The 72,089-nt window shown below is 35.9% G+C and overlaps 4 long non-coding RNA genes across 11 annotated transcripts; all 4 read right to left on the bottom strand.

Annotated features, from left to right (window-relative positions):
• Positions 1–18,983: 18,983 nt before the first annotated feature.
• Positions 18,984–24,653, bottom strand: LOC149791978 (uncharacterized). The gene is made up of 4 exons (XR_016423461.1): positions 24,223–24,653; positions 22,608–22,646; positions 21,905–21,980; positions 18,984–21,354 (listed from the first exon to the last, which is right to left on the bottom strand). It is a non-coding gene; the product is annotated as an uncharacterized LOC149791978 (long non-coding RNA).
• A 404-nt stretch (positions 24,654–25,057) lies between these two features.
• On the bottom strand, positions 25,058–35,266 carry LOC149791977 (uncharacterized). 2 transcript variants are annotated; one of them, XR_016423246.1, is made up of 5 exons: positions 35,170–35,266; positions 33,549–33,587; positions 32,855–32,930; positions 32,377–32,509; positions 25,058–27,089 (listed from the first exon to the last, which is right to left on the bottom strand). It is a non-coding gene; the product is annotated as an uncharacterized LOC149791977 (long non-coding RNA). The 2 variants fall into 2 exon arrangements; XR_016423245.1 differs by lacking the exon at positions 25,058–27,089 and having other exon boundaries at positions 31,863–32,509.
• A 2,067-nt stretch (positions 35,267–37,333) lies between these two features.
• On the bottom strand, positions 37,334–50,078 carry LOC149791976 (uncharacterized). 5 transcript variants are annotated; one of them, XR_016423243.1, is made up of 4 exons: positions 49,987–50,078; positions 44,065–44,103; positions 43,376–43,451; positions 37,334–37,601 (listed from the first exon to the last, which is right to left on the bottom strand). It is a non-coding gene; the product is annotated as an uncharacterized LOC149791976 (long non-coding RNA). The 5 variants fall into 5 exon arrangements; XR_016423244.1 differs by lacking the exon at positions 49,987–50,078 and adding an exon at positions 46,924–47,134; XR_016423241.1 differs by lacking the exon at positions 49,987–50,078 and adding an exon at positions 45,703–45,834.
• Positions 50,079–53,191: 3,113 nt separating this feature from the next.
• On the bottom strand, positions 53,192–56,582 carry LOC149791975 (uncharacterized). 3 transcript variants are annotated; one of them, XR_016423238.1, is made up of 4 exons: positions 56,401–56,582; positions 54,759–54,797; positions 53,973–54,089; positions 53,192–53,658 (listed from the first exon to the last, which is right to left on the bottom strand). It is a non-coding gene; the product is annotated as an uncharacterized LOC149791975 (long non-coding RNA). The 3 variants fall into 3 exon arrangements; XR_016423239.1 differs by having other exon boundaries at positions 54,049–54,089; XR_016423237.1 differs by having other exon boundaries at positions 54,014–54,089; positions 56,401–56,577.
• Between the last annotated feature and the right edge of the window lie 15,507 nt (positions 56,583–72,089).

Raw genomic sequence — 72,089 nt, 5'->3', positions numbered from 1 at the left:
GAATACCGGGACAAACAAGGAGAAGTGCACACAACGTGCAAAGTGAAAGGACTGACTCTGAATTATCGTACCAGTCGAGTGGTCAACTTTGGGGTATTGAAAGAAGCCTTGCAATCGGGAAACTTTAAAGTGACCACTTACCAACCGAACAAAATTGTACGTTTACCCACTCACCACATCGTCAGTTGGAAAAAGTCTATCAAATCGTGTACCAGAAGCGAGTGAGACTTCCCAATCACTTTACGTTGCCGTACGGTCACGTCGGTATTGGTCTGTATATAAAAAGGAACCCTAGGCAAGATCGATAGTTCATTGGGACTACCAAGACCGAGCGAACAAGATGAATACTTTGAAAGAGACATCGTTCCAGTTTGGGGATTGTAAAAAAGTTGTATCTTCCTCTAGTGTGACTAATACTGGATGGATAAGACCCAGGCATTGCGACGGAAAATGTCCGGAAGGAAACTGCGATTGTCCATGTGGTTACCATTGTAATTGCGTAACGGAGTTTGCAGACGAGTGCGATTGTGAGCCTTGCGATGGGTACGATGCTGTACGTTGTGACCTTAGCGATGCCGTAAAGCATCATGGGAACTTTAGTGTCACTACCCCTATCATGGAAAGGGATGCTGTGCGTGTCAAACCTGAGGGATGCGAAAGCGATGCCGCTCGTCCTCTTGGACATTTTACTGAGTTTCGTTTTAAAGGGGAATGTCGACCTTCACGTTTACCTCCCTACGGATGTCATCCAGCCCTGAGCAAACTCCTGTTCATGTCACCCAACCCTCATCGAAACGAACCTGTGAAAGACGAATATTCGTTTCCTGTGCGTTTGTCGGAATACTGCGACTTTGAAAATCGTCTTCAATCGTTCAAAGGAAAATGGCCTAAGTATCTGGGAGGACCGACCCCCGAAGAATTAGCCAGAGCCGGATTTTTCTACTTGGGCGAAGGAGATAAAGTCAAGTGCTTCAGTTGCGGTGTGTCACTTCACCACTGGGAACCGCAAGATTCGGCCTACGTAGAACATGCTCGATGGTCACCGAATTGTCATTACTTACCCTTAGTGGGACCGAGACATTGAAGTAACTTCTTACCATCATCTGTTCATGGATACTTTACAAGAGAACATTTGTGCTTTGCCTGTGGAGTTGAGAGAACGCATTTACCGAGAGCTGGTCAAAATACAAGTGAAACGTAAAGAACAATTGCATCCGTTACGTCACCGGTGTTTGAACCACTGGTACCTGAAGGCTATACAAGGATTGATTCAATTGAAAGTGTTCCATCGGACAGACATTGATCAACGATCCTCTAGTTTTAAAAAGGATTGGTTTGGTATGGGCGATTCTACCTACATCATTGTAAACGTACTGCATCCAATTCCAGAGGAAGAGTTAACGAATTACCAACATCTTGAACACAATGTCAACTTGGTGAAAGAGGAAACTTCTGAACGAATTGTAATATGCAAATTAGTGACTGAACGATTTAAATTCGACACTGAAGTAAAACCATGTTTGTGCAAACAGTACATTTCTTGTGTCAGACCAAAGAGGATTTAGTATGACCTATTCATGGATACTTTGCTAGAGAACATTCGTACTTTGCCTGTGGAGTTGAGAGAACGCATTTACCGAGAACTGATCAAAATACAAGTGAAACGCAAACTCAAAGTGATTCATCCGTTTTTAAATTATGCTATGTTTCAAAGTACAAGAAGACTGATTATGAGTGGATATTACATTAGGCACAAAGTTAAACGAGGCTATTGGCCACCACCCAACGATTCCAAAAACAGTGTATATACTTATGGATACTTTACAAGAGAACATTTTGGGCTTGCCTGAGGAGTTGAGAGAAAGGATCTACCGAGAGCTGGTGAAAATACAAGTGAAACGTAAAGAACAATTGCATCCGTTACGTCACCAGATCTTTAACCACTGGTACCTGAATGGTATAAGAGGACTGATTAGTCAGAAATTTTTTCAGTGGTCAGACCTTGTTGAACACTTTCAGTTTGTGAATGATGATGATGGACCAGACGTTCGTAATTTTGGTTACTTCCAGATTCACTTACTGCAACGTATTGAGGAAGACGAGTTAAAGGATTACCAACATTTGTTACATGGAATCTGCTTAGAAAAAGACGAAACATCTAGACAAACTCTGACGTTTCAGTTACAGTATGTAACATTTAAATTCCCTACTGGAGAACGAACATGTTTAGTTAGAAATTACCTTTATTGCTTCCGAAACAAAGACACTATAAAATCAAGTTGCCATGCCACGGATTATGTCACATATCATTCAACAGATTCTGTGGAAGGTACTCAATGACCATATTCAAACCGTGGATCATTGCCATCAATTATTACAAGAACTGTATCCATTCAATTAAGGACGACAAGTGGTGTGTGTCTTAGTGACTTGTTTTCTGGGATTTCGTTTACCAGCCGATTCTTTGTGGACTCTTTACGATCAGTACTTACCACCTCAATGGCCTTAAATGGTCACGAAAAACTCCTTTTGCTCAAAGCCTTGAGTTTTCATCTGGATACTTCTCGACCTCAACAAAAAAAAAAGATTCGTCAACTTTTAGCTACCCAAGACGTGTATGACGATGTGTGTGTAGCTTGTGACTTACATCCCCATTGGACAGATGTCCGTGCCTGGAAAGAATGGGGTTTTGAGGCTTGGACCCAAGAAGTGGCCCAGTATGCACGAGAGTTGTTCAAGGAAAAAAGTTACTTTTCAACCCCTGTTAGTGACGGTGCCAGAAGAACCCGTCACCCAGGACAGGACTGTCGTGGACAGGCCTGAAAGACCCTTTCGGGAGGACACTTGTGTGACCTTACCCACTACTATAGAACTGGTTAGAACATTACCCAAAACATGTTGTACAGACACTTGTGTTTATTCCACGTTCATAGTTATCATGTGCCTTTTATTCTTGTACTTACGCCTTTGGCTTTTATGTATTTTTGTCTTTCGTATTCATGTTTGAAAAAAAAAACATTCAATAAACGTGTTCTGAAAAAAGTATATAAACTCTTGTCTTGTTTGTTTCTTCGTGTCACAAGTGACATTTCTCACACAATGGCTACCTCTGCTGTCTCTGCTCCCTCTTCCTCTACTGTCAAAGTCATCGACGAACACTTAGATCGTGCCAGTTGGGAGGCTTTGTATCTTCGCCATTCCTTTAACATGCTCATTGCTGGACCTAGCGGTTCAGGCAAAACCGAATTCGTCAAACGTTTGATCGAACATAAACATCATTTGATCGATCGGCCACCTCAACGGATCGTGTGGTGTTACAAAGAGTGGCAATCGGCGTACAGCCTCTTGCGAGAAAGTCAAGGCGATTCCATCGTGTTTGTGGAAGGCATTCCTAAAGAAGACGATGGCATCGTCTCTGACTCCCGTCAAACCCATTTGGTCATTTTCGACGACATGTTAGGAGAAGACGAAGAAGAAATTAAATTGTGGTTCACGCGCAAAGGGCATCACCGTAATGCCAGTGTCGTTTACATCACCCAAAATTTGTTTCAACAAAGTAAAGCCCATCGCACCATCAGTCTCAATGCGCATTACGTGGTCTTGTTTAAAAGCCCTCGAGATAAATCGCAAGTGCAAGTCTTAGCCAAACAGTTAGGAACGCCTTGGCTGACTCAGGCGTACGACGATGCCACTCAAACACCACACGCCTATTTACTCGTCGATTTGAAACCTACGACTCCCGAGGATTTGCGATTTCGTACCCACTTGTTTCACCACTGGTGCCAAGACGGAGGGCCTGTCCTGTACACGTCTCCGTCCTCGACTTCATTTCACTCCACATAAAAAATCTATAAAAACCTCAGACCCTTTTTCGTCTGTCTCACACAGTGTGAACATGACGTCCCTTCAGTCGCATCTTCCCGTCAAATTGATTCGTGCCTTGTATGGCATCAGTCGAGAAAAAAATCCACAAACACGAGCTCGTGTCTTAGAAGCTAGTCTCAAAGAAGTCTTACGATGGTTCACGGTGACGGCACGTCAATTACTCCAAGGAATCATTCAGATTCCTCATCAAACCAAACGCTTTTTCGATCGAAACAAAGTCGCTTTGGTCCAACTGGCCGATCCCCGCATCGACACTCAAACCAAAAAACAAATCATTTTGAAACCTGGAGGGAGCGGTACTCTAGGAGGGGTCATCATTCGCTCTCTCTTAAGATGGGATCCTAATGCCCCCAAAGTTATCCCCAAGACAAAAGTCCAACGAAGCCCCAAGAAGAAAAAGAAAAAGACCAGGTCCCCAAGGAGAACTTCTCCAGTGGCAGGACCCTCCTCTGACCAGACACCACCCCGGAAAAAGAAAAGAAGCCTCCAGAAAAAGAAACAGAAAAAAAGTCCCCAGAAAAAGAAAAGTCCACAGAAGAAAACTAGTCGCAAGAGAGGCACTTCGGCCAGGACGCAACCTTACACTCGCAAACCACGACCTGCCACAGCGGTGACTGCGTCTCCGGCAGCCTCACGTTTATCCACTTCTCCGTTAATGACACCCAGAACTGAAGAGTACTTGGAGACGTTGATCACACCAAGAACTTCTCCGTTGATGACGCCCAAAAGAACTTCCCCAGTGGCAGGACCCTCCAATTTAGCGGCAGTGGCTGCTGCTCACAAAGTACCTTCTCCCAAAATCAAAGTCCAAGAAAGATCGGGCATGTTACAAAGTTTACTGGATTTGTCAAAGCAAGAACTGGCTCGATTTAGTCCGTTGCGTACCCCTGCACGACGTGTCATGCCTGTCCTCAAACTAATACGACGTAAAGACAATCAGTGGCGACGCGTTCCAGTATAAAAAGGCCTGTGACCAAGTAGGGGTATCAGTGAACTTGTAAAAGATGTCACCTCCAAGAAGCCAAAAAAGAAAGAGACAAAGGCAGACGCGTCATCCGACAAAGCGCTTAGCCAAGCATCGACATTACCCTAAGAAAAGACACAGTCGTTCCAAGAAAAAGAGGCGTCAACAAAGGGGAGGATTCCTTGGCGATTTTGGGAAAAACATTGTCACCTTTATGACAAAGCGATAGTCCCAAAAAAGATAAAAGGGTGTGTGTTAAGTCATCGACGTTAGTGTCTGTTTGGTGAATGTCCCGGAACCCACAAGCAAAGATATCACCCTCCAGAAAACCCCAAGGAAAGAAAAGGAAAGGATTGCCTCCACGTTTAGTCAAACATGGGGACATGTTATCTGTCCTGTCCAAAGCTTCTCCACCCCTACGAAAAAAACTCATTCAAGCGGCTTCCAAAGAGGTCATCGATACCGTGTGCGAATGTTGTTTGAACGTTTTGAAAGGCACGATCCCTTTGTCCAAACACCAGAAACAATGCTTAGGCAAACATCGTCACGTTCTTCGCCAAATGGTTCAAAAGAAAATTCCCATTCGTCAAAAAAAGAAGATGTTAGTGCAACGTGGAGGTATTTTACCTCTCTTGTTAGGCCCCATACTGAAAGGAGTTCTGGGAACCATGTTGGGAGGACTGGTGGGAGCAAGATAAAAAGACCCTCGGAAGTCCCAAGATCTCAGAATCGACCCCTGACAACCCCATGGAAGGACGAAAACTAGCTTTAGTGCCTTACAAACGATGGATGGAATACCATCGGTGGCAAGAACAACGCACCCCGTATTTACCTCCCAATCCCAATTTGAGCGAGATGTCCCAGTTACAACACGAATTGCAGTCCTTGATGGATCGCCAAGATTTGTCCGAAACAGAAAAATCGCAAAAGTACGGTCAACTCTTGCAACGACTGCAACTCTTTCACCAGAAAGCTTTAGACGAAACAGCTTTACCCACTCTGAAAGATTTTAAGACCTTGATGAAAAGTCCAGCACCATCACCAGTACCAGTACCACCAGTACCCGTGACCAAGACAGAAAAAGGAAAAGAAGAAGAAGAAGAAGGGTTTCAAACTCCACCAGAAAAAGTACGCAAGTTAACAACAGCACCTACCTCCAGAATTGGATGGATTAAAAAGATGATGGCCACCCCTTCTTCATCACAAGAGAAAAAGAAAGTGAAGACAGAAGTGAAACAAGAACCGATATCCCCCGCTCAGACATCCTCCTCCTCCTCTTCAACACCTATTGCCGGTCGCACACGCAAAGCATTGCAATCCAAGAAAGTACCGCAAAAGAAAAAGAGTAGCATCCTCCAAGAGTGGGTGTCTTATTAACACACCAACCAACACAAAAAATAAAAAATGGAAAAAGTCTTAGCCAGCATTTACTACGATCCCTCGCATCCTGCAGGTTACGCAGGAGTTCAAAAATTGTATCGTGCTGCCAAAAGTCGACTGAAAAGTCTCCGTTTACCTCAAGTGCAACGATGGTTACAAGAACAAGCTACCTACACTTTGCACAAACCCATTCGACGCAAGTTTGCCAGAAGTCGCACCCGAGTGGAAGGCATCGATCATTAATGGCAAGCCGATTTAGCCGATGTCTCTCATTTGGCCAGCTACAATCGTGGCTACAAATATTTGTTTTGTGTCATCGACGTCTTTTCCAAATTTGCCTGGGTCGTGCCCTTGACTTCCAAATCGAGCAGCGAGTTAGTGCGAGCCCTGCAACGAGTGTTGAAACAAAGCGGTCGTCACCCTCTTCGATGGCAAACGGACAAAGGCACCGAATTTCTGAACCAAGCTTTCCAAAAAGAATTAAAGAAACGTGACATTCATTTTTTTACCACCGAGAATCCTGAAACCAAAGCCAGCATCGTGGAACGTTTTCAACGCACTTTGAAAGGACGCATGTGGAAATATTTTACGCATCACCACACTCTGAAGTACATCGACATCTTACCGCACCTGGTGCAAGCGTACAACCAATCTTACCATCGAAGCATCGGACGTGCCCCGCAAGACGTGACTCCCGAGAACGAAGTGTTGGTGTTTGAGCGCCTGTTTGGTACTACCCCGACGAGGGCTGACCCCAAGAAAAGTGGAGAGTTAACCGTAGGAGATTGGGTGCGCATTGGCAAAACCAAACGCACTTTTGACAAAGGTTACTTACCTAACTGGACGACCGAATTGTTTCGCGTCACTGGACGAGTGCATGGCCGTCATCCTGCTGTCTATAAATTGGAAGACATGAACGGAGAAGTGCTCAAAGGAACGTTTTATTTGCCCGAGTTACAACGTATCACCAAAAAAGAAGACGACGTGTACGACATCGAAAGCATTCTCGAACGCAGAACCCGTAAAGTGGGCAAACGACGTGTCAAAGAAGTCAAAGTACGTTGGAAAGGATATCCGCCCAATTTCGATTCTTGGATCGACGCTTCGCAAGTCATCGACTATAAAAAGAAGTGACCATCATGCCCTTTCACACATCAGACGTAGCTACGTCGACCACTCCTCCTTCACCCAGTTCTTCTGTGCAAGATTTACAAAAACAACCCTTGTGGGTGTGGTGTGGAGAACGTGTGCCTAAAACGCAAATCGTCTTTTTCTGCCAAATCTTCGTGGTGTATTGTGTCATCGGGGCAGCCATCGCCAATTTGAGTTTGCAACAAGGAGACAAACAATTGTGGACCATTTTATTGAGCAGTTGCATCGGTTACCTGCTTCCCAATCCCTCCCTGAAATTCTCCTCGAACGGGAACCTTGTGTCCAGTGCCAGTGTCAGTCACCACTCCAACCACAATCAGAACCCCATTTTGGGCGGAGACACGCCTCTGACGTCCAGTAATATCCCCTCGGACAGCCACAGAACTCTGGAATTATGAGTCACGAAAACCAATTTTACTTAACCTTACCCAGTGACAGTTCCATGGAGGTGTTTCCCAACAACACGTTGTGCTGTTACACGTCCAAATTACCTCAGGCCATCCCCTTAGATCACGAAGCCCATTGGGAAGTGGCTTTGGTAGAAATGATTCACCCAACACAAATCAAAAACATCACTGAAACTCAAAACACTTTTGGCATCGAAATTTTGGACCCAGCACTGCAGCAAACCATGACGGGCAGTCCTCAACATAACTCACATCTTGCAAAGGAGCTATTACCCCGCAGCAGTGACTCTTCTCCTCCTCTTTTCGTTTATCGCTTTAAAATTAATTCAGGCCATTATTTTAGTGGTCAACATCTGGTGGAGGCCATTGCTGACAAATTCTATGCAACCTTTGACAAAGTTCTGACCACAGCAAAAAAACGTGTCACCATCGAGTACCACAAACTGTCTCACCTTCTACTCATTAAATTTTAAAGTGATGAAAAAAGTATACGTATTAAATTTTGCCCTGGATTGTATGACATTTTGGGTGGAGACCTCAATATGATCACGGATAAGCAGACCAAAAAAATTATTAAAATGGCAGAGACAACGACATGCATTTTGCAAGGTATTTTCGTTTCCCGGTAGAACTGAACCAAGGACTGAATTTGATCTTCGTGTACTCCGATGTGGTGGAGTACAACGTGGTGGGACACACCTCCGTACCATTACTGCGTGTCATTCCTTTCAAAGTAAATTCTGCCACGGTCACTGACGAGGAAGGTGGAAACACTTACCACGTCCACCGCGAATTTGTCCATCCTCACTATTTGCCTGTCAGCAAGTCTTATTTGGACACGGTCAACATTGCTATAAAAGGAGATCTGGGACAAAATATTCCATTCACCAAAAGAAAAGTCACGGTGAAACTCCATTTTCGAAAACGGTTTTCTCACGACTCGTAAGTCATGTATCCAGTGTACCGAGGGGTTGCTCGACAGCGAGGACACGGTTTTGGAGATATGTTAAAATCGGCCTTTCGTTCGGTGGCCCCGGTGTTGAAACCGATGGTGACACGCGGATTGCACGCTTTGAAAGATGCGGCACTGACGCAAGGCAAAGAATTTCTCCAAAATGTCATCATCGACAAACAAAACCCTAAAGAAGCCTTCATGAGGGCAGGCAAAAATGTCTTGCTGCAAACGGGCAAAGACATTTTGGGTCGCCGAGACACACCTATAAATGCCCTGCACGCTACCGAATCAGGCATTCAGCAAGGACAAGGCAGAAAGAGACGACGAAGAAAACACCCTTTCACCAGACTTCAAGCTAGAAAGGCCAAGAAAAGAAGAACCGTTCGAGACTTAGACGTTTTCGATTATTGAGAAAGAACAGAACAAAAAATGATGCACCGCGAGTCTTGCGCCTGTTCCAAGACGGAACTGGATCTGTTTGCCATGCCCCCCACCATGATGACGATGCAAGAATCCCAGTGGGTGGAGTTTCACCCCGTCTCCTCATTGACCGATTCCGCTCCCATCGAGTTTGAAATCAAAGGACAACCCGAAGATTACATCGATCTGAATAGCAATTACTTGTACTTGAAAGTCCAAGTTCTAGATAAAGATGATGGTCCAGTACAAGACACTGAGAATATAGCTCCCGTCAACAATTTCATGCATTCCTTGTTCAGCTCAGTGGATTTGTACTTGAATAACAAACTAGTCAGCAGCAGCATGGATACATACCCTTACCGTGCCTACCTGGAAAATCTCTTGACGTACGGAATAGATGCCAAGGATACTCATCTCAATGCCTGTGTGCTGTGGGAACCTGACGAAGCGAACAAGTTCGAAAAATTGGATGGAAGTAATTCCGGCTTTGAGCAAAGAGAACTCAAAATCATAGATAAGAAGAGTTTAGAACTGATGGATCGTTTGCATTTGGACATGTGGTTGCAAGAGAAATATTTGCTGAACGCGGTGAATGTTCGCTTGAGACTGAATCGCAGCAGTACCTCTTTCCATTTGCAGGCTGATCCTGCTAAGGCTCCTAAAAGCAAAATCGAAGAGGCCAAACTCTACGTACGACGCGTGGAAGTGTTACCCAAAGTGGGTAACGACATCAGTCAGACATTGAGCAGAACGACCGCCAAGTATCTCATACGAAGGGTGGAAGTGAAAACGTTCACCATTCCCGCTAACCATCATTCCATGATCGAAGATCATCTGTTTCAAGGACAGTTACCCAAACGTTTAATCCTTGGTATGGTTGAGAATTCAGCCTTCAACGGAGCCTTCGGTGAAAATCCTTTCAACTTTCAACACTTCAACGTGAAGAAAATCGAAGTCAGTCGCGATGGCAAGACCTTGTGTACCAGACCTTTCGAACCTGACTTTGCCAAGAACAATTACTTGAGATCGTACTTGTCCTTGTACGAAGCCACCGGCCAGTTAGGAACCAACACCAGTCACGGCATTACGTACGAAGATTATGCAGGAGGCTATGCTTTGTGGGTTTTCGATTTCACTCCAGACCAAGGCAGCGACGAGGGACATTTCCACCCTATAAAATCCGGCCAGATTCGTGTGGAACTTCAGTTTGCAGATAAACTGGACAAGACAGTGAACGTCATCCTGTATGCAGAATTCGATAATACGATAGAAATCAACAGTTTGAGAGAAGTCATTCTAGATTACTAGAAACCATGGAAGATTGTTATCCCTCTTTACCTAGTGGAGAAACTTTAAAGATGGAATGTGAGGAGACCGTGGAAAAAGAAGAAGTGATCATGATGAAGTCAAGATGGCCAGAACAAGAAGCCCATTTAGTCTCCTGTTTTGCCAAACACTTGGTCGAAAAAATGACGGAATTGATCAAAAAAAATTGCTATGGATGTCAAAACGATCATCCCAGTCAAATTCAACACGATAAATGCCTAATGTTAAGTCAAGAAGAAAAATTGGACGAGTATCTGGACGAAGCTTGGAGTCTCATCTCGGACAAAGACGTGTTGCACCAGTGGTATAAAGACTTGCGTGAACATTCTTGTCCACCATTAACCACTCAAGAGATCCATCGTATCGAAGCTCTCCTGAATCAGAGTGAGGAAACAGAACGAATAACCGTTCATTCGTCAGACATTTTCAAGCAAAAAGTCAGGATCGAATTGACGACTTATTATTACCTGTGAAGAAGAAGAAAAAAAAACACACACAAATCAATGGATACCTGGGAACTTTATTACCTTTTGAACCACAGTTCGTATACGGCTTCTTGGAATCCTGTCGTCTGTGCTAAAGATGAACTCCCTCATCGCAAACCTAAAGACCATCAAGCTTACGTGATCAACACGGACGACAGTCATCTCCCAGGAACCCACTGGGTAGCCGTCTACTTTCCTCAAGAAGGATGTGTGGAATATTTCGATTCGTACGGATTGCCCCCTTTGGAAGACGATATCATTGACTTTATGAGAAGAAATGCTCAAACCACCCGATTCAATAATGTGAAATTACAAGGCACAGATTCCTTGGTGTGTGGACAGTACTGTGTGTATTTTCTGCATCATCGCAGCCTGGGCTATTCCTTAGAACATTTAGTGACTCATTTTGATCCTCGTTCTTCTTCTAGAAACGATGTGAAAGTAGATCGATGGTTTTGTGACCATTATGCTTATCTTTTGTCTCAAGCTAGGAAACGTAGTGTCCATCAATGGCCTAATGATTTCCAACAGTGGAAATCACAATTTCATTCACAACGTTGTCAGCCCTGTTTAAAGTAGATGGTCAATTGAGAAAAAAAATGTTTGCGATTAGATAAAATTGTTTGATGCTATATTGTTGGATTATTGTTAAAAATGTTAGAGTTGTTGTTTAGTGTTAAGTGATTTTTGAATAAAAAATGTTGTGTTTTGAAAAAAAATGACTTTGTCTTTTGTTTAGCTATAAGAATGTTGGATTGATGCTCTTTGATTTCTTACTATCCCTCTCATGACACTCATTGAACGTTGCGGCTCGAAATCCGTGTGGGGGATGTTTTCCTCCACGTCCGCGCTTTGACTTTAAGAACCGGGGGTTGTTTCCAGTCTAACCATCCATTGTCGACTCATCCTCCTACGAAGATGTGCTCCAAACTAGCTAAACTCAACGAAGCCTACGTGAATTTGCATAGGGTCAGACACAGTCTGATACCGAAGCCAGAAGAAATAGAGAATGTGAGAATGTTAAAAGTCACTGAAGACCTGATAGAAGAGCTCTTCAGAGAAGAAATGAACAGGGAAAAAGAAGAATGGACAGAGAAGTACAGACTTCAGAGACAGCAGCAACAGCAGCAGCAACAGCAGCAGCAGCAGCAGCAGCAGCAACCTGAAGCTGACAGAGGCTTTGTCGATTGTCGTATCGACACCAAAGAGTTCTTCTCTTTCCGAAGAAGCAGACCTATCGCCAGAAAGTCTATCCTTAGAGGACATCGCATTCTTAGAAACTAAAAAAGATTGCCATAGCAAACAAAAAAAACCAGCCCTTTTCAGGGCTACCCCAATACTCTAGAAAAGAAATAACGATCCAGTTGCCAATGTGTGTAGGTAGAGTAGTATGAATATAAACACTAACTCTTTCTTAAAAAATGTGAGGGTATGTGTTTGTGAGTTTGTGTGTTTGTGTTTGTGTTTGTAAGCGCTCAAGTAAGTTGGTATGGATAGTAGATTAAAATGATGTCTTTTTTGGTGTTTGAGGTGTAAATTTGGGGTTAGACTGGATTGCTTTGCGTATGTGGATAGTCTATTGAAGTGATTTATAAAAAAATTTAAAATAGTGATGGGTAGCATAAAAAAGTGAGTGAGTGTTTCTTTTAGGTCCGCGCGTTGTTGGGTTATGATGTAGGTAAGATCAATTTTATGTTTATATGGGGATATTTTCCATCACGTCCGCGCTTTCAGTATAAATTGAAACTCGCTCGGCAGTCTAGCTACCCTTGTTGATTGATCAACACCACCAGAAGAATGAACACCAGAATAGTGAAACTGTTAGAACTCCAGATGCACCTGGAATATGCCAGGCGCATACTAAATGAACTGGCCGCGGAGGCCATTGTCGAAGAAGCAAGAATGAAAGAGGAGGAGGAGGAAAGAAGAAGAAAAGAAGAGGAGGAGAGAAGAAACAAAGAAGAGGAGGAGGAGGAAAAGGAGAGAAGACGAAATTTCAGAATCCCAGAAACCGAAAATTGGGATTCTGAAGCCACATATCCTGCCTCTGCACTCCCAAGAAGAAAGGTGAAAGAAGACTGGGGAAGAAGATGCGTGTGTGGCGCCAGGCCAGGAAGGTGCAACCATTAGATAGGTGCATCTGGAGTTCAAAAAATCAGCCCTTTTCAGGGCTACCCAATACTCTAGAAAAGAAATAACGATCCATTTGCCAATGTGTGTAGGTAGAGTAGAGTGAATATAAATACTAACTCATTTTTTATTGTGTGAGGGTATGTGTTTGTGTTTGTAAGAGCTCAGGTATGTTTGTGTGAATAGTAGATTATGGGTTTATTTATTGTTTCTTAGCGTATGTGGAGAGTATAGTTTTGGTTTTTATTATATGAAATGAGAAAGTAGGGGATGTTTTCCTTCACGTCAGTGCGTTGTTTTTGGTCATGATCTAGGTAAGATCAATTTTATGTTTTCAGGGGATGTTTTCCTTCACGTCCGCGCTTTCACTATAAGAACGCACAGTATTCGTCGTTCAAACCATTCTACAAAGAAGATGGCTTCTAACCAAATTGACAAAATGCAAACATTGCAAGACGTTTTAGACAACTTAGGAATGATGGAGCAGATGTTAATAAGACTCGTTGAAGACCACTATTCATATAGTCCCCATCGTGTAAAGATGGAAATTAATAACTTAAGAAAGGTAAAGGACAAGATAAGTGGTGTCATGAAAGAGATAAAGGAGGAGAAGGAGGATGAAGAGGAAAGAATAAGAATACGCAAATGGAACGAAAAAAATTGAAAAAGAAGAAGAAAATGAGAAGAGGAAGAAAGAAGAAGAGGAAGAGAAGAAGAAGAAAGAAGAGCAGGAGAAATAAAAGAAGAGAAAGAGTGTAGGAGATAAAATAAGAACTTGGTGGAGAAAAAGAAGAAATTAGAAGCAGAAGAAGAAGAAAACCCAAAGGCCCTTTTCAGGGCCAGCCATATTTCTCGAAAAGAGATAGCCTTTCAATTGCCTACCCCTTTTTTAAAAATTTTTTTTAAAAAAAAAATCCCATGTTCAATTTCCCTTGACGCTATAATGTCCCACCCTGTTTAATTTCCCTTGACGCTAAACCGTCCCACGATTTTTCTCCGTGTTAATTTCCCTTGACGCTAATCTGACCCACGATTTTTCTCCATGTTAAATTTCCCTTGACGCTAATCTGACCCACGATTTTTCTCCATGTTAAATTTCCCTTGACGCTAATCTGACCCAGGGGTGTTTTTAATGCTAATTCCCATTGACGCTAATCTAACCCCCTTCACTACTTATATATCACTACATTTCATTGGTCAAATGTGTTGGCTTACGCAATACGTGTCAAACATATTATTAAAGGACAAATACAACGGTTTTGCTACCAAGTATAGTTTTAAAACTATTTTATCATACATAATGAATACACCGTGTTAATATCGTTTAAGTTGTGACACGATTTCTCGCGAATTCCCATACATTCCTTCTTAACGAAAGACACAAACACACCAATGCAATCAAAAAGTACCGTGGTACGTAGCAACGGAAAAATACCGAGAGTGTACTAGAACACCAGTGAGACCTTTCACCTCTTGTCTATTTAAACCACTAAAAGAAAAATTCCAACAGTTCAAAACTTTAAACCATTTGCTGGTATAATCAGTTAGTATATTTAAAAAAGGGCGTTATTTTTCAAGATATTTTATTATGTTATGGTACGATGATATTCTCAAAGTCATAATAAACAACATATCAACGATTTAAAGTATTTCTTAGTAGTGCTTGTAATCGGCTTAACATAGTTCACATCCATTAAAATTTGTGTCACTTTTCTTATTTGCCGGCTGTACTGTTACGTTTGTGCATTTAAATATTTATTTATCGTTTAGTTTGGTTGCTTGCTTTAAGTCCTATTGGAGGTGTTTACATATATTTGTAAAACTATGTAGGCTGAACCTAGATTCAAACTACTTATTTATAGATTTTAAATTTAACACTCAAAAGAACTCTCTAATTTAATAACACTTATGCTGCATTAACAGCCACAGCAACGATGTGTCGTTTCGCTGCACTGAGGGCATTTGTTTCAAATGTAAACTTGACAGAATACTTACCCATGTTCGTTGTTAAGCTGTTATTAACATAAGGTCGATGATACATACAAAATACGTAAAAATATTTTCTCGTCATTGTAAGATGAAAGAAAAAACAGTTTTCCTATCATTGCAGCTGAATAGGCATGATGTGATATTTTTATGTTACGAACACATTATACATTATAATTTGCAACGTTCTATAAAGTGCGCATTTGAATTGTTACACATTTTTCTTAGCTACTGGTGGAATAATGGCTCCCACCGCTCTCAGAAGAACATCATAGATATTTTTCCTTGTCAGACTTGACTGCAATATATTTATCTCAATAATAGTAGTGTTTCAAAAAACATTGTAAACTAATATAATCGATGCATTTTCCTTTTTAAGTTTATATATATATATATATATATATATATATATATATATATATATATATATAGTCTTTGTCTAGACAAAAAACAAATATGCCAAGCTGCTAATATAGTAATATAGTCCATCTGTACTTGTATCTCCCAATATTACAGACTTTGCATCTATGTTCTCTTTGCTCATACTCCGATAAATACCGGAAAGTATATTAATTTTTGTGTACTTTTGTAATGGAATAAAATTCTACTTTTGTAGGCCATAACTTACTGGGATACACTCAAAACAGCAACAAGGGACGTATGATCATCCCCTGGAAGATTCTAGAAGGAAATATTTGTCAAACAGCTGTCAAAAATCACGTCCACCCAGTGTGACCCTGAGAAAACCAATCCTTTTCTCTAAGAAATAAAAAAATAAAAAAAGTTGTTTACATCTTAAACCCACGTAGTTCCATCATGACCTTGGCAACAACCAATCATTTTAAAATAAAATAGAACTTTGTTTACTAATTCTGAACCCAGGTCAGAATTGAGATCAACACCAGTTGTTTATAAACTAACAGTCAAGGTCAAACAATTTCCAGGAAAAAAGTATTATCTATATAGTGAATAAATTTACATTATAATAGCATGTAAGAAAATAAAAATTTAAAACTGACAAACAAACAATTATATATATATATATATATATATATATATATATATATATATATATATATATATATATATATATATATATATATATATATATATATATATATATATATATATAGTAACACTAGTAACAGTAATATTTTATGACCAATTAGGCAAAACAGTAATATCGATTGCATCAGATAAAGAATAGAGTTCTTCTGCAACGAATCACACACAATTATCGATTGTTACCACAGTTGTATACACTTGTGATGTCCGCGAAAGGTGTCTTCTTTATAAATTGTAAGATTATATCACATATAACTCCCTTGTTGTTTACAATCACTGACAGAAGTTTTGGATGAAAAAATTTGGCTGCAAAATATGATTTCAATCACGAATATTAGCTAGTGTGTAGCTAGTGTGTAGCTCTGACAAAACTAAATCTACACTACGATAAAAAAAGATTGTCCAACTGTTGAGTCATCTTTCAAGGAAATCGATTATATATTTATGTTGCGATGTAGTTTTGCTTCTTTTCTTTATTTGCTAGTATAGTTTCCGGATATTGCCAACAAACCTGCTTAAATGCAAATATGGGATTTTGAAGTTCTACATTGTATGATCCAATATGCTGTACAGATTTACTGTGCTAGTTCTTCATAATAATACTTGTTCACTCTGGGGCCAATATGTGATAGGCCCATCAATATAAAGTAAACTTGCTAATTTGAATAGGCAACCACAAAATTACACTAAATAACGTCATTTGGGCATGATTATAATTGTTCTTGTGATTCTAATATCAGCAACTATGGTGTACGTGTGTGTGTGTGTATGTGCGTGGTTGTGATAAGGTGGAATATTCACCACAATAAAACTAATGGAAGAGGTGAAGGATTAATAATATAAAGAAACCACAATAACCTGATGGAAAAACTGACGTTTGCGATCCTGCTAAGCATTTAGATTGATTAATCAAATAAATCCAATAATATACTTGAATCTCTGATTTAAACTTTACAAAGATGTTTTAAATGTACTAAGTCGGTGTGCTAAAACTTTTATTTTCTCCCACAATATGTGGCCCGCAAAATGCTATATCCATTTCTATTGAGGATTGCTGTTACTCATAACATCAAGTTTATTTCTTTTAATCATTTGATATATACGGTAATAAATTATGTTAAAGAATGGGAGACTACATGCTGTAAATTTGTTTGTCTTTTGTGTGAATAGTATTTATTAAAATACGAGTACAGTGAAAGATACATACAGGAAAATAAACGAAAGGGCTACAGTGGAATCATTTTAGTTACATCTAGTACGTTAAGCCGAAACTATGCAAATTTGTCCTGAGGCAAACATTCTAAACTTAGTGGTGCAAAAATCCGCTTTACTCAACTGCTCCGAGTCTTCCATACAGCACACAGTGGTATGGGGAGAAATTAATTCGGCATAGAATATACAGGGAACAGGGTATTGGCCCAACCGATTAAGGAGCGCATGATGGTGGGTTTCCAATGCTACGTGGCTCACGCGAGGTAGTACGGGTCACATCTGGTCAATTATAACGAAGATCAGGAAAACAGAAACACGGGGGAAACAACTACAAATGCTAACACCTACGAGATAGTAAACCAATCACACAAGGTACACTCATACAATATATTTTGTTCTATTTGCATTTTTTAATAATTTTATTTTAAATTGTTCGTTTCTCACTTATATAATGCATTAAAATAGATAGAAGAACAGGGCAAGGGTCAAGGGACATAAATACAAGTGACCAGATTGAGTTGAATTTTTAATTTTTCTTCAGATTATTTTGGATTCTAAGAGATTATTTCTCCATGGAAATAACTGTGCTCTAAATTAGTTCTTGGACAAAAACAGTTATGGAAATTTACACAGCATTCAAAAACTGGAATATTATTTAATGTGATTCAACAAAGAACTGTTGGCACATCAGTACGACGCTGACTACAGCATAAATCATCGCCTTCCATTTTGGATTTCATCGGGATTCGAACTCAGTTTCATTAGGACTTTTATTACCAGAACTTCAAATTTTCAATTCTTGGATTATTCTTGGATTTTTTTGTGATTTGATTTGTAAAACAGTAAGTTCTTTTACTCATTTTACCCTGTTTGTCTTGGGAAATGAATTATTTGTTAAATTTTACAAAGCTTGTTGTCTTCACGTTTTTCTTGTTGCGTTCTGTAAGAGCCCAAAATGTAACAAACAATAACAGCATAAATCATAAGCAACAAACACTTTCCTGAACGTGACTTATTTTCCTCTATTCAAAGACCTCAAAGCAACAGTTATTGTCATCTGCAATAGTGCAAATAATGTTTTGATAATCATCTAATTACCACATATCACGAAACTTTAATTTCGCACATGCATGGATTTATTGTTTCACATTTGCATGATTTATTAGTAAGCCTTAGGAAACCGAATATTAGTACTTCACGCCATGTAATTCAAAACACGAACAAAACACCTAATACAAAAAAAAATGTATTCCTCTCTCAAACTACAAAACACGTATGCATACAATATCGAGATAACACCCTGTGGGAAGAAATTAGTGAGGGTCTATTTTTCCGGAGAGAAAAAAACGATGCTGTCGTAACGTGTCCCGAGTACAATACGTAAAGTCTATTCCTGGAAATTGGCTAATTACTCAGATTGAGAAATATCTTCCCAACACAGACTCCCCATAACCAACAAATAGTCACTAATATCTAACAAAACTATAAACGGATGCGTAAATACAAACAGCACATACTCTAAGTTAAATACAATGCTATACAATGGGTAAAGACTTTAACAAAAACATCCCTTCCATAAAGGACGTTTGTTTTGTAATATAAAACATATGAACATATCATCATATAAGAATTTATTTAAAGAAAAATAAATGTACGATTCAAACGAACAAATAAGGTATGTGGCTACAGCTGCATACAAGATTGTATATATATATATATATATATATATATATATATATATATATATATATATATATATATATATGGACAATAGAAAAACCAGTCACATTGAAATGTCCTGACCTACCAGGAAATCATTACGCACGCTTCCTTCCGTGAACGCCTAACAAGTACTGAACCTGACATGTATTTAGCCGTTGGCAAACTGAAGTGATTTCCTTATGGCATCGTATGGGTTTATAACTGTTGTTTCGGATGTAAGGAAGGAAAATAAAATAAGTCGGAAAATATGTTATTTTTAGTAAAAATTAGTTTTCAGCACTTCATGATGATCTGATCCAATTATCTTGACTGGTTCTTAAATGCACTTCAAGCCGTTCGGAAAGTATCACTGACGTGTCTGGTTCTTAAATGCACTTCAAGCCGTTCGGAAAGTATCACTGACGTGTCTGGTTCTTAAATGTACTTCAAGCCGTTCGGAGAGTATCACTGACGGGTCTGGTTCTTAAATGTAGTTCAAGCCGTTCAGAAAGTATCACAGACGTGTCTGGTTCCTAAATGAACTTCAAGCCGTTCGGAAAGTATCACAGACTAGCATACTGCAGGCCTTGACTGGTGTGATTGGTTGTAACTTCATCACGGATTTCCTATAAGACTTAATACTTTTTGTGATTTTATTATTTTTAATGTTTCCTAATTGCTGATAAGAGTAAGGATATCTTTAATACAAAAATGTTATACTAATCCTGATCTCTGAAATCTGTCGCAAGTCAATTAGTATTCATCCTTTCAAAAGTATTAAAGTAACTATGAAAATATATAACGAAATAAGATCTTAAGTTTACGGACAACTTATTGCAGTATTTCGTGATGAATGTATACTATTTTCTTGGTATCCACATCGTATCTGACCCGGAAGCCACACCCCTATATATTTGACCCGGAAGCCACATCCCTATATATTAATATGAGATGATTTATATATTAATTTCACGCACTAATTTGATTGTACAGCTATTTCAAATATATTGCGTTTATCATAAATCTTTGAACAAATATTTCTAATCAAATATCGGTATGAATTTAAACACTTGAAAATGATAAAGGTTTCAACTAGTTAAAAATGTATTTGATCAAAATTCTATTTTTTTAGCTCCATCTGTTTGCTTTAAAATAAACACTTGATCTATTTTGAAATTTTTTTTAGCAAAAATCATGCTGCCATAAGGGCTTCAAAACTTGTGTAATTGAGACTTAGTTATCAAATAGGGCCGCCGATGTTTAAAATAGTGTAACATTTAAACGCCTAAAACCACAAAAAAGTTATCAAATTTGACAGAAAGCATTCTCGAATGAAGGCTCTTTAGTTTTTTGCTAATAAAACAGATTCAGTAAATATGACTACCGTTATTAATTAAGTACAATGAAGCCTATTTTGTAAATATGGAATTGTGTACAAATAATGCCGATTCAGCAAATGTGACTGCCGTTATTAATTATGTACTAATTATGCCGATTCAGCAGTTATGACTACCGTTGCTAATTACGTAAACCTTGAAAGGACTTCTTATCAATCACTGTACCCTATGCAAGATCTACGCCTTCAGAAGTGTTCATGAAGTTCATTCTGTTGACAGTAGTATTGCCTAATGACAGATTTTGAATACGATATTTCCGTCTTAACGATTGTTCAGCATTATCAATTTTTAAGGCTTTAAGTGAAATTAAGTGAAACAGTGCTTTAAACAGTTCACATACTATCTCGTTGTATTTTGCAAAGCGTTCTACCGTCTACCATTGCCTGCAGTGGTCTTAGTGCGATCGTATGTATTAGCCCCAAATGCCGCGTGATCTCGCTGATACGTGACGTCGTATGCCTCGTTGAGCCCTTTGGTATGATTATACATGCTGTCCTGAAACTTGGAGCGCGTTTGATATGTGACGTCATACATTCCAGTTTGATTGATCATACGGTCATAAGTTGAATCAGAGGTTTGTGTCTGCATAGGGTCCGTATTTTTATGATAGTTTTCCGGAAAACGTTTACTTCTATCATATGTACGTCCAGCTCGATCTGTGTTACTGGCGATGATGTTTTCGGATTTCTTACCAGTACTGAAAACCGGAACCACGAATTGCGTCTGGTTGGTTTGAATGTTAGCAATGTCATCCACATAATCTCCGCCATCTTCAAAACCGTCCCCATGCACATGCGATTGGTAAGGGTTAGACGAATAAGAAAGGTTGTTCAGTGCAGAAGTAGGTCTTTTAAAACATCTCTCAAGGCAGCTGCAGGCCATTGTCCCTCTGAAAATAAGAAACGAACTTCGTGTGAGCACAAGTAAAATCAATTTGAACGGCACATTTTAACAGGATCTCAAAAGATGATGACAGCGATGTTCAGCTAATTCAATATATGCAATTTGCAGTAACTGCGACAACTTCAGATGTTTATAACCATGTGATTTTCTTCGGTCTGTTAGATTATGTAATAAATTACCATTGGATCCTTTTGCTTAGGGTCACAGTTTGGATTCACCACTATCCACTCCACCCTCGATGATTTTTATCCACCACCATCCAATTCTACCTCCGATATCTTTAATTCACAAACATTCACTCCACCCACAATAGTTTTTCACCAACATTATCCACACCGCCCCCCTTAGTTTCCATCCACCACTTTCCAATCCACCCCCATAGTTTCCATCCACCACTTTCCAATCCACCCCAGATAGCTTTTATTCGCAGACTTTGTGATTAGTGTAGCTTAGTGACCAATTGGGGATAGACAATATAACAATAAATATGCAATTACTCTAGATGGATTTCAAAAAGATTAATAAAGCTCTAATACCTGCAATAGTACATCAAGATTATGCCGACTATTACCATCAGCACCAATACAGCAACGCCCAAGGCAACCACTCCAGCTGAAAATAGTAACAATAGTAGTAGTATTTGTTGTAGTAACAGTAGCAGCATAAGTTGTACTGATCATACTAGTGGTTGTAGTAGCGACAACAGTCATCACACAAGTACATTATCAGTAGTAGCAGTAGTAGTTTTAATAGTAGCAGTAGTAGTAGTAGTATAAGAGATAGCAATAGAAGCACATAACCTATTGGCATTAGTAGTTGTTAGACTAGTAGAAGCAGTAGACGAGTTTTTTGGGATAATAGTTATGTGCACTTTTTCTTTTTCAGGTGTAACAAACTTTAAGAGTTATTGTGATGGTGGTTGCGGTGATAGAAGCAGGGTATGTCCATCATTGTGTTTCAGATTTGAATTGTACAAAATGTGTAGCATGAACGTATCTAACTGACTGACCTGACACAACCGTTAGAGTGTTTTAGTAGTGTTTGACACACACACACACACACACACACACACACACACACACACATATATATATATATATATATATATATATATATATATATATATATATATATATATATATATATATATATATATATAGGCTGAACTTTAGCTTGAATTTATAAAATACTTATGGATACAGATTTTTTAGATAAGTTAATTTCAACCAAACAACTTACCAATTAACGCGGCAGACATTGCTTGTCTTCTCTGTGCAACTGAAGATGAAAATAGATAACATTATACCAACTATTTCAATTAGGATAAACTAATTAACTTCAGGCGCTTAAGGAGTTTTACTCAACAAAAGCTTTTGTTTTTAAAAAAAGTAACAGCTACAAAGAAATATCAATACCTTTCCCATGCGGGTGAAAATATGATTTAGGCACGTGACATTATTCAGGTTATTTAGATCTTATTGCAATCCTGTATTAAAAATTAAATCTTCGAAATTGTTGATACACTTGGAAAATCATTCAATTTGTCTATATGTTATCTCCATGTTGCAAACATGGAATGTGGTTTATATAAAAATGTAACCATATCTTTTTTAAGAATGTGCATGTGTTACCATTGATTTTTCTTTTTAACATTGTTTTTATTTAATTTTATTTTGTTGTGCCTCAAGTTTACATTTACTTGGAAGAGTTTATTTTCCAAGAGGTTTCTGTGCAAATCATTTCTACATTTTCGAACATTTACATTCTAGTTGTAAACGTAGATCCAGTATCCGGGTTATGGTGTCGCAGGGCGCTATCGCATAAATTTATGTGGTTCAACTGGACTATAAACTGAAGCAAAGCAATCTACAACTGAAATGACGGTTGTTTTTCGAGCAAAACTCTCCAAAGTAACCCAGAAGTATAGGAAGAGTACAGAAGCCTATCGACATGTGGGAGATTTAATTACATTTTGAATAAGAACAGAAAGAGAACATACAAGAACTGGGTTTGATTGTTCATCCTATAGGAAAAATGCAGATCTGGTAATGCATATTTTGGCACGAGAAGCTTGTGGTGTTGAATGTGAAATGTTGGAACGACCCTTGATTTTATCAATGTAGTTTCACTGAAATATTGAGCTAAAATATACACACAGTTGCCTTCTAAGAAATCATTGGCTGTCATAGAATTCAGTTCAATGTGAAAATAACTGTTTGCAAATATTGTATAATCTAACATTGTAGTATGGCGCCATGAATAGAATTAAACAAATCACTCGAAGACAGATCCTGTCATTTCCGTCAAAACAGTGTATGAAACAACGACACTGAAACATTCTAGATTTGTTTGCTCATTGAAAAAGATTATTTACATGATGTTTATCTCTCTAGGCCTTTGACTTTGATCATGGATTAAAATCTGTCGAAAGGTTCGACATTTTTGGACTCAGTATATTGAGATCCAATGGCATCCTGGGATTCCTTTAAAAGACTTTCCAAGATTTTCCGTGATTATTATGACAAATTTGTATGCGCGATAAGACTAAATTAAATCAATTGATGTTTACCTGAAGCAAAAGCTGCTCTAACGCTTGCTTTAAATAATGAATATTCAAACTTTATTTTAAAAATGATCACCAAATAAAACCCCAACGGAAAAACCACATCGCATTAAACTAATAACTCTTCTGATCTATGATTTAGCGGACGCTAACAAATTAGAAAGGAAAAAACAAAAAACGAAGAGGTAAATACATGAAAAAGACATTTGTGTAACATTTATTGTCAATGACTTTTGCGTAAGACTGTGAATGTATAATACAGAAAGAGTGTGAAAAACAAGCAAGACTTACTGCGAAAATGTTTGGAAAACTTGACGCATACAGTCAGTCCGTAGATATCCCCACGTCCCAATGAATTCCGATCACTGTACCATTGAAAAAGAAATAAAGATCAAAAGAACATTAGCAAGCATCCATCTTCAATAACAACAGTGTCGGTGGCTGAGGATATCAGCTTTCATTGTTAAAAATATATCAAGGCTTTTAATATCTGTGATAAGTGATTCACAATCAGCTGTGAAATGCATCCCATTGTTTAAGCAAGAGTGAAATGTTTATCTGATCGAGACAACTTCGTGTAACCTTCCGGTGGATGAAATTCAACAAGACTCTAACGAAACAAGGAAGAAATTGTGCCAGTAATAGTTTGGAGGAGACGATTGTTTTGATTCGTATGACTTACACCTTGTACAGATCATTCTAGTTCCTGACTTCAGTACATGCCTATCCCTGATGAAGCAAAAGAGATAAAGATGATGATAACTCTGAGGATCATTATTGTTGTTGTTGTTGATAATAATAATAATAATAATAATAATAATAATAATAATTATTATTATTATTATTATTATTATTATTATTATCATAATTATTATTATTATTATTATTATTATTATTATTATTATCATATTTATTATTATTATTATTATTATTATTATTATCATATTTATTATTATTATTATTATTATTATTATTATCATATTTATTATTATTATTATTATTATTATTATTATCATTATCATATTTATTATTATTATTATTATTATTATTATTATTATCATATTTATTATTATTATTATTATTATTATTATTAAGACGATAGTAATCAATTTCTGATCATGATTAAAATGTCCAATGATGTTTGTAATAAAAATGAGTGGGACAGGAACGACGACAACATTGATGATAATAATAGTGGCACTCATAACAATTACGACGATAATTATAACAATATTACATTTTAATAACGCATTATTAGCTGATATTTTCTATCCTATTCTTAAATAAACTCTCGACATATTGTTGATGAATAAACATATCGATGTAAATCCTATTTGTAACCCAACCTCTAATAAACGCCTGTATTAATACCTCAACCTGTAATTATAGACATCCTAGTTTTAAATAACGGTAATAGAAAGACACAGATGTGAAGAATATGTGTTTCTATTAAACGTAACATTTTTATGCATGAAGTTAGGATGTATGAGGTGTGTATGTGGGTTTTAAAATTAATGCAGTGCATAAATCTGTTTATCAGTTATTTAAGGGACATAATTTATATGATGTGTTGAGTTATCTTTCGTGAATTTAAATCGCTTTATTCTAATTCTAAATCATGTGGACTGTACAACACAGAGGAATACTTCAAGCAAGACACACTCTGTGGATCGATTAATCACAAAAGGAGTACATGTTTGTAAGGGTTTTACGATAGGGTTCATTCCGTAGCCAGACTGATCACTCAATTACGTTAGGTCATGACAGGGCTTATTTTACAGAAATAGGGCCGTTACATAATTTTATCTTTCCGAATGATACTCTACTTCAATCTGTACTTGTGAAAATTGTCTTTAGCGCACTTGCTGTGTGCAAATGAATAAATGTTACTAACTGAAATAATAAGAGCCGAACCCACATTTTCAGTGTAAATGTATAAACAATGCTGACTGAATTGATCAGGGCATGACTCAAAGGCAAGTACATACTAACACCTCATTGACTACGCTGTTTACCAACCCACCATCATTTAGTCATATACAAGTTCCAACTTAATCCTAGATAATAGCATACCTAATAATATTCCTATACCCGACTTAGTCCCAGATAATAATATTCCCATACCCGACTTAGTCCTCATTAATAATACTCATGTACCCGACTCAGTCCCAGTTAATATTTCTATACCCGTCTTCGTCCCAGATAGTAATATTCCTATAACCGACTCAGTCCCAAATAATACTAATCATATAGGTGACTTAGTACCAGATAATAACATTGCTATAACCCGAATAAGTCCCCGATAATAATATTCCTTACCCGACTCAGTCCATATAATAATATTCCTTACCCGATTCAGTCCAAATAATTATATTCCTTACCCGACTCAGTCCAAATAACAACATTCCCACTTCATTTGAAAGACACGCTGAAATCAAACTGAATACAACTTTCCACTGTGTCTGGAAAAAAGCTTCATGAACTTCAGTGGCAGGTAAATAATTAAACATTTGTATGAAATTAATTTATACTGGACCCGGAACAAAAATGATAATTTAGGATTCTATGAAATGTACCTGAACAGTATAATTGTAAATGAGTCGATGGATATTGCGGTTTCAAAATGACACGGACAGATAAACACAACCAAATCGTTGAGGATAATTTTATTTGTAGATTGAGTAAATATCCAGCACTCCAAGCATTTTATTTTGTATATTTTTTATTGGACTCGCAACTCTAGGATTGATTAATTTCATGCAGAACTTACTGTTGCTACAAGAATGGGTAACAATCTTTAACACAGAAGACTTCAACATAAATTACCTCCCTTGTACCATTACACGATGGTCTAAATTATGTAGCCATTTGAATTACATCAGCTTGTCACCTATGTTAAGTCTAATTTTCTTCGCTGTGATAGATAATACTTATATTTCAGATTCAAATCAATTTTACTGATTGTTTTGTAGCTACTTTTTCAAAAGGTGACCACGACCTTGTATGTATTACAAGGAAATTTGGTCAAAAGTTTAAAACATTAACAAATATTAATTGTTTACCTCTGATTCGCCAACATTTGATGCAAACTTCTTTCTTACTGAACTTACGACTGTCTTGTCTACTTTTTCTTCTTCAATGGGATACAGAACAATTACCTGCAAAATGTAACTCTGCTTATAAAATCTTCGAAAGACATAAGCTCTTGTTAAAAGTAAAGCATGAAAAAATAAAAATAATAATTCTAAAGACATTTTCCCCGAGGAAAAAACAACCTTCAGAAATAATTAAACACAAAACCTTTTTATACAAGCTATTTTCTAAATAAAATTCTTTCTGAATCTTTTGATTTTTAATCGCACTGGAATACTTTTCTTACCGGCATCACCGAGAAGAAGGCCGACATTTTAAAGTAACTACACCACAATGGCGAAGTATTTACTGATTTTCATGAGGTTGTTGAATCTCTTCATAATTTCTTTGTTCCTGTTTCGATTCATATTCTACCAGAATATTCGTCAGGAAATTGGTTGTCAAAAACGCAGACAAATACTGTTTTTGAACTCACCAACAATGTCATTAAAATGCAATATTCATATAACGTAAAAAATAAAAATGGAAAAAAAAGAAATTTGAAGCAGTCTGATTCAAGAGATACAAAAAGTATTCGGAATGTTAAACATGGTATATGAACCGAAATATAAAATTTATCGACAGTTCATTGATGCAAAGAAATGTTGTTTTCGATAAGTTTTGAAAACAAATATTCATCAATGTTCCGTTTTTTAGTGCCGTTTTCATGATATTTGTGCTTGTTGCCTGTTTTCATCTATGTTATTGTGTTCATTATGTACTGGCTGTTAAATTCGTATGTGTTTCTTCATCTCCTTGTTTTGGAAACGAGAATAATTAGACTTTTTCTCAGCTGTCTTGCTCCAATGTTTTCGAACAAACCGCCATCACGTGATACTCGCCAGTCAACCCGTTTATGCTACTATGGACCCTCATTAATTGCTTTAAATGTTCACTCCTTGGCTCTCCACGCTACATTGTGCTCTAGACTAAACGAACTGGGACTACATTCATCATTACCTAAATGTAAACAGAAGCGAGAAACGAAACGTTGTTTCAAAGCCGGCCGGCGTAGAACAGGAAGAAAAATTCCAGTTATCTCCCTTATTTTGGCACAACCATTTAAAAAATTGTCGCCCGTTAATTTAGTTAACCTAATTCAAATACCAATTAATTTGTCAACCTTGTGTCAACTATCCAAGAAATACCTCTGAGCATTGCATTATTCAATGCCCAGTCAGTAGGACCACCGGAAAAGCGCACAGAAATAGTTAATTTTATCAACGACCAAAATGTTGACATTTTGTGTGACAGAAACATGGCTAAAAACATCAGGCGATGAACCCAAGTGTGCGGATCTAACACCCTCTGGTTACTCCATCAAGTCGTTGAGCCGTAATTATCGCGGAGGTGGAATTGCTGTCATCACAACATTCAATTTCGACCACGCATCGTTTGAACTAGTCCAAACCACACTCACACTGGAGCAAAGGTCAGTCCATTTTTTCTGCCTATACCGCCCTCATCCTAGTAGAAAAACAAGCTGACTGACTCTCTCTTTTTGTAGCAGTTTCCGAATCTCCTGGACTATGGAAATTCGATAGATGGCAACCTGATTATTCTTGGAGATTTCAACTTTCACTTTGACTGTCCCGGAAATTCACATACATCAAAACTCATAGATTCAATTAATGTTTTCAACCTCAAACAGTCAGTTAACCAACCCACCCATAAACATGGTCACATTTTAGACTGGATTCTTCATAGACCTGATGATGACATTCTACGGTCATCCCTGGTGTCCCATGACCTTGCATCATATCACCTCTGCATTATATGCCATCTTGACGTATCAGTCCCTCACCCTCCACTTATATCTGCTACTAAGAGAAAAAACCGTATGATAAATAGAACCAAACTAATGCACGACATCCAAGCTAACCTAACAACTTGCTTATCTCCTACCGCAAAACAACTCGATAACTGTCTGATTTCATTACTTGAAAAACATGCCCCAGCTACCAAGTGCAGAGTTTCAATTCAAAAGTGTTCTTCATGGTAGAGCAGCGTTAGGGACCAGCTTCGCACGGCTAAAAGAGACCGCCATAAAGCTGAGAGGCTTTGGCTTTCCACCAGACTCACTATTCATAAGCAAATCTATGACGGCGCTAAGAAGAATGTCACAAATATAGCCCATGCAGCGAAATCAGCCCACTACACTACTAAGATCATGGAAAGTTCCAGATGCAAAGAGGTCTTCAAGATTACTAACAAGCTAATATCAAGGAACAAATCAACACCACTTCCATCTACCTTCTTTCCAGTCGACCTTCCGGGCATGTTTGCAAATTTATTCCGTGAAAAAGTACAAACCATTAGAGATAAGCTTGACACCACAATTTCAATTGACTCGTCGTCACCATACAGTTGGGATACAGAATTTGAGCGGCAACCATTAGCAGCATTTGAACCTGTCTCTATGGATTTTTTACAATCCTGATGAAGAGTGCACTAAAGTCATGTGAACTTGATCCAATTAGAGCATCACTGCTGCTTGAGTGCATAGATCCAGTATTGTCTTCACTAACTGATGTTATTAATACCTCTTTCTCATTCTGGGAATTCCCATCATTTTTCAAAACTGCCATTATAAAGCCTCTGCTGAAGAAACCAACACCAGACCATAACGATCTAAAGAACTACCGCCCAGTTTCTAATCTCCCATTCATTTAAAAAATCTCAGAAAAGGTTGTTCTATCCCAGCTTGTATCTCATCTAAATTTAAATAGTCTTTTTAGCAATGTACAATCTTCATATCGCCCTTGCCACAGTACTGAAACAACTCTTCTAAAAGTAGTTAATGACATTCTCTCTGCGTTGGATAGCGGAAAGATTACAGTCCTCACCCTCTTTGATTTGTCTACAGCATTTGACACAATAGACCATGATATATTACTTCACCGTCTCCAGCATGTATTTGGCATTCATGATACAGCCTTACTGTGGTTCAAGTCCTACTTGGTCAAGAGGACACAAATTGTATCTGCAAATGGAATACACTCCAGCCCAGTTGATCTATGTGTGGTGTTCCACAGGGGTCTGTTCTTGGACCTGTTCTCTTCATTCTGTACACTCAGTCGCTATCAAGTGTCATAGATCATCATCCAGTGTCTCATCAATTGTACGCTAATGACACCCAAATATACAAATCTAGCCACTCAATTGAAGTTGATGCTACCATCCAAGGTGTAGAGAAGTGCATTTCTGATGTGAAATCATGGATGACTTGTAACAAGCTGCAGATGAATGTTGATAAAACTGAGGCCATTCTGATCACAACACAAAGACTTTCTCATTCACATCCTTTACCTCAAACAATAAATATCAGCAACGCCAACATTAAATTCACACAATCAGTACGAAACCTAGGTGTTACTCTGGATAGTACTCTCACATTGCACCAACATGTCATGAACATATGCATGGCTGCATATTATGAGCTGAGACGCATCAGCTCAATTCGCAAATATCTTTCAGTTGATGCCACTGAAACACTTGTGTGTTCATTAGTACTTTCAAGACTGGACTATTGTAACTCAGTTCTGTCTGGTTCATCTCAATATCTACTCCAGAAACTTTAAAAAGTTCAAAACACAGCTGCTCGGATCATACTTAGAGTACCACGATCAGAGCACACCTCCCCGCTGCTCTGTACCCTACACTGGCTATCCATTCGATCCAGAATCAAACATAAAATTTGTTCTCTCTGCTACATTTCACTGTCGGACTCCAGTCCAACATACCTATCTGACCTCACCCAAGCGTACAAACCAGCAAGATACTTACGCTCCTCTTCTGACAATAGTATACTTATTATTCCCACTATGAAAACATAAAAAGTCATATGGACAGCGTTCTTTTGCATACCATGGCCTAGCAACGTGGAATGAATTGCCCACTGAACTTAGACACAAAGACACAGTGATCACATTCAAGAGGGCTCTCTAAACTCACTAATTTCGACTGCAAGAACAAACTTAAAGACCTAATAATTTTTCCTACCTGAAATATTCTTAGCATATTTTTTATTTTTTAATGTTTTTCTAATTTCGTGTTGTTTGTTTTTGTAATAATATGATTATGTTTTTTATCTTATAGGTGTTGTCTAATGTTGTAAAACGCTTAGAGCTTCTAAAGATTAGGCGCTATACAATGTCCTCATTATTATTATTATTATTATTATTATTATTATTATTATTATACATTTAACATTAATGTATGGGGTTTGCTACATTTAACATCGGTGTGTAGGGGTTTATACATTGAACATCAGTATGCAGGGGTTGAAATATTGAACTTGAATATGTGGGGTTTGATACATTGAACAGCAGTGTGTAAGGGTTGATACATCTAACATCAGTGTATAGGGGTTGATACGTTCAGCACCAGCGTGTAAGGGTTGAAACATTTAACATCAGTGTGTGGGGTTTTATACATTGAACACCAGTCTGTTGGGTTTGATACATTGAACACCAGTGTGTAGGGTTTGGTACGTTCAACACAGTGTGTAGGGTTTGATACATTTAACACAAGTGTCTAGGGTTTTATACATTGTGTAGGTTTTGATACGTTCAACACAGTGTGTAGGGTTTCATACGTTCAACACCAGTATGTATGGTTTGATACATTCAACAGCAGTGCGTAGTGTTTGAAACATTGAACACCAATGTGAAGGGATTGGTCTTAGTGCGGCACATGATTATCAACGTTATCGTGGTGAATAAAAACATGCAAATGTTAAACAAACACTATATATTTAGATTTAAAGCACAGTAAACATTGAATCAATTAAAATTAAGTTATTTTGTATATGTTATTTATTCAGAACAATCACTCAAAATGTATTGTTTTTTAACAATCTAGCAAGTAATATGGATGGAGTTTGTTACAGACACAATCCAATCGAAATATATTGTTTGTTAACAATCTTGAAAGTAATATTGATATAGGTTGTTACAGACACAATCAAGTCTAAATATACAGTTTGTTAATAAGCTAGCAAATAAAATGGATCGAGTTTGTCACAGACACAGATCAACCAATTATAATGTCCATTATTAAGCTAGCAAGTAAATAGATAGTGTTTGTTAATGACACAAATTATGTGATCGATATAATCTCAGATGTTCACAAGAAGAGCAGGGGATAACAACAGTGACCGTTTGGGATAGATATTTGTTGAACATCAGTTACATATAGAACAATTGATGTGACTGAAAAATTGTTGAAGCTACGTACAAAATCCAAATCACACACACACACACACACACACACACACACAGACACACGCAGAACAGTTGATGCTATTTGGACCTGAAATGAATAATGTCTAAGGTGACTAGTTTGTCTATCCATCTATGTCTGCACTGGCGGCTCTTCGTTGCTTCTCAAGGTGAGAAGGTTTGCCGAAACGTAAACTGGGTTGCGTGAACAGAGCCGACTCCATCTAAAACCAAGAAAACAAATTTTTCGTGTAAAGAGACGTAAGTTAAATTTGAACAGTCACATTTTAAGAAGCTCTCTATAGAATATATGATGGTGACACTAGCTCAGAACTGATCACATGATATTAGTGATGCAAGGTACTGTCATGGGTTTTGAATATGCGATTTGGAATAACTGAGACAACTACGTGAAAAACCATTAAATTTTCTTAGGAATATTAATTCTTTTATATAAAGTACAATGGACATCTGTTTGCTCAAGTGTTAGATTGAATATAAAAGATATAACAATAAATATGCAATTACTACAGATTTAGTTCAAACGGTGATTAATAAAGCTCTGATACCTGCAATAGTACATCATTATTATGCCGACTATTACCATCAGGACCAATACAGCAACACCCAAGGCAACCACTCCAGCTGAAAATAGTAACAATAGTAGTAGTATTTGTTGAACTAATAGTAATAGCATATGTTTATACTGATCATACTAGTGGTTGTAGTAGCGGAAACAGTGATCAAACAACAAGCACATTATCAGTGGTAGCAGTAGTAATATTAGTTTTGGTAGCAATATTATTATTAGTAGTAGTATTAGAGATAGCAATAGAAGCACAGAACCTATTGGCAGTAGTAGTTGTAGTAGTAGTAAAAGCAGTAGAAGAGTTTTGGGGGTAATAGTTATGTGCACTTTTTCTTCTTCAGGTGTAACAAACTTTAAGAGTTATTGTGGTGATGATTGCGGTGATAGTACTAGGGGATGTCAATCATTGTGTTTCCGATTTGAATTGTAGACAATATGTTGCACGAACTATCTAACTGACTGACCTGTTACGACCGTTAGAGTGTTTTAGTGGTGCTTGTAGTGGTGAAAGTAGTAGCAGTGGTCTAATTGATGAACTTGTTGTTGCTACACGCACACACAGACAAACAGACACATACACACATATATATATATAGGCTGAACTTTAGTTTGAATTTATAAAATACTTATGGATACAAATTTTTAGATAAGTTAATTTCAACCAAACAACTTACCAATTAACGCGGCAGTCATTGCTTGTCTTCTCTGTGCAACTGAAGATGAAAATAGATAACATTATACCAACTATTTCAATTAGGATAAACTAATTAACTTCAGGCGCTTAAGGAGTTTTACTCAACAAAAGCTTTTGTTTTTAAAAAAAGTAACAGCTACAAAGAAATATCAATACCTTTCCCATGCGGGTGAAAATATGATTTAGGCACGTGACATTATTCAGGTTATTTAGATCTTATTGCAATCCTGTATTAAAAATTAAATCTTCGAAATTGTTGATACACTTGGAAAATCATTCAATTTGTCTATATGTTATCTCCATGTTGCAAACATGGAATGTGGTTTATATAAAAATGTAACCATATCTTTTTTAAGAATGTGCATGTGTTACCATTGATTTTTCTTTTTAACATTGTTTTTATTTAATTTTGTTTTGTTGTGCCTCAAGTTTACATTTACTTGGAAGAGTTTATTTTCCAAGCGGTTTCTGTGCAAATCATTTCCACATTTTGCGAACATTTACATTCTAGTTGTAAACGTAGATCCAGTATCCGGGTTATGGTGTCGCAGGGCGCTATCGCATAAATTTATGTGGTTCAACTGGACTATAAACTGAAGCAAAGCAATCTACAACTGAAATGACGGTTGTTTTTCGAGCAAAACTCTCCAAAGTAACCCAGAAGTATAGGAAGAGTACAGAAGCCTACCGACATGTGGGAGATTTAATTACATTTTGAATAAGAACAGAAAGAGAACATACAAGAACTGGGTTTGATTGTTCATCCTATAGGAAAAATGCAGATCTAGTAATGCATATTTTGGCACGAGATGCTTGTGGTGTTGAATGTGAAATGTTGGAACGACCCTTGATTTTATCAATGTAGTTTCACTGAAATATTGAGCTAAAATATACACACAGTTGCCTTCTAAGAAATCATTGGCTGTCATAGAATTCAGTTCAATGTGAAAATAACTGTTTGCAAATATTGTATAATCTAACATTGTAGTATGGCGCCATGAATAGAATTAAACAAATCACTCGAAGACAGATCCTGTCATTTCCGTCAAAACAGTGTATGAAACAACGACACTGAAACATTCTAGATTTGTTTGCTCATTGAAAAAGATTATTTACATGATGTTTATCTCTCTAGGCCTTTGACTTTGATCATGGATTAAAATCTGTCGAAAGGTTCGACATTTTTGGACTCAGTATATTGAGATCCAATGGCATCCTGGGATTCCTTTAAAAGACTTTCCAAGATTTTCCGTGATTATTATGACAAATTTGTATGCGCGATAAGACTAAATTAAATCAGTTGATGTTTACCTGAAGCAAAAGCTGCTCTAACGCTTGCTTTAAATAATGAATATTCAAACTTTATTTTAAAAATGATCACCAAATAAAACCCCAACGGAAACACCACATCGCATTAAACTAATAACTCTTCTGATCAGCAGTATGATTTAGCGGACGCTAATAAATTAGAAAGGAAAAAACAAAAAACGAAGAGGTAAATGCATGAAAAAGACATTTGTGTAACATTTATTGTCAATGACTTTTGCGTAAGATTGTGAATGTATAATACAGAAAGAGTGTGAAAAACAAGCAAGACTTACTGCGAAAATGTTTGGAAAACTTATCTGATCGAGACAACTTCGTGTAACCTTCCGGTGGATGAAATTCAACAAGACTCTAACGAAACAAGGAAGAAATTGTGCCAGTAATAGTTTGGAGGAGACGATTGTATTGATTCGTATGACTTACACCTTGTACAGATCATTCTAGTTCCTGACTTCAGTACATGCCTATCCCTGATGAAGCAAAAGAGATAAAGATGATGATAACTCTGAGGATCATTATTGTTGTTGTTGTTGATAATAATAATAATAATAATAATAATAATAATAATTATTATTATTATTATTATTATTATTATCATATTTATTATTATTATTATTATTATTATTATTATTATTATTATTAAGACTACAGTAATCAATTTCTGATGATGATTAAAATGTCCAATGATGTTTGTAATAAAAATGAGTGGGACAGGAACGACGACAACATTGATGATAATAATAGTGGCACTAATAACAATTACTATGATAATTATAACAATATTACATTTTAATAACGCATTATTAGCTGATATTTTCTATCCTATTCTTAAATAAACTCTCGACATATTGTTGATGAATAAACGTATCGATGTAAATCCTATTTGTAACCCAACCTCTAATAAACGCCTGTATTAATACTTCAACCTGTAATTATAGACATCCTAGTTTTAAATAACGGTAATAGAAAGACACAGATGTGAAGAATATGTGTTTCTATTAAACGTAACATTTTTATGCATGAAGTTAGGGTGTATGAGGTGGGTATGTGGGTTTTAAAATTAATGCAGTGCATAAATCTGTTTATCAGTTATTTAAGGGACATAATTTATATGATGTGTTGAGTTATCTTTCGTGAATTTAAATCGCTTTATTCTAATTCTAAATCATGTGGACTGTACAACACAGAGGAATACTTCAAGCAAGACACACTCTGTGGATCGATTAATCACAAAAGGAGTACATGTTTGTAAGGGCTTTACGATAGGGTTCATTCCGTAGCCAGACTGATCACTCAATTACGTTAGGTCATGACAGAGCATATTTTACAGAAATAGGGCCGTTACACAATTTTATCTTTCCGAATGATACTCTACTTAAATCTGTACTTGTGAAAATTGTCTTTAGCGCACTTGCTGTGTGCAAATGAATAAATATTACTAACTGAAATAATAAGAGCCGAACCCACATTTTGAGTGTAAATGTATAAACAATGCTGACTGAATTGATCAGGGCATGACTCAAAGGCAATTGCGTACTAACACCTCATTGACTACGCTGTTTACCAACCCACCATCATTTAGTCATATACAAGTTCCAACTTAATCCTAGATAATAGCATACCTAATAATATTCCTATACCCGACTTAGTCCCAGATAATAATATTCCCATACCCGACTTAGTCCTCATTAATAATACTCATGTACCCGACTCAGTCCCAGTTAATATTTCTATACCCGTCTTCGTCCCAGATAGTAATATTCCTATAACCGACTCAGTCCCAAATAATACTAATCATATAGGTGACTTAGTACCAGATAATAACATTGCTATAACCCGAATAAGTCCCCGATAATAATATTCCTTACCCGACTCAGTCCATATAATAATATTCCTTACCCGATTCAGTCCAAATAATTATATTCCTTACCCGACTCAGTCCAAATAATAACATTCCCCCTTCATTTGAAAGACACGCTGAAATCAAACTGAATACAACTTTCCACTGTGTCTGGAGAAAGGCTTCATGAACTTCAGTGGCAGGTAAATAATTAAACATTTGTATGAAATTAATTTATACTGGACCCGGAACAAAAATGATAATTTAGGATTCTATGAAATGTACCTGAACAGTATAATTGTGAATGAGTCGATGGATATTGCGGTTTCAAAACGACACGGACAGATAAACACTACCAAATCGTTGAGGATAATTTTATCTGTAGATTGAGTAAATATCCAGCACTCCAAGCATTTTATTTTGCATATATTTTATTGGACTCGCAACTCTTGGAATGATTAATTTAATGCAGAACTTATTGTTGCTACAAGAATGGGTAACAATCTTTAACACAGAAGACTTCAACATAAATTACCTCCCTTGTACCATTACACGATGGTCTAAATTATGTAGCTATTTGAATTACATCAGCTTGTCACCTATGTTAAGTCTAATTTTCTTCGCTGTGATAGATAATACTTATATTTCAGATTCAAATCAATTTTACTGATTGTTTTGTAGCTACTTTTTCAAAAGGTGACCACGACCTTGTATGTATTACAAGGAAATTTGGTCAAAAGTTTAAAACATTAATAAATATTAATTGTTTACCTCTGATTCGCCAACATTTGATGCAAACTTCTTTCTTACTGAACTTACGACAGTCTTGTCTACTTTTTCTTCTTCAATGGGATACAGAACAATTACCTGCAAAATGTAACTCTGCTTATAAAATCTTCGAAAGACATAAGCTCTTGTTAAAAGTAAAGCATGAAAAAATAAAAATAATAATTCTAAAGACATTTTCCCCGAGGAAAAAACAACCTTCAGAAATAATTAAACACAAAACCTTTTTATACAAGCTATTTTCTAAATAAAATTCTTTCTGAATCTTTTGATTTTTAATCGCACTGGAATACTTTTCTTACCGGCATCACCGAGAAGAAGGCCGACATTTTAAAGTAACTACACCACAATGGCGAAGTATTTACTGATTTTCATGAGGTTGTTGAATCTCTTCATAATTTCTTTGTTCCTGTTTCGAATCATATTCTACCAGAATATTCGTCAGGAAAAATGGCTGTCAAAAACGCAGACAAATACTGTTTTTGAACTCACCAACAATGTCATTAAAATGCAATATTCATATAACGTAAAAAATAAAAATGGAAAAAAATAAAGAAATTTGAAGCAGTCTGATTCAAGAGATACAAAAAGTATTCGGAATGTTAAACATGGTATATGAACCGAAATATAAAATTTATCGACAGTTCATTGATGCAAAGAAATGTTGTTTTCGATAAGTTTTGAAAACAAATATTCATCAATGTTCCGTTTTTTAGTGCCGTTTTCATGATATTTGTGCTTGTTGCCTGTTTTCATCTATGTTATTGTGTTCATTATGTATTGGCTGTTAAATTCGTATGTGTTTCTTCATCTCCTTGTTTTGGAAACGAGAATAATTAGACTTTTTCTCAGCTGTCTTGCTCCAATGTTTTCGAACAAACCGCCATCACGTGATACTCGCCAGTCAACCCGTTTATGCTACTATGGACCCTCATTAATTGCTTTAAATGTTCACTCCTTGGCTCTCCACGCTACATTGTGCTCTAGACTAAACGAACTGGGACTACATTCATCATTACCTAAATGTAAACAGAAGCGAGAAACGAAACGTTGTTTCAAAGCTGGCCGGCGTAGAACAGGAAGAAAAATTCCAGTTATCTCCCTTATTTTGGCACAACCATTTAAAAAATTGTCGCCTGTTAATTTAGTTAACCTAATTCAAATACCAATTCATTTGTCAACCTTTGTGTCAACTATCCAAGAAATACCTCTGAGCATTGCATTATTCAATGCCCAGTCAGTAGGACCACCGGAAAAGCGCACAGAAATAGTTAATTTTATCAACGACCAAAATGTTGATATTTTGTGTGACAGAAACATGGCTAAAAACATCAGGCGATGAACCCAAGTGTGCGGATCTAACACCCTCTGGTTACTCCATCAAGTCGTTGAGCCGTAATTATCGCGGAGGTGGAATTGCTGTCATCACAACATTCAATTTCGACCACGCATCGTTTGAACTAGTCCAAACCACACTCACACTGGAGCAAAGGTCAGTCCATTTTTTCTGCCTATACCGCCCTCATCCTAGTAGAAAAACAAGCTGACTGACTCTCTCTTTTTGTAGCAGTTTCCGAATCTCCTGGACTATGGAAATTCGATAGATGGCAACCTGATTATTCTTGGAGATTTCAACTTTCACTTTGACTGTCCCGGAAATTCACATACATCAAAACTCATAGATTCAATTAATGTTTTCAACCTCAAACAGTCAGTTAACCAACCCACCCATAAACATGGTCACATTTTAGACTGGATTCTTCATAGACCTGATGATGACATTCTACGGTCATCCCTGGTGTCCCATGACCTTGCATCATATCACCTCTGCATTATATGCCATCTTGACGTATCAGTCCCTCACCCTCCACTTATATCTGCTACTAAGAGAAAAAACCGTATGATAAATAGAACCAAACTAATGCACGACATCCAAGCTAACCTAACAACTTGCTTATCTCCTACCGCAAAACAACTCGATAACTGTCTGATTTCATTACTTGAAAAACATGCCCCAGCTACCAAGTGCAGAGTTTCAATTCAAAAGTGTTCTCCATGGTAGAGCAGCGTTAGGGACCAGCTTCGCACGGCTAAAAGAGACCGCCATAAAGCTGAGAGGCTTTGGCTTTCCACCAGACTCACTATTCACAAGCAAATCTATGACGGCGCTAAGAAGAATGTCACAAATATAGCCCATGCAGCGAAATCAGCCCACTACACTACTAAGATCATGGAAAGTTCCAGATGCAAAGAGGTCTTCGAGATTACTAACAAGCTAATATCAAGGAACAAATCAACACCACTTCCATCTACCTTCTTTCCAGTCGACCTTCCGGGCATGTTTGCAAATTTATTCCGTGAAAAAGTACAAACCATTAGAGATAAGCTTGACACCACAATTTCAATTGACTCGTCGTCACCATACAGTTGGGATACAGAATTTGAGCGGCAACCATTAGCAGCATTTGAACCTGTCTCTATGGATTTTTTACAATCCTGATGAAGAGTGCACTGAAGTCATGTGAACTTGATCCAATTAGAGCATCACTGCTGCTTGAGTGCATAGATCCAGTATTGTCTTCACTAACTGATGTTATTAATACCTCTTTCTCATTCTGGGAATTTCCATCATTTTTAAAAACTGCCATTATAAAGCCTCTGCTGAAGAAACCAACACCAGACCATGACGATTTAAAGAACTACCGCCCAGTTTCTAATCTCCCATTCATTTAAAAAATCTCAGAAAAGGTTGTTCTATCCCAGCTTGTATCTCATCTAAATTTAAATAGTCTTTTTAGCAATGTACAATCTTCATATCGCCCTTGCCACAGTACTGAAACAACTCTTCTAAACGTAGTTAATGACATTCTCTCTGCGTTGGATAGCGGAAAGATTACAGTCCTCACCCTCTTTGATTTGTCTACAGCATTTGACACAATAGACCATGATATATTACTTCACCGTCTCCAGCATGTATTTGGCATTCATGATACAGCCTTACTGTAGTTCAAGTCCTACTTGGTCAAGAGGACACAAATTGTATCTGCAAATGGAATACACTCCAGCCCAGTTGATCTATGTTGTGGTGTTCCACAGGGGTCTGTTCTTGGACCTGTTCTCTTCATTCTGTACACTCAGTCGCTCTCAAGTGTCATAGATCATCATCCAGTGTCTCATCAATTGTACGCTGATGACACCCAAATATACAAATCTAGCCACCCAATTGAAGTTGATGCTACCATCCAAGGTGTAGAGAAGTGAATTTCTGATGTGAAATCATGGATGACTTGTAACAAGCTGCAGATGAATGTTGATAAAACTGAGGCCATTCTGATCACAACACAAAGACTTTCTCATTCACATCCTTTACCTCAAACAATAAATATCAGCAACGCCAACATTAAATTCACACAATCAGTACGAAACCTAGGTGTTACTCTGGATAGTACTCTCACATTGCACCAACATGTCATGAACATATGCAAGGCTGCATATTATGAGCTGAGACGCATCAGCTCAATTCGCAAATATCTTTCAGTTGATGCCACTAAAACACTTGTGTGTTCATTAGTACTTTCAAGACTGGACTATTGTAACTCAGTTCTGTCTGGTTCATCTCAATATCTACTCGAGAAACTTTAAAAAGTTCAAAACACAGCTGCTCGGATCATACTTAGAGTACCACGATCAGAGCACACCTCCCCGCTGCTCTGTACCCTACACTGGCTATCCATTCGATCCAGAATCAAACATAAAATTTGTTCTCTCTGCTACATTTCACTGTCAGACTCCAGTCCAACATACCTATCTGACCTCACCCAAGCGTACAAACCAGCAAGATACTTACGCTCCTCTTCTGACAATAGTATACTTATTATTCCCACTATGAAAACATAAAAAGTCATATGGACAGCGTTCTTTTGCATACCATGGCCTAGCAACGTGGAATGAATTGCCCACTGAACTTAGACACAAAGACACAGTGATCACATTCAAGAGGGCTCTCTAAACTCACTAATTTCGACTGCAAGAACAAACTTAAAGACCTAATAATTTTTCCTACCTAAAATATTCTCAGCATATTTTTTATTTTTTAATGTTTTTCTAATTTCGTGTTGTTTGTTTTTGTAATAATATGATTATGTTTTTTATCTTATAGGTGTTGTCTAATGTTGTAAAACGCTTAGAGCTTCTAAAGATTAGGCGCTATACAATGTCCTCATTATTATTATTATTATTATTATTATTATTATACATTTAACATTAATGTATGGGGTTTGATACATTTAACATCGGTGTGTAGGGGTTTATACATTGAACATCAGTATGCAGGGGCTGAAATATTGAACTTGAATATGTGGGGTTTGATACATTGAACACCAGTGTGTAAGGGTTGATACATCTAACATCAGTGTATAGGGGTTGATACGTTCAGCACCAGCGTGTAAGGGTTGAAACATTTAACATCAGTGTGTGGGGTTTTATACATTGAACACCAGTCTGTTGGGTTTGATACATTGAACACCAGTGTGTAGGGTTTGGTACGTTCAACACAGTGTGTAGGGTTTGATACGTTCAACACAGTGTGTAGGGTTTGATACATTTAACACAAGTGTCTAGGGTTTTATACATTGTGTAGGTTTTGATACGTTCAACACAGTGTGTAGGGTTTCATACGTTCAACACCAGTATGTATGGTTTGATACATTCAACAGCAGTGCGTAGTGTTTGAAACATTGAACACCAATGTGAAGGGATTGGTCTTAGTGCGGCACATGATTATCAACGTTATCGTGGTGAATAAAAACATGCAAATGTTAAACAAACACTATATATTTAGATTTAAAGCACAGTAAACATTGAATCAATTAAAATTAAGTTATTTTGTATATGTTATTTATTCAGAACAATCACTCAAAATATATTGTTTTTTAACAATCTAGCAAGTAATATGGATGGAGTTTGTTACAGACACAATCCAATCGAAATATATTGTTTGTTAACAATCTTGAAAGTAATATTGATATAGGTTGTTACAGACACAATCAAGTCTAAATATACAGTTTGTTAATAAACTAGCAAATAAAATGGATCGAGTTTGTTACAGACACAGATCAACCAATTATAATGTCCATTATTAAGCTAGCAAGTAAATGGATAGTGTTTGTTAAAGACACAAATTATGTGATCGATATAATCTCAAATGTTCACAAGAAGAGCAGGGGATAACAACAGTGACCGTTTGGGATAGATATTTGTTGAACATCAGTTACATATAGAACAATTGATGTGACTGAAAAATTGTTGAAGCTACGTACAAAATCCAAATCACACACACACACACAGACACACGCAGAACAGTTAATGCTATTTGGACCTGAAATGAATAATGTCTCAGGTGACTAGTTTGTCTATCCATCTATGTCTGCACTGGCGGCTCTTCGTTGCTTCTCAAGGTGAGAAGGTTTGCCGAAACGTAAACTGGGTTGCGTGAACAGAGCCGACTCCATCTAAAACCAAGAAAACAAATTTTTCGTGTAAAGAGACGTAAGTTAAATTTGAACAGTCACATTTTAAGAAGCACTCTATAGAATATATGATGGTGACACTAGCTCAGAACTGATCACATGATATTAGTGATGCAAGGTACTGTCATGGGTTTTGAATATGCGATTTGGAATAACTGAGACAACTACGTGAAAAACCATTAAATTGTCTTAGGAATATTAGTTCTTCTATATAAAGTACAATGGACATCTGTTTGCTCAAGTGTTAGATTGAATATAAAAGATATAACAATAAATATGCAATTACTACAGATGGAGTTCAAACGGTGATTAATAAAGCTCTGATACCTGCAATAGTACATCATGATTATGCCGACTATTACCATCAGGACCAATACAGCAACACCCAAGCCAACTACTCCAGCTGAAAATAGTAACAATATTAGTAGCATTTGTTGCACTAATAGTAATAGCATATGTTTATACTGATCATACTAGTGGTTGTAGTAGCGGAAACAGTGATCAAACAACAAGCACATTATCAGTGGTAGCAGTAGTAATATTAGTTTTGGTAGCAATATTAGTAATAGTAGTATTAGAGATAGCAATAGAAGCACAGAACCTATTGGCAGTAGTAGTTGTATTAGTAGTAGAAGCAGTAGAAGAGTTTTGGGGGTAATAGTTATGTGCACTTTTTCTTCTTCAGGTGTAACAAACTTTAAGAGTTATTGTGGTGATGGTTGCGGTGATAGTACTAGGGGATGTCAATCATTGTGTTTCCGATTTGAATTGTAGACAATATGTTGCACGAACTATCTAACTGACTGACCTGTTACGACCGTTAGAGTGTTTTGGTGGTGCTTGTAGTGGTGAAAGTAGTAGCAGTGGTCTAATTGATGAACTTGTTGTTGCTACACGCACACACAGACAAACAGACACATGCACACATATATATATAGGCTGAACTTTAGTTTGAATTTATAAAATACTTATGGATACAAATTTTTAGATAAGTTAATTTCAACCAAACAACTTACCAATTAACGCGGCAGTCATTGCTTGTCTTCTCTGTGCAACTGAAGATTAAAATAGATAACATTATACGTAACTATTTCAATTAGAATAAACTAATTAACTTCAGGCGCTTAAGGAGTTTTACTCAACAAAAGCTTTTTTTCAAAAAGTAACAGGTACAAAGAAATATCAATACCTTTCCCATGCGGGTGAAAATATGATTTAGGCACGTGACATTCTTCAGGTTATTTAGATGTTATTGCAATCCTGTATTAAAAAGTAAATCTTCGAAATTATTGATATAATTGGAAAATCATTCAACTTGTCTATATGTTGTCTCCATGGTGCAAGCATGGAATGTGGTTTATATAAAAATTCAACCATATCTTTTTAAGAATGTTGCATATGTTATCTTTGATTATTCCTTTTAACATTGTTTAGTTTTTAATTTAATTTTTGTTGTAGCTCAAGTTTACATTTACTTGGAAGAGCATATTTTCCAAGAGGTTTCTATGGAAATCATTTCTACATTTTCGAACATTTACATTCTAGTTGTAAACGTATATCCAGTATCCGGGTTATGGTGTCGCAGGGCGCTATCGCATAAATTCATGTGGTTCAACTGGACTATAAACTGAAGCAAAGCAATCTACAACTGAAATGACGTTTATGTCTCGAGCAAAAGTCTCCAAAGTAACCCAGAGGTGTAGGAAGAGTACAGAAGCCTACCGACATGTGGGAGATTGAATTACATTTTGAATAAGAATAGAAAGAGAACATACTAGAACTGGGTTTGATTGTTCAACCTATAGGAATAATGTAGATCTGGTAATGTATATTTTGGTACGAGATGCTTGTGGTGTTGAATGTGGAATGCTGGAACAACACTTGATTTTATCCACATAACCTCACTGAAATATTAAGCTAAAATATACACACAGTTGCCTTATAATAAATACTTGACTGTCATAGAATGCAGTTAAGTGTGAAAATAAATGTTGGCAAATATTGTATAAATCACTTGAGAATCTAACATTGTAGTATGACGTCATGAATAGACTTCAATAAATTACTTGAAGACAGATCCTGTCATTTCCGTCAAAACGGTGTATGAAACAACGACACTGAAACATTCTAAATTTGTTTGTTCATTGGAAAATATTATTTACATGATGTTTATCTCTCTAGGCCTTTGACTTTGATCATGGATTAAAATCTGTGGAAAGGTTCGACATTTTTGGACTTAGTATATTGAGATCAAATGGCATCCTGGCGTTCCTTTAAAAGACCTTCCAAGATTGTCCATGACTAATATGAAAAATGTGTATGCACGATAAGACTAGATTTAATCGGTTTTTGCTTACCTGAAGCAAACGTTGGTCTAACGTTTGCTTTAAATAATGAATATTCAAACTTTGTTGTGAAAATGATTACCAAATAAAACCCCAACGGAAAAACCACATCGTATTCAAACTAATAACTCTTCTGATCAAGTTCAGCATTATGATTTAGCGGACGCTAACAGTTTAGGAAAGGAAAAATCAAAAAAGAAGAGGTCAATACATAAAAAAGACATTTGTGCAACATTAATTGTCAAAGACTTTTGCATAAGATTGTGAACGTATAATACCGAAAGAGTGTGAGAAACAAACAAGACTTACTGCAAAAATATTTGGAATGCTTGACGCATACAGTCCGTAGATATCCCCCCCCCCTTTCCTAAAGTATTCAGATCACTGTACAATTGAAAAAGAAATAAAGATCAAAAGAACATTAGCAAGCATCCATCTTTAATAATAACAGTTTCTGTGAATGTGGACATCAGCTTTCATTATTAAAAAAATAAAAGGCTTTTAACATCTGTGATAAGTGACTCACAATCAGCTGTGAAAGAAATTGTGCCAGTAATAATTTGGAGGAGACGATTGTATTGATTCTTATGCCTTACATCTTGTACAGATCTGACTTCAGTACATGACTATCCCTGATGAAGTAAAAGGGATAAAGATGATGATAACACTGAGGATGGTTATTGTTGTTTTTATTGATAATAATAATAATAATAATAATAATAATAATAATAATAATAAGTATTGTTATTAGTAGTAGTAGCAGTAATATTATTATTATCATCATATTTATTATTATTATTAGTATTACTATTATTATTATTATTATTATTATTATTAAAACGAATGCAATCCCTTTCTGATGACTATTAAAAATGACCATGATGTTTATAATAACAATTAGTGGGACAGGAACGACGACAACATTGATGATAATAATAGTGGCACTCATAACAATTACTACGATAATTATAACAATATTACATTTTAATAACGCATTATTAGCTGATATTTTCTGTCCTATTCTTAAATAAACTCTCGACATATTGTTGATGAATAAACGTATCGATGTAAATCCTTTTTGTAACCCAACCTCTAATAAACGCCTGTATTAAGACCTCAACCTGTAATTATAGACATCCTAGTTTTAAATAACGGTAATAGAAAGACACAGATGTGGGAGAATATGTGTTTCTATTAAACGTAACATTTTTATGCATGAAGTTAGGGTGTATGAGGTGTGTATGTGGGTTTTAAAATTAATGCAGTGCATAAATCTGCTTATCAGTTATTTAAGGGACATAATTTATATGATGTGTTGAGTTATCTTTCGTGAATTTTAATCACTTTATTCTAATTTTAAAATCATATGGACTGTACAACACAGAGGAATACTTCAAGCAAGACACACTCCTTGGTGCTTCAACTTACTGACTACTTGGCGTAGTATAAAAACCCTCGTCAAAGTACATTTAAATCTATCCGTAACGTATACTTTTAATAGTGTGGATCGATTAATCACAAAAGGAGTACCTGTTTGTAAGGACTTCACGATAGTGGTCGTTCCGGAGCCAGAGTGATCACTCATTTCCGTTAGGTCATGACAAGTCATATTTTACAGAAATAGGGCTGTTACACAATTTCATCTTTCCGAATGATACCCTACTTCAAGCTGTATTTGTGAAAATTGTCTTTAGCGCACTTGCTGTGTACAAATGTATGAATGTTACTGACTGAAATTATAAGAGCCGAACCCACATCTTGAGTGCAAATGTATAAACAATGCTGACTGAACTGATCAGGGCATGACTCAAAGGCAAGTACATACTAACACCTCACTGACTACGTTGTTTACCAACCCACCATCATTTAGTCATATACAAGTTCCAACTTAATCCTAGATAATAGCATACATAATAATACTCCTATACACGACTCATTCCCAGATAATAATATTCCCATACCCGACTTGGTCCTCATTAATAATATTCCTATACCCGACTCATTCCCAGATAATAATATTCCCATACCCGACTTAGTCCTCATTAATAATATTCCTATACCCGACTCAGTCCCAGTTAATCATACTCCCATACCCGACTTAGTCCTCATTAATAATACTCCTATACCCGACTCATTCCCAGATAATAATACTCCCATACCCGACTTAGTCCTCATTAATAATATTCCTATACCCGACTCAGTCCCAGTTAATAATACTCCCATACAGGACTTAGTCCTCATTAATAATATTCCTATACCCGACTCATTCCCATATAATAATATTCCCATACCCCAACCGCTCCGGTGGCCTAGTGGTTAGAGCGTCCGCCTCGGATGCGGGAGGTCGTGGGTTCGATCCCCGGCCGAGTCATACCAGACACTTACAAAGTGGTACTAAGAGCTGCCTCGCTTGGCGTTCAGCATTAAGAGGTTAGTGTTAGGACTGGTCGGCCTGGTGTCAGGATAATGTGACTGGGTGGGACATCATGCTACATGTCTGCGGCATGATGCCCCAGTGCTAGACATCACTATAAACTGCCACATTGCAGACATCGTAGCGATATGACTGAAAAATTGTTAAAGCTACGTTAAAAATCAAAATCACAAATCACAAGTCACACCCATACCCACTTAGTGCTCATTAATAATACTCCTATACCCGACTCAGTCCCAGTTAATATTTCTATACCCGCCTTCGTCCCAGATAGTAATATTCCTATAACCGACTCAGTCCCAAATAATAATACTCATATAGCTGACTTAGTACCAGATAATAACATTCCTATAACCCGAACAAGTCCCAGATAATATTATTCCTTACCCGACTAAGTCCATATAATAATATTCCTTACCCGGCTCAGTCCAAAAAATTATATTCCTTACCCGACTCAGTCCAAATAATAACATCCCCACTTCATTTGAAAGTCACGCTGAAATTAAACTGAATACAACTTTCTACTGTGTCTGGAAAAAAGTTTGAACTTCATGAACTTCAGTGGTAGGTAAATAATTAAACATTTGTATGAAATTAAGTTATACCTGACCCGGAACAAAAATGATAATGTAGGACTCTATGAAATTAAGTTATACCTGACCCGGAACAAAAATGATAATGTAGGACTCTATGAGATTAAGTTATACCTGACCCGGAACAAAAATACTAATTATAGAACTCTATGAAATTAAGTTATACCTGACCCGGAACAAAAATGATAATGTAGGACTCTATGAAATTAAGTTATACCTGACCCGGAACAAAAATGATAATTATAGGACTCTATGAAATTAAGTTATACCTGACCCGGAACAAAAATGATAATGTAGGACTCTATGAAATTAAGTTATACCTGACCCGGAACAAAAATGATAATGTAGGACTCTATGAAATTAAGTTATACCTGACGCGGAACAAAAATGATAATGTAGGACTCTATGAAATTAAGTTATACCTGACCCGGAACAAAAATGATAATGTAGGACTCTATGAAATTAAGTTATACCTGACCCGGAACAAAAATGATAATGTAGGACTCTATGAAATTAAGTTATACCTGACCCGGCACAAAAATGATAATGTAGGACTCTATGAAATTAAGTTATACCTGACGCGGAACAAAAATGATAATTATAGGACTCTATGAAATTAAGTTATACCTGACCCGGAACAAAAATGATAATGTAGGACTCTATGAAATTAAGTTATACCTGACCCGGAACAAAAATGATAATGTAGGACTCTATGAAATTAAGTTATACCTGACCCGGAACAAAAATGATAATGTAGGACTCTATGAAATTAAGTTATACCTGACCCGGAACAAAAATGATAATGTAGGACTCTATGAAATTAAGTTATACCTGACCCGGAACAAAAATGATAATGTAGGACTCTATGAAATTAAGTTATACCTGACCCGGAACAAAAATGATAATGTAGGACTCTATGAAATTAAGTTATACCTGACCCGGAACAAAAATGATAATGTAGGACTCTATGAAATTAAGTTATACCTGACCCGGAACAAAAATGATAATGTAGGACTCTATGAATTAAGTTATACCTGACCCGGAACAAAAATAATAATTATAGGACTCTATGAAATTTACCTGTACAGTACAATTGTGAATGAGTCGATGGGTATTGCTGTTTCAAAATGACACGGACAGATAAACACAACCAAATCGTTGAGGATAATTTTATCTGTAGATTGAGTAAATATCCAGCACTCCAAGCATTTTATTTTGCATATATTTTATTGGACTCGCAACTCTTGGAATGATTGATTTAATGCAGAACTTATTGTTGCTACAAGAATGGGTAACAATCTTTAACACAGAAGACTTCAACATAAATTACCTCCCTTGTACCATTACACGATGGTCTAAATTATGTAGCTATTTGAATTACATCAGCTTGTCACCTATGTTAAGTCTAATTTTCTTCGCTGTGATAGATGATACTTATATTTCAGATTCAAATCAATTTTACTGATTGTTTTGTAGCTACTTTTTCAAAAGGTGACCACGACCTTGTATGTATTACAAGGAAATTTGGTCAAAAGTTTAAAACATTAACAAATATCAATTGTTTACCTCTGATTCGCCAACATTTGATGCAACGTTCTTTCTTACTCAACTTACGACTGTCTTGTCTACTCTTTCTTCTTCAATGGGATACAGAACAATTACCTGCAAAATGTAACTCTGCTTATAAAATCTTCGAAAGATATAAGCTCTAGATAAAAGTAAAGCATGAAAAAATGAAAAATTAATTCTAAAGACATTTTCCCCGAGAAAGAAAAAAACCTTCAGAAATAATTAAACACAAAACCTCTTTATACAAGCTATTTTCTAAATAAAATCATTTCTGAATCTAAAGATTTTTAATAGCACTGGAATACTTTTCTTCCCGGCATCACCGAGTACAAAGCCAACATTTTAAAGTAACTACACCACAATGACGAAATATAAATTGATGTTCATGATATTGTTGAAACTCATCATAATTTATTTGTTCCTGTTTCGAATCATATTCTACCAGAATATTCGTCAGGGAAAATGGCTGCCAAAACGCAGACAAATGTTGTTTTTGAACTCACCAACAATATCATTAAAATCAATATTCACATAACGTAAGAAAATATATGGAGAAAAAAAAAAGAAATTTCCAGCGGTCTGATTCAAGAAATAAAAAAGTATTAGGAATGTAGGAATGTTAAACATGGTATATGAACCGAAGTATAAACTTTATCGACGGTTCATTGATGCAAAGAAATTTTGTTTTCGATAAGTTTTGAAAACAAATATTCATCAAGAATACATATGTTGATATTGTTTACATTAAACCCCGGTTTTGGGGGTTTGAGACATTGAACACAAGTGTGTAGGGGTTGATACATTGAACATGAATGTATGGGGTTTGATACATTGAACACCAGTGTGTAGGGCTTGATACAATGAACATCAGTGTGTTGGGCTTGATACATTGAACATCAGTATGCAGGGGCTGAAACATTGAACTTGAATATGTGGGGTTTCATACGTTGAGCACCAGCGTGTAAGGGTTGATACATTTAACTCAGTGTAAAGGGGTTGATACGCTGAACATGAATGTATGTGGTTTGATACATTGAACATCAGTGTGTAGAGCTTGATACATTGAACATCAGTGTGTAGGGCTTGATACACTGAACATCAGAATGCAGGGGATGAAACATTGAACTTGAATATCTGGGGTTTCATACGTTGAGCACCAGCGTGTAAGGGTTGATACATTTAACTCAGTGTATAGGGGTTGATACGTTGAACATGAATGCATGTGGTCTGATACATTGAACATTAGTTTGTAGGGGTTGATACATTGAACATCAGTGTGTAGGGCTTGATACATTGAACATCAGTGTGTATGGTTTGTTACATTGAACATCAATGTGTAGGGCTTGATACATTGAACATCAGTATGAAGGGGATGAAACATTGAACTTGAATATGTGGGGTTTGATACATTGAACACCAGTGTGTAGGGGTTGATACATTGAACATCAGTATGCAGGGGCTGAAACATTGAACTTGAATATGTGGGGTTTCATTCGTTGAGCACCAGCGTGTAAGGGTTGATACATTTAACTCAGTGTATAGGGGTTGATACGTTGAACACGAATGTATGTGGTTTGATACATTGAACATCAGTGTGTAGGGCTTGATACATTGAACATCAGTGTGTACGGCTTGATACATTGAACATCAGTATGCAGGGGATGAAACATTGAACTTGAATATGTGGGGTTTGATACATTGAACACCAGTGTGTAGGGGTTGATACATTTAACATCATTGTATAGGGGTTGATACGTTGAGCACCAACGTGTAAGGGTTGATACATTTAACATCAGTATGTGGGGTTTTATACCTTGAACACCAATCTGTAGGGTTTGATACATTGAACACCAGTGCGTAGGTTTTGATACGTTCAACACAGTGTGTAGGGTTTGATACGTTCAACACAGTGTGTAGGGTTTGATACATTTAACACAAGTGTGTAGGGTTTGATACATTGTGTAGGTTTTGATACGTTCAACACAATCTGTAGGGTTTGATACGTTCAACACAATCTGTAGGGTTTGATACGTTCAACACCAGTATATATGGTTTGATACATTCAACACGAGTGCGTAATGTTTGAAACATTGAACACTAATATGAAGAAATTGGTCTTAGTGCGGCACATGATAATCAACTTTATCGTGGTGAATAAAAACATGCAAATGTTAAACAAACACTATATATTTTGATTTAAAGCACAGTAAACATTGAAGCAAATAAACTTTATGTTCATTTTGTATCAGTTATTTATTCAGAACAATCACTCGAAATATATTGTTTGTTAACAATCTAGCAAGCACTATGGATGGAGTTTGTTACATACACAATCCAATCGAAATATATTTTTTCTTAACAATATAGCAAATAATATGGAGGTTGTTTGTTACAGACACAATCCAATCGAAATATATTGTTTATTAGCAATCTAGCAAGTAATATGGATGGTGTTTGTTACAGACACAATCCAATCGAAATATATTGTTTATTAGCAATCTAGCAAGTAATATGGATGGTGTTTGTTACAGACACAATCCAATCGAAATATATTGTTTGTTCAACACAGTGTGTAGGGTGTGATACGTTCAACACATTGTGTAGGGTTTGATACATTTAACACAAGTGTGTAGGGTTTGATACATTGTGTAGGTTTTGATACGTTCAACACAGTGTGTAGGGGTTGATGCGTTCGACACCAGTATGTATGGTTTGATACATTCAACACCAGTGCGTAGTGTTTGAAACATTGAACACCAATGTGAAGGGATTGGTCTTAGTGCGGCACGTGATAATCAACTTTATCGTGGTGAATAAAAACATGCAAATGTTAAACAAACACTACATATTTAGATTTAAAGCACAGCAAACACTGAAGCAAATCAACTTTATGTTTATTTTGTATCAGTTATTTATTCAGAACAATCACCCGATATATATTATTTGTTAACAATCTAGCAAGCACTATGGATGGAGTTTGTTACATACACAATCCAATCGAAATATATTGTTTGTTAACAATTTAACAAGTAATATGGATGGAGTTTGTTACATACACAATCCAATCGAAATATATTGTTTATTAGCAATCTAGCAAGTAATATGGATGGAGTTTGTTACAGACACAATCCAATCGAAATATATTGTTTGTTAGCAATCTAGCAAGTAATATGGATGGGGTTTGTTACATACACAATCCAAACGAAATATATTGTTTATTAGCAATCTAGCAAGTAATATGGATGCTGTTTGTTACAGACACAGCTCCATTAACTATAATGACCATTATTAAGCTAGAAAGTAAATGCAAAGTGTTGGATAAAGACACAAATTATCTGATTGATATAATTTCAAATGTTCACAAGAAGTGCAGCAGATAACAACCGTGTCCGTTTGGGTAGATATTTTATGAACATCAGTTACATATAGAATAATTGATGTGACTGAAAAATTGTTGAAGCTATGTTAAAAATCCAAATCGCACACACACACACACACAGAGACACACACAGAACAACTGATACTATTTGGACTTGAAATGACGAATAATGTCTCGAGTGTCGAGTTTGTCTATCCATCTATGTCTGCACTGGCGGCTCTTCGTTGCTTCTCAAGGTGAGAAGGTTTGCCGAAACGTACACTGGGTTGCGTGAACAGAGCCGTCTCCGTCTAAAACCAAGAAAACAAATTCTTCGTGTAAAGAGAAGTAAATTAAATTTGAACAGTCACATTTTATGAGGCTCTCGATAGAAGATATGATGGTGACACTAGCTCAGAATTGATCACATGATATTAGTGATGCGAGGGACTGTCATGGGTTTTGTATATTCGATTTGGAATAAATGAGACAACTACAGACGTGAAAAAAACACCCTTAGATTTTTTTTAGGAATATTTGTTCTTTTTATATAAAGTATAATGGACATATGTTTGCTCAAGTGTCAGATTGAAGATAAAAGATATAACAATAAATATGCAATTACTATAGATGGATTTCAAACGGTGGTTAATAAAGCTCTGATACCTGCAACAGTACATCATGATTATGCCGACTATTACCATCAGGACCAATACAGCAACACCCAAGGCAACCACTCCAGCTGAAAATAGTAACAATAGTAGTAGTATTTGTTGAACTAATAGTAGCAGCATAAGTTGTACTGGTCATACTGGTGGTGGTAGTAGCGGAAACAGTGATCAACCAACAAGCACGTTAGCAGTAGTAGCAGTAGTAATATTAGTTTTAATAGTAGTAGTAGTAGTAGTAGTAGTAGTAGAGATAGCAATAGAAGCACATAACCTATTGGCAGTAGTTGTAGTAGTAATAGTAGTAGAATCAGTAGTAGAGTTTTGGGGGTAATAGTTATGTGCACTTTTTCTTCTTCAGTTGTAACAAACTTAAAGAGTTCTTGTGGTGGAGGTTGCGGTGATAATGGTAGGGGATGTCCATCATTGTGTTTCAGATTTGAATTGTAGACAATGTGTTGCATGAACTATCTAACTGACTGACCTGTTACGATCGTTAGAGTGTTTTAGTGGTGCTTGTTGTGGTGAAAGTAGTAGCAGTGGTCTAATTGATGACGTTGTTGTTGCTACACGCACACACAGACAAAACAGGCACTCGCACACACACGTCTATATATATATATATATATATATATATATATATATATATATATATATATATATATGCTGAACTTTAGTTTGAATTTATAAAATACTTATGGATACAGACTTTTAGATAAGTTAATTTCAACCAAACAACTTACCAATTAACGCGCCAGACATTGCTTGTCTTCTCTGTGCAACTGAAAGATTAAAATAGATAACATTATACGCAACTATTTCAATTAGGATAAACTAATTAACTTCAGGCGCTTAAGGAGTTTTATTCAAAAAAAGCTTTCTTTCAAAAAGTAACAGCTACAAAGAAATATGAATACCTTTCCTATGTGGGTGAAAATATGATTTAGGCACGTGATATTTTTCAGGTTATTTAGATGTTATTGCAATCCTGTATTAAAAAGTCAATCTTCGAAATTGTTGATATAATAGGAAAATCATTCAGCTTGTCTATCTGTTATCTCCATGGTGCAAGCATGGAATGTGGTTTATATAAAAATTCAACCATATCTCTTTTAAGAATGTAATATGTCTTACCTTTGATTATTCTTTTTAACATTGTTTAGTTTTTAATTTAATTTTTGTTGTAGCTCAAGTTTACATTTACTTGGAAGAGTTTATTTTGCTAGAGGTTTCTATGCAAATCATTTCTACATTTTCGAACATTTACATTCTAGTTGTAAACGTATATCCAGTATCCGGTTTATGGTGTCGCAGGGCGCTATCGCATAAATTCATGTGGTTCAACTGGACTATAAACTGAAGCAAAGCAATCTACAACTGAAATGACGTTTATGTCTCGAGCAAAAGTCTCCAAAGTAACCCAGAGGTGTAGGAAGAGTACAGAAGCCTACCGACATGTGGGAGATTGAATTACATTTTGAATAAGAATAGAAAGAGAACATACTAGAACTGGGTTTGATTGTTCAACCTATAGGAATAATGTAGATCTGGTAATGTATATTTTGGTACGAGATGCTTGTGGTGTTGAATGTGGAATGCTGGAACAACACTTGATTTTATCCACATAACCTCACTGAAATATTAAGCTAAAATATACACACAGTTGCCTTATAATAAATACTTGACTGTCATAGAATGCAATTAAGTGTGAAAATAAATGTTGGCAAATATTGTATAAATCACTTGAGAATCTAACATTGTAGTATGACGTCATGAATAGACTTCAACAAATTACTTGAAGACAGATCCTGTCATTTCCGTCAAAACGGTGTATGAAACAACGACACTGAAACATTCTAAATTTGTTTGTTCATTGGAAAATATTATTTACATGATGTGTATCTCTCTAGGCCTTTGACTTTGATCATGGATTAAAATCTGTGGAAAGGTTCGACATTTTTGGACTTAGTATATTGAGATCCAATGGCATCCTGGCGTTCCTTTAAAAGACCTTCCAAGATTGTCCATGACTAATATGAAAAATGTGTATGCACGATAAGACTAGATTTAATCGGTTTTTGCTTACCTGAAGCAAACGTTGGTCTAACGTTTGCTTTAAATAATGAATATTCAAACTTTGTTGTGAAAATGATCACCAAATAAAACGCCAACGGAAAAACCACATCGTATTAAACTAAAAACTCTTCTGATCAAGTTCAGCACTATGATTTAGCGGACGCTAACAGTTTATGAAAGGAAAAAGCAAAAAAGAAGAGGTAAATACATATAAAAAAAGACATTTGTGCAACATTAATTGTCAATGACTTTTGCATAAGACTGTGAACGCCTAATACCGAAATAGTGTGAGAAACAAACAATACTTACTGCAAAAATATTTGGAATACTTGACGCATACAGTCTCCCTTTTCCCAATGTATTCATATCACTGTACCATTGAAAAGAAATAAAGATCAAAAGAACATTAGCAAGCATCCATCTTTAATAATAACAGTTTCTGTGAATGTGGACATCAGCTTTCATTATTAAAAAAATAAAAGGCTTTTAACATCTGTGATAAGTGACTCACAATCAGCTGTGAAATGCATGCCATTGTTTAAGCAAGAGTGAAATGTTTTTCTGATCGAGACCACTTAGTCTAACCTTCCGGTGATGCAATTCAACAAGACTCTAACGAAAGAAGGAAGAAATTGCGCCAGTAATAGTTTGGAGGAGACGTTTGTATTGATTCTTATGCCTTACATCTTGTACAGATCTGACTTCAGTACATGACAATCCCTGATGAAGTAAAAGAGATAAAGATGATGATAACACTGAGGATGGTTATTGTTGTTTTTATTGATAATAATAATAATAATAATAATAATATTAATAATAATAATAAGTATTATTATTAGTAGTAGTAGAAGTAATATTATTATTATCAACATATTTATTATTATTATTAGTATTACTATTGTTATTATTATTATTATTATTATTATTATTATTATTAAAACGAATGCAATCCCTTTCTGATGACTATTAAAAATGACCATGATGTTTATAATAACAATTAGTGGGACAGGAACGACGACAACATTGATGATAATAATAGTGGCACTCATAACAATTACGACGATAATTATAACAATATTACATTTTAATAACGCATTATTAGCTGATATTTTCTATCCTATTCTTAAATAAACTCTCGACATATTGTTGATGAATAAACGTATCGATGTAAATCCTATTTATAACCCAACCTCTAATAAACGCCTGTATTAAGACCTCAACCTGTAATTATAGACATCCTAGTTTTAAATAACGGTAATAGAGAGACACAGATGTGAAGAATATGTGTTTCTATTAAACGTAACATTTTTATGCATGAAGTTAGGATGTATGAGGTGTGTATGTGGGTTTTAAAATTAATGCAGTGCATAAATCTGCTTATCAGTTATTTAAGGGACATAATTTATATCATCTGTTGAGTTATATTTCGTGAATTTTAATCACTTTATTCTAATAATAAAACCATGTGGACTGTACAACACATCTAGGTCTCACCCTCCACTGTCACCTCATGGCTGCTTTTCAAGGTGAGAAGGTGTGCCGAAACGTACGCTGGGTTGCGTGAACAGAGCCGTCTCCGTACGAAATCGAGAAAACAAATTCCTCTTGTAAAGAAACGTAAATTAAATGTGAACAGTCACATTTTAAGAGGCTCTCGATACAAGATCTGATGGTGACACACGCTCAGAATTGGTTGCATGATATTAGTGATACGAGGGACATTCAGGGGTTTTGGATATGCGATTTGCAATAACTCAGACAACTACAGATATGAATAGACACCCTTTGAGTTTCTTAGGACCATTAGTTCTTTTTTTTATATAAAGTACCATGAATATCTTTTTGCTCAAGTCTTAGATTGAAGATGAAAGATATAACAATAAATATGCAATTACTCTAGATGGATTTCAAAAGGAGATCAATAAAGCTCTGATACTTGCAATAGTACATCATGAGTATGCCGACTGTGATCATCAGGACCGATATAGCAACAACCAAAGAAAACACACCAACTCAAAACAATATTAGTATTAGTAGTTCTAGTAGTTGCAGTGTTAGCAAACGTGATGATAGTTGTAGCTTTAGTACAGGTAACAATAGCAAGAAAAGCAGTAGTAGCAGTAGCGTCAGAACAGGTAGCAGCAGCACTAGTAGTCCTAGTATTAGTAGTAGCAAATGTACAAAAACTATTACAATACCTAGACAGTTGAATATACTGTTATTAGCAGTAGTAGTGGTAATAGCAGCTGCAGAATTTGCCCTTGTAATAGCCGTAGCTGTAGCAGCAGCAAGAGTGGCAACAGTAGTAGTAGTAGTAGCAGCAACAACAATAGCATTAGTGGTAATAATATCATCATCTTCAACGATAGTAAAAATAGCAAGTAAATTAGCAGTGCTAATACTATTTGAAGCACTAGGAGCTGCACTACTGGTTGTAGAGGTATGACATTTAGAAACAAACACGTACACGTTTATTGTCATTATTATTCTTATTATTATTATTTATAGTAGTATTAATAATAATATTATATTTTGTTTTGGCATTTTAACTGTGTGCGTGTTTGACTTTTTTATTCCGTTATAACAATACTGCAATCGTTATTGTGGTGGTGGAAGAGTTATTAATAGTAATAGTGGTAGCAGTCCTTTATCTTTCTTCAAATTTTGAATTGAACAAATTATGTTAAATAAAATAATCTTCAGGGCTAAACACACCTGTCAATGTGTTTTAGTGGTGCGTGTTGTGATGAAAGTTGGAGCAGTATTTAAACTGGTGATAGCGTCGGTGATTATGTTGGCTTTCACTTTGATTTATTGTGTTCTTTCGTGTTGACTTTCATTTATTTGAGTAGTAGTAGAGGCAAAAGTAGTACAATGTGGCTGCATTCTGTCGTGTGTGTGTGTGTGTGTGTGTCTGCGTGTGTATGGTATTTACTTCATTTAAATTTATACAATACTTTTAGACAAAGATTTTAAATGAAATAATATAACTAAATAACTTTTCAATTATCAGCGTTGTCATTGCTAGTCTTCTCTATACAACGGTAGACTAAAACAGATCAAATTATTTGCAACTATTTCGATTAGGGTAAACTAATTAACATTCAACGCGCAATGATATTCTGTTCGATAAAAGCTTAATAATATTCTATTTACTCCTATATCACCCCAGTCATGTGTTCAAAATTAGATCTTAGACATTTTTTGTACATATTCTTGGGAAAACATTTGACTTGCCTATTATCTCCATCCATCTCCACCTTTCTGTAGGAAAGTGTGCTATTTTGCATGGTTCAAGGAGAGAATATAGCTTAAATAACAGTTTTAACGATATCTTTTGCGAACGTAGAATATATTTCTTTTATCCTTTATTTCATGTACAATTCAGAGATATTTGACATTGTTACAGTTGATATCTTATCTTGTTGTGCCTCACAGAGTCTGTGCAATTCGCTTTTACATTTTGAAAATAAACTGAAACTGCTATCATGTTTCTCCATGAAGATCCGAAGTAACTCGGCCACATAGAATGAGTACGAAGGCCTTCCGAAATATGAAATATGAAACACATCACGAATAAGTATGACATTATAACATGATGAAACTGGGTTTGAATGTTTAACCTATAGGAATAATGACGATCTGGAAATGTATGATGTGCCAAGATAAGAAGTATGTGTTGTTTGCACAAAGTCAGAACCACATGTACCTTTATCGACAAGGCTTATTGAATATTTAACTAAGACATAGACATGCAGACCTCAAGGAAATAATTGACTATGATCGAATTCAATACACTGTCAAGGGATATTTGGAAACTATTGTAGAGAATCAGGAATCTGCCATTGTATTATGATTTCTTCGATATAATTTAAAAAAATCACTCGAACACAGGTTCTGTCATTTTCGTTGCACGGTATAAGAAACAACTAGATGGAAACAATCTAGATTCGGTAGCTCATTCGATAACGTTATTTACTAGATTTGGATCCCTTTAGATCTTTCGACTTGATAATGGATTATTACCTTTAGAAAGGTTTTTTGTTCATGGAATAAATATTTTTTTTGGTTTATTTTTAATGAGATTATTCCAATCGGGTTTAGAGTTGCTATTGCCACAGCAGTTTCGTCCGAAATGTTGACCCGTAACAAAAATTATATTTCAGTGTTTACGAGGTATTATTAATATCTCTTGTACGCAAATAATCGTGAAGAAGGGGAACTAAATTATTATCAATGTTAGCATCATGGTCACGTATAACTGTCATTATATTTAGATTTCTGGTTGATCTCTAATGTATATTTGTATTTTCTAGATTTACTTGTACACAAATATTCAAATATCCATATTAACTAATTTTACACACTGCAACCATTTTCCAAAGTTGCAATTCAATTCAACAGTTGCAAAATCTAGAATATCACATGAATAAAATAAACTAGTTTACTACGAAGTAACAAAATAGCGAATTACAATATTAATTCTAACCACGAGCTAGCAATCTACATAATTCTTTACATAATCATAGCTCATTTCTCAAATACGCATGTAAATTAAACACTACGTGTGGTAATTCTACGTACTAATGATTCTAGTAATGAAGTATACATACTGCACATAATTACAATTACAATGCCGTAATATTCTGCAACAATCGAACAAATAAGTCATTGACCTTTGCGAAGCTTTGTCTTTCCTTAGAATTTCCTAAGTTTTCCCGCCAATTTACGAGTGGTTTCCCGGAATTATTGCTTTATTGGTGTGGTCCGTCTCAGAATTACGTCATTTGACGAACCCATTAGTACCTAAAGTTCTAGGATTTTACGTATGTGTCTTTCCTTTTTAGTAAGTATGTTGTTTGTATATTTTTATTTCAAATTTCATTTGGATTAATATTCATAGGGTTTATACGCCGCCCTAATCCAGTGTCTCAGTACTCCATTACCTGGCTGATTTTGGGGTTATTTGCTTGAGTGATCCAGGCCAGTGGATTGATGTTGTCTGATGTATGCTATGTGTTTGTTCTATTTTGTTTGGTTGCTTTAATTCTTGTGTTTGTGTTCGGACTGGCTCTGATGAGTCAAATCTTGTCGATTTTTTTTTAAATTTTTTTTATAGATTGTGGGGTATAGAAGAATTTTAGTGTGAGTAGTAGATTGTAGAGTAGTCGCAGAGTGTATTGTTTGAGCAGAAACGGTATAGGTAATACTTGCGTGTTGATGTATGTACCGTAGGTGTAATTGTTGTCAGAGATATTGGAGTCTTACAAGGACCTCTCTTTACAGAAAATTTCTGTCTTATGATAAAATGAAGAAGAGAAAAAATATATATAATTTTTTTTAAAATTTGTTTACAAGTTTTCGTGTTTTTATATCTTATTCATTTTGGATTATGCCATTAGCATTGAAAATCGTCCCTTCTTACTTTTATAATGGAGTTAATATACCCTATTATGCCATTAGCATTCAAAATCGTCCATTCTTACTTTTATAATGGAGTTAATATACCCTATTATGCCATTAGCATTCAAAATCGTCCCTTCTTACTTTTATAATGGAGTTAATATACCCTATTGTGTCATTAGCATTCAAAATCGTCCCTTCTTACTTTTATAATGGAGTTAATATACCCTATTATGTCATTAGCATTCAAAATCGTCCCTTCTTACTTTTATAATGGAGTTAATATACCCTATTGTGTCATTAGCATTCAAAATCGTCCCTTCTTACTTTTATAATGGAGTTAATATACCCTATTATGTCAATAGCATTCAAAATCGTCCCTTCTTACTTTTATAATGGAGTTAATATACCCTATTGTGTCATTAACATTCAAAATCGTCCCTTCTTACTTTTATAATGGAGTTAATATACCCTATTATGTCATTAGCATTCAAAATCGTCCCTTCTTACTTTTATAATGGAGTTAATATACCCTATTGTGTCATTAGCATTCAAAATCGTCCCTTCTTACTTTTATAATGGAGTTAATATACCCTATTATGTCATTAGCATTCAAAATCGTCCCTTCTTACTTTTATAATGGAGTTAATATACCCTATTGTGTCATTAGCATTCAAAATCGTCCCTTCTTACTTTTATAATGGAGTTAATATACCCTATTATGCCATTAGCATTCAAAATCGTCCCTTCTTACTTTTATAATGGAGTTAATATACCCTATTGTGTCATTGTATATATTCTTTTCGTCAATGTTATTTGTAAATAAAAGTTCCATGTTTACTTATAATTTTATTTTTTATGACTTGACTATCTGTATCGTTGTTTGGACATTATAATATCATATGCTCTTTAGAATCAGTATGTTTCTTAATTAACCTGCATCTTGGTATTATGTTAATTAAATGTCTATCGAAAGCAGCTGCACCAGTCATCCAGCTTCCATGTAGATATAAAAAAATAATCTATCTTGTATAGCTGTTGATTTAATTCTCGCGTATTTTTCCATTTTATTGACCAAGCTGGGTTCGGATGTTTGAATTCTTTTTAGTGTTCGTCTTGATTTGCTATCGCATTTAGTACATTATACATGTTCTTAATTTTGTCCCATAATTCTGTTTCTCCCTCCATTTGTATAATAATTCGCTTATTCATCAACACTTTCCAGAGGGTTTAGTTGGTAGATTATTTTGATAGATTTTATTACTAAAGCGGCATATATATATATATTTAAGCTTCCCATGGTAATTGTGGGAGAGCTATTTAGATATTTAAATCTGTTTAAAATATTTGATATTTGTAGTAGACTTATCCTGGGTAGGGCTAATCCTCCTTTTTCCTTCGGTCTGCATATATGTTGATGTTGCTTTAGCTTTCCAGCACAAAGTTTCACAATTACTGAAGTTTCTAGTCTATATTACTCAATTAAATTCGGACTGAAATGGTGACAACACCCTCTCTCAATTCCGACTGGATATCGATTCTACTCTGTTTTATTCATCTTAGGAGACAATGCTCCGACCGTCTGTCAACGTGGTGAGATTTACGACGCCAATAAGGGCCTTTGTTCTTGAGCAAAGCTTTCAACGTCCACATGTGATTTTTGACACCCAAGAAAGCTGCCTTTCGTAACAATTACGAACAGTTGACACCCAAGAAAGCTGGCTTTCGTAACAATTACATACATTGGGCATTGCGTACAATGTATGTGGCAACCACCACGATACCAGATCATGGGGGCTGCTATGTTGGTCTTCTTCCAATCAACCCGGTACCTTAACTGACAGTCATATTGTACACAGGAAAAGATCACACTAATGTGCGCATACGTATGTTGTCTGAAAATGGACCTTTGCTGATAAAGAATGTTCTCATGTGTAGAAGAAAAGATCATCAAATAGCAACATGTACACTAACTTCGTCTTGAATTATTAAGTACGAAAACTCCTTTTCTTGTGTACACATTACTATTTGCAAAAAGAAAACTTGTTAGTAATAATACAAACAATATTAATAATACTAATAATTAGTACCATTTTTTATAAGTGTTATGGTATGCTTCGGACAAGGATCGAACCGACGACCTCCGGCATCCGAGGCGGACGATCTAACCACTAGTCCACCGGAGCGGTCATACATACATACATACATACATATATACATACATACATACTAATAATAAAGTAATAATAACAAAGTATTTCCACCTTATTTTTATTATATGGATGTATCAATGCATTGAATGAGCGGAGCATAAGGATAATAAATGATTCATTTAAATTTAGTAAGATCGATACCGAAAAATATTCAAAGCATCTCATCGGGAATATTAATCATTGTAGTTCTATTCACATTAAACAATGGCCTTTTTGTTATAGACAATGTTTGAAGAGAAATTTGATCTTTCAGTGTATAACGTTGTCAGTTCTGAGACGATAATTCTCTCCAGATATCCGATGATTTTTTAGAAACGTAGAAAGGACCTGGCGTATTGACTTGGATGGTATAGTACTTGTCTTGAGTTAGGAAGGTCTCTGGATCAGGTTCCTCCATGGTTTAAATATTTTCAAAGCTGATGTCTGGTGGCCCAAGAATACGAATTTTAGTCTCTGTAAATACCTGTTTTCATTAGTTAAAAAGACACACGAAGGGGAGGTGGATCGTTTTTGAAAGTAGGGACAAGTGTCTCAGAAACTGATCGAGTGCATTGTCAAAGCTGATGCATGTGATAGAGCGCCCGTCTAAATTGGGGGATGGGGGTTCGGTGCATGGTTTGAGCCCCATCTCAACATACAGCTCTTTTTCTGTGGCACATCGATCAGTGGCTTTGTTTCCTCGCTTCCATGCAAAATGTTCCTGCACGTGTTACGATTTATCCAGCATATATTTTGAATTAGAACGGCACAGTCGTGTCTGTCCAGAAATCGTACACTCGGAGAGCTACCTGCCACGTATAATCGACACTCAGTATACATCAAAAACAGGACTTCTGATTCATCAGAAATAAAGTTCACGATAAACTAAGAGAACCCAAATCGGTGTGGACATTATTAGCCTGACACGTGATCAAATTCGCATGAAAACATCGAGTACAGTGTACTCAGATGACCTTTTCGTATTTCATCCACTAACTTCATTACCATGTTATTAATATTTATTTAAACTAAAGTATGTTCCAATCAAACTCATATCTCTGAGGAATTGATTTAAACTGCGATAGACCAGTTTTCAGGTACAATGTTATAGATAACCTCAATAACAGATTTAGCAAACGCGTACACCCCCCCCCACCCCCACCCCGTGAGCACTGCAGTTGGAAATAAACTTTTAACTTAGTTTTGTATGATATTGAACTTATCAGTTTCTTCAACGGACATGTAAGCCCGATTAGAATAGATCTCAAAAAGATAAAAATGTGGCAGTGTTCCAGAAATAAAATAAAGCAACACTCTGGTTGTCTCTCGGGCCTACCATTTTAACGACTTTTGTTTTGGTCGATTGACTTTCATTTCAGAGACAAACATGTAAGCGAGGGATACACTTGTTTCTCGACATGTCGCAATAAAAGAGATTGTAATATCCGAAGGTTCAGGTAAATAATCTTATGGGTTTTATGATACAGGAATAGCACTTTCCTCTATGTATTGTGTAGAGTTGTATCTGACAACATTAATTTATGTGTAACATGCATACTATTTTACAAATTAAGTTTAGATAAACTATCACAGTGGCTCTTTGCAAAGAACACGAGGAGTATGCGTCAGTGAAAAGAGGGCTAACATTGCTACAGATTAGACAACCCCTACCTACCCCAGTCCTCATTTCCTGGATGGATACTCCTAATTTTATTTGTACGAGCCCCCTGTGTAAACCATCAAGCGCTATGTCTTTATTGAATCTTGTATATAACCCATGGGGAACCTCATTTATACATACAACTATTTTACCCGTGGTGCTGACCACTGAAGACTAAGACCACATAATAAGTTAGGTCATGATCATGAGAAGCTGATTGGTGTGTATGTGTCTGTGTGTGTGTGTGGTTGATTTTTAACGTAACAGTTTTTCAGTCATATCGCTACGATGTTTGCAGCGTGGCAGTTTATAGTGATGTCTAGCATTAAGTCATCATGCCAGATACATGTAGCATGATGTCCCACCCAGTCACATTATCCTGACACCAGGCCGACCAGTCCTAATACTAACCTCTTAATGCTGAGTCCTAGCGATGAAGAATAGAACACATAAGATATAAATTGTATAGTAGCATGCTGGTCCTACCGTGCTTACTCATAGGAAAGCTGGAACCACTGAAACATGGAAAACAAGAAACATAAGGCGTGTAATTTTATATACAGTAAATTGTATTCAACTTTATGTAAAGTATTTCTGATTATGATTCTGAACAGAAAGAAGTCTCTCTATTCTTTGGGAATGGAATTTTATATTTTGTTATGATGTTGTAGCCACTAAGATTGTCTGTGCTTATTAATTATTTACAGTAAATAATTTCAATTGTAAACTAACACTTATAATGCTGATTGCAACTTTGGAATTCAAGGCACTGCAGTTCATTACATACTTGAATGGTCTGAAGTCCTGAATAACGTAATTGTTATGCATGTGTTCAAAATATAGAATGAGATAAATAATGTAATAATGGAATACAAATAGAAGTATTTTGTCTCCTCGTCAACTCTATCTGTATATCTGCCCAACTATATTATCGATTTTGTAGAACTTACACATGGTAATGACTTTCTGTTTTGATTGCTGTATATATCTTAATATATATAAAATACCAGAAGACAAAGGAATACAGGTGTAGATACCCAAATTCCATAAATAATGTAACCATAATTTGTAATTATGTAATCCACAAGTAATTTGTCAAGTGTCTTGAAGAATGAATAGTCACAAATTACTTAGTTTAACAGTTGAGTAGTATTACTTAAATCTAGGAAATAACAAAGCTTTCGTATTCATAGATATTCTCAATAGTAAAATCTGGATATTTGATGTTTGTACTGCTATTTGAAATATCATCAAGTGCGGTTGTAACAATATGTCAATGCCACATATATGTACAGACTTTAGTATATCTCCTTAGTAACTGAAGTGTTTCTTTGCTCTCCATGTATGTTCCCTTATCCCTTCTTATTTGTCTCTTCTTGGTATGTTATTTTCTATTTCTTAAAGAGAGTAGAATACCTTTTAGGATAAGTGTGCGTGTGTGTGTGTGCATATATATATATATATATATATATATATATATATATATATATATATAGAGAGAGAGAGAGAGAGAGAGAGAAGAATAGAATAGTGTTTATTTGTATTACAAGACTTGATACATATCTATACATTATGCGGTACAAAAAGATTTTTAGTGCCTAACAAATGAACAACGTATCTATTGGAAATGTTATACATGAAAGTAATCATTACTGCATTTTTTTTTATTGGGTGAAATATAAATACATATTTCACCATATTTACACACACTAATTTGACGACAACCCTAAAGCCTGCATGGAGCAAATTTTGTTATATTGATCTAAAGTCTTGAGTTGGAGGAATAGATAATAAACGGTTTCTCTAATCTTTAAGGGTTTTATAATAAACGTTGCTAAATTAGCCACCAGGATTTTACTAACATTCATTTTGTTTAAAAGTCCCAAATGTTTGTAATGTTGGATTTTTATATACAAAGTGGGTTATGTTTTTTTTTTCGTAAATCTCTATAGTGCGGACAAGCAGTAATAAAATGGAATTCATCTTCAATATTAACGTTACTGATATGACACAATCTTTCGTCATAACAAATACTTTCGTATATTTCGTTATCTCTGACTGGCAAGTTCCCCGCTCTAACTATAGTGATTATATAACAAAAATGCATTTCTCCTAACAATTCTAGATATATTTGAAAAGTGAAATATGTCCCCAAAGATCTCTTGAAACGCAGTCTTTCAATCGGCTTCATCTCATCCTTACAAATATCCAATACACATTTTCCTTTTGTGCTATTTCGTTCATTTTGATTAAATGAATGTAAGACGCTAATGATTTAAACCTGAATGAGGTGTTAAATGAAGAAAGTAAAGCAATAAAAACACAGCATGGTTACAATGAACGCGCATTGATTCACTGGCCTGCGTGCGCATTGAAATGAGTGTGGAATATAAACTAATCAAAATGGCGAACCAACAATAGCTAATGCAAGCATTTAATTGTACTCACAGTTAATCTATGACATTATGATGCTTGAATTAACACTGCAACCAATCATATTTTTTTTTAAAAATATCCTACATCTTTGTTCCCCTTTCTGTTCTTCGGTTTGAGTGCATCTTTTGCCATCATTCTTAGCTGCCAAGAAATCGTTGCATGACACAGGTGAAAATACGACTTACTCGTTTATTCGCTGATTTTCGCCCTTTTTGTGCTACGATGATCCAGACAGAGCGCCGGGTAAAACTGGTATGTGGGGAGAGAGAGAGAGAGAGAGAGAGAGAAGTGGTTTGGGGATTTCGAAGAATTACCAAAAGGTCATTTTTGTTATGGTCAATCCATGTGCTTCTCTGTTAGTCTATTATGGGGGGAGGGGAGCTGCCTTCTGACATTTTAAGTTGCAGAACTTTATTACCAGAAGAAAAAGGTATTAAATTGATTACAGTGTGTGTGTGTGTGTGTTTCCTCCTAGCCAAGTAATTTACCGTATAATCAGGCTATTGCAACAGTCTCTCTCTCTCTCTCTCTCTCTCTCTCCACAGATTACCCCTTATTTTGTCCCTTATCACTGAGACAGACAAAAAGGTAAAGCAGAAAGGATTGTGTAGATTACCATGTTTAATTCATTTAGAAAACTGGGATTATTTATATTTTATATTTTTTTCCCGTTTTTTGGTTATGTTAGTATTAATTAATGAGGTTTTTTTTTCACTACTGATCAATAGAATCGCTAGCCTGCTATTGAAGCAATAGTTACAGTCTACGTATTAACGCGCCATGATCGGATGATATATATATATATATATATATATATATATATATATATATATATATATATATATATATATAGTTAATTATGTAAGTATAAGGTGTCGTTATCTGGTCCATACGGCAAAGGATTTGTGTGAATATAAATATTTGTGGCAATTTAAAATTACTTTTGGGATTATATGCTTACATTTGGGAATTGAATATTAGGTCTTAAAGAGAATTTAAAAATATATATTTCACTATTGTTAACTACCGGAATTGGCAATACTGGGTCGATATGAGACACATTTTGAATCCAATGTTAGTGGTTTAAGCGGGGTCTACTGGAATTTTACACGTTCGGGGCGGTATTGGGATCAATGGAAATTTAATTTTACGTATTACACTTTGCGACATATGGGAATTTAACATAACGGAATATTCCAGGGTTAGTGAAACTTCAACAGATTGGGTCTGCCGCAGCTAATAAAAGATAATGCTACTACTATTACTACTACTACTACTATTAATAATAATAAATATTATTATTATTTCTTTTGTAACAAATATTATCGATTAATTTAATAATAATAATAATAATAATAATAATAATAATAACTATTCTTAATAATAATAATAATAATAATAATAACTATTCCTATTTATTTTGTTATGAAAAATGTCGACTAATTTACTAATAATAATAATAATATGGCTAGGGCATTATGTTATATGAAGTAGTTATTCTTTTTTGGAATTTAGTCATTTTGTGTGGGGTGGAGAGGAGCTATTCAAGTCAGCGTGGATTTGTGCAACCGCGCCACAATGACAAAATACTACTACTACTACTACTACTAATAATAATAATAATAATAATAATAATAATATCAATGAAGTCCACTACTGCGGAAATCCGCTCTCCTCAGCACAGCAAATACAGCTTGAGATCGAAAACCACCAGAAGCGCATCGATCTCAAGATAAGAAGAGACTGGCCTAAAAACTCAGAGCAAATACTGCAAATAATAATAATGATAATAATAATAGTAATAATAATAATATATAATAATTGGCGATATTTTTCCTTTGAAAGATTAATAGTTTTGCAGAGAACTTTTTCACTTTTGTACAGAACTACACAGTAAAACTGTCAACAAGAATTAGTACTGTTGCTAAGGTAGGGGAGAGGGTGGGGATGGAGCAGAATGGGAGGTGAGGGTTTGGGGTGGGAGAGATGTGCATCTTTTCATGATCTCTACCTTCATTGAAACAAAAGGGAACATAATATGAAAAACGTTTATCACTCACCAGTAGTTGTTATCTGTATATTATCTATATATTATCTATATATTATCTATATATTATCTATATATTATCTATATATAAACGAGCAAAATAAGTATCAACCAAGGTGTTTGTATTTATAGCATTTCTCTAAATCTTAAAACACTTTTGGGGGAATCGAGGATAAAGTGTAGGTGATTGTATTCTACCTTTTAAAGCTTGATATATATATATATATATATATATATATATATATATATATATATATATATATATATATATATATATATATATCTATATATATATATATATATATATATATATATATATATATATATATATATATATATATATATATATATATATATATATATATATATATACCAGCAATCGCGTATATCTATCCATTGTAGCGATACGGCAAACGGAAAATTTAGAGTAAACAATTCAAACCAATGCTTAAATAATAAATTTCTCCGCAACTATTGAATAAATAATGAAATGTATTCCTTTGATGCGGGCATTCTTTATTAGGATCTATTGTGATCGGATTTGAGTGTATAATTTGACGCAGTCGCTTTATGAACATTTATACTTTATTCATGTCAGAAAATATTTACAAGCTTGTCACAAGGACGTCTGCAAAGAAACAGCCAATCCAAAACAAATACATAGGTGAATTATTCAAACCATACCATTCTCTATCCGGCGTGACAGGCATTCAAAAGTATTAGCTCTGTATCCACTTTGCTAAACACAACGTTTCGACTTTCGAAATGACCAGGTTTGTCTGGTGGAACTCAGATGCAATCAGTGGAACTGTCAGTAAATTTCACTTGGTAGAGAGTCAGCCCAATTCGTATTCAAACAAACTTGGGTGAAGAGAACGCAGCTTTTGCGACTGGATACGTTTGTGCCATTTTTATAATGATTGGAATATGGATCTAAGGCAGTTCAAAGACTCCTAGTTTTCCTCAATTATCTCTTGTGGACAACCTAGATATTTCTACTCTGTGGAGACAACTGCTATGAGCTATTTAGGTTACAAGATATTTCTGATCTTTATACGACCACAGACAACTGATAAATGCTAATTTGATGACTGGATATTTCTGACCTTAAAGCTTGTTATAGGATTGGAGAGAAGTGATAACTGTTATTTGAACGACAATATATGTCTGATCTTATGGCCAGTTATAGGACCACAGACAAGTGCTAACGATTCATTGGATGACTGGATATTTCTGACTTCAAGGCCTGTCATAGGACTGGAGACAAATTTCTAAATGTTATTAGGATGGCATAACAATAAACAAATAAATCTTTAAAAGTAACGGCGAGAATTAAAAACACAAATACCTGGATAGTCTTATACTTTGCTTTTGGATTGGTCGTATGCACATTTGCAGTCTTTAAGCATTTCAGGTATTTTTATCAAGAAAAGTACCAGTACTTAATGCTGAAGACAGGTTTTCTGTCCATGCATCTGTAATGTACATTAGGTGACACAGGACTTTAGAACATTATACAGAGATCAAACCAAAGTGTTGCACTTCATTTTCTGAAACAAAATGAGTGATAGGATGTCAGTTTCAAAAGAAAGTCTGTTTCGATTCGGAATCGTCATTTCCGTGTTGTTTATATTTTGCTTCCATTTGATGGACGCAACGTGCAGAGGTCACGTTATTAAAGCAGGAACACTTGAGTGGGGTAAATTATACGACGGGGACATAATACGAACTTTCTTTGATATTTCTCTAACAAGTTGCGTTGAGGAATGTTACAGACGATTGCATTGTCTTGCGATAAATTATCAACGAAGGTTCTTGCTGTGTATTCTATTTGAAAAGACTCACAGCATCCAATCTACAGAAGACAGGGATGTCGTGTTCAGTAATGTTTCAACGTGGAACTTAGACCTTGAGTTATGTGAAAGAGGAGCTTGTAAAAATCTAGAAAGATGTGAACAAAACCCTGCTGGAGAACGAAACTGCACGAAGAGTGAATGCCCAGCTCCACCCACAATCCCAAATGCGAAAATACACATTCTTGACAGGGCATTTGGAACTAAAGGCTTGTATGAATGCGATCCTAAATACGTTGCCATTGGAGAGCTCAGCACCACGTGCTTGCCATCAGGAAATTGGTCAGATGCTTCAGGTCGCTGCATTTCGTGTCCCATATCTACGGATCCCATAGATACGGATCCTTACAGTTATACGTATGAGTCAATAAACAAACTCTGCTACAGAGTAAGCGTACTTATATGGA

This window comes from Sinohyriopsis cumingii, chromosome 9 (genome assembly GCF_028554795.1).
Source record: "Sinohyriopsis cumingii isolate HCF-2022 chromosome 9, ASM2855479v2, whole genome shotgun sequence".
In the NCBI taxonomy this organism is placed as follows: Eukaryota; Metazoa; Mollusca; class Bivalvia; order Unionida; family Unionidae; genus Sinohyriopsis; species Sinohyriopsis cumingii.
Note: the sequence above shows the minus strand (reverse complement) of the source record. Positions and strands in the feature narration are given on the sequence as shown.